Genomic DNA, 72,089 nt, shown 5'->3' with positions numbered 1-72,089 from the left:
GATATTGCTTCTATACTTACTGTAGTTTCATTAAATTAATAACTGAAATTAACAACAAATAACCCACACTGTCATACAGTAAATTACTGGCTACTAATTGCATTATAGTAAATTAGTAGAAATAGTAAATTACTGTTTCAATTGTGAAATATTACAACTACATCCTGTAAAATCCTGGACATAAAGCATCATCATATCAGTATCACAGTATCATTTTACATTATTTTTTGTGACATATTACAGCTACATCTGTATTCTGGCATTTTAAAATTAAATCTTGTAAAATCATGGAAATAATCACTGCATTTTTCTATCTGTATCACTTTATCATTTTACAGTTATTCATCATGTAACATCCTGCCTCCTGTAACATCCTGGAAATAATAATCAGTGCATGTTTTACATCAGCTGCATATAACACTGTTGAAGCCAAAAACTTTAGTGTTATTTGTAAAGTTTAATTTTTTTCCTATCGCATCCTTTCTTTATCTTCCACCCAGGGAGGGTCTCGATATTTGATCCCTGAGATATTTTATCAGTTCAGTTCAAAGGTGCTTTGTTGGTTTATCTCCTTTATGCAATCTCTAAATGTCAGCACCACGCAGTGTTGTATATGGGAAAATAGATGGGAAATGACAGAGACGGAATCTAAGAAATTTTTGACTCATATTGTAATGCATTATTTATCTTCCACATTCAGCACCACATGAATAGAACTCAGCGTGAGGCACCAGCAGTGATGGCCCACCATATTGTTTTCCTGCAACATGAAGATGAACAAAACAGCTTTCAAACAATGACCGGAGATTTGCTGTTTTTGCACTTTAAATTAATTATTTTTATTGTTCAAACATGTTTTATAGCAATTCAGCAGTGGTTTCATTGTGCTTTCATAGACAAAACACTGTTTCAAAGGCTTTAAAACCCTGACAAGACTCACACACACTTTTCACATACATAGAAATATTTGTATTATTTTCCACTTCCATAAAATAAAACTTCTTTGGCTGTCCACATAACAGTTTCCAGGGCCAACTGAAGTGCTGAGCAGTGGAGAGCTATAGATAAAACCCTGGCAATTCCTTATCACACAAACATGATCAATAATCCCAACAGAGAAACCTGACTCACGTTTTAATGTCAGTCACACACAGCACATGATCAATCTTATCAGGAAGTGGAGCTGCAAACATGCCGACTGTTGCTCTGGGAAACCGGGTCGATGGACGCAGCCGGTGTCACAGTTTAGAGCCTTTTTGACATTTCGATCTGAAATATTCCTGCTTGCTATTTTTTTCTTTCCTGACTTTTCACTAACCTCCATCCATCTATTTGATTTTGCATCATTCAGCCGATCAAAGAGTAATGTTTGTAAAAATTGCATTAAAATTCTGTCTGTGAGACTGTTGCTCCAGCTTCCCTCTATCTTTCCCTGTATCTGTCCCACTGGACACATTTCAATCATTTTAAAGGAATTCTTCATCACACAAATGTGAATTTGTTTATTACTCACCCCACGTTTACGGAGGACCACAAGTGCCATGGCAATTGCAATAAAGGACATGTTTGGGTGCTTTCTTCAAGCTTCGCTACAAAGCCAAAAGCACTAAATACAAATAGAAAACATATTGATTCAAACGGTTAAAATGCAGGAACATGAACAAAATATTTATTAACATTCTATAAGTTATTTGAATTATGTATATTATCTAGTTTTTATGATATGTAGTTTTGCACCACAAGTAACATAGCACAATGACATCATTGTGAATGTACAATATGATGTCAGGGACAACAGAAGCCTTTTTTTGAGCAAAAAAAAAAAATCTAGCTTTTCTGGATTTTATTGGATTAAAATTATGCAAACAACAAGCTCCCACTGCCACTACAGGGCAATTCTGGCATGATCTTGGCAAAAAGGTATCATGAAGGTAGGGCATGATGATGGGAAAGACAGAAGCCTCAATTTTTATAGGACCATGCGAACAACTCTTGTGGCTGTCCAACATGCTGCCACTTTGCAATTTATACGTCATATTGTGCTCTAGGTATCCTTCTGTGTCTGCTCTTTACATTCCGAGATGCCGCTATTGTGATGTTAGCACAAGCACATGGTGGGATGATGCTGCATGTGCTGATGTTTAGGCAACAGAAGCACACTGAAACCAACGCGGGGACATCAACAAGTGGACATGCAGGCACAAATGGTTAGGATTAAGGAAAGGAGGAACATGGGTGCACATTCAGATGAGAAGCAGCAGCATTTCAACCAATGGTAGTTGGTTTTATTCCTATCTTTTAGACGGAACCTCTGTGGTCACCATAGGTAACAACACATCCTCTACCTCTTGTATTGCCTGTGGTGTACCGCAAGGTTCTATTTTAGGTCCACTTTTATTTATATGCTCCCACTCGGTCATATCATTCAATGCCATAACCTTTCTTTCCATTGCTATGCTGATGGCACACAGATATACCTTCCACTGAGACCTGGTGACCAAAAAAGCTTAGCTTTTGTTTTTAACTGTCTCACAGACATTAAATGTTTGATGGCCAAAAGTTTTTTACAGCTGAATGAGTCAAAATCAAAAATTGACACACAACAACACATCACAAAAACCGTCCAGTCATGTTACATCCACATAAAATCCATATCTAAAATCAAATACATTCTGCAACCTGCTGACCTTAAAAAAGTCATTCATTCCCTGATCTTCTCCCGTCTAGATTACTACAACTTCCTTCTCTAAGGTATCACTCAAAAATCCCTCTCCTGCCTAAAACTGGTCCAGAACACAGCAGCTAGGCTTCTTACTGGTTTTAACAGACGCCATCACATCACTCATATCCTTGCTTCCCTCCACTGGCTCCCTGTCTGCTTTAGACTTGATTTTAAGATTTTACTGATTATTTTTAAAGCGCATCTGGGTCTTGCTCCAAAATACATTTCTCAAATGCTGACCCCATATGAGCCAAAGCGCAGCATTAGATCCTCAGGTGGGAAACTCCTGGTTGTTCCAAAGTCGAGGCTTAAATCAAAAGGAGACCGTGCCTTTGCCATTAGGGCCCCTCGGCTTTGGAACAATTTACCTGAGGAGAAGCAGAATCAGTGACATCTTTTAAATCACTTCCTAAAACTCACTTTTACAGACTTGCTTTTACGTGATCTTATAGCCATTTATTTATTAATTTTTAATAACTCTTAATCTGTTTATTCATTTTATTACTCATACTCTTTTTAGCCATTCTTCATATTTCTGATGTTCCTGTTCTTAATTTTTTTTTCCTCATTTGTTATTTTTTCTGTCTTTATCTACCTACCCCTCTGATGTGATGTCGTCCTCTTACACTACTACTTTTATTGTTTTCTACTGCTTATATTCTTTAATTTTCTTAAATAAATTAATTCATTTTTTTAACTGCTGTTTGAGATATGCCAGCCCAATCACTTTTATTCCTGTAAGTGCTGTACTATTGTTGACCTTTTGTATATACTTTTTGTTCTTGCCTCTTTGTTTGACTGTTTTAGCCCTTTCTCTGTTTGGCGTGTTTGTCCATGTTTATTTTATTGTTCCCTGAGTTGCTGCCTTTGCTTTGTTTGTCAAAGCACTTTGTAAACAATAGTTTTTATAGGTGCTAAATAAATAAATTTATTATTATAATTATTCTTATTATAATGCTGTCCTGCTGCATTTCATGCAAATGCAACAGGTTCCATCTGGCTGTGTTCTCAAGTGACACCAAGCGTCAGCAAATCAGGCGGATTCAGCAAGTGCCCTCCAGCTGTCAGGAAACGTATAATAATACCATGGCTGGTTACTGTCCAGGGGCATATTATGCGGTGGCTTTTGGTATCAGGATCTTGCGCCAAAAACACTTTCAAAGCGGCAGTATTTGATGACTTTGGAGTGAGAATGGGCTGGATATGCTCACAGTGACTCACATGCACTAACATGCAACACAGCTACATAATCAGACAGAGAACCTTGGAATATAACACCTAACACACACACACACACACACACACTCCACCATATCCTCACATAGCAAGAAATGGTTTGCTGCTATATTAATGTTTTGAATGTCACATACAGAATTTTAATTGCCAAGATAATCTGGTGGTCAGTCAGAATTCATAGAACCATAGTTACATACTAACTCTCATACTAAAGGCAAACTTTAACCTGATTTTTATTGTTTTAATGTTGGCACATGAAATATGTCAAATTCCTTATACTCCTTTATTGAAATATGTCTCTGCCTCTAACTTGCAGAGAGCTGCCAGATGACACAGTGTACCCAAAAACATTTCATATTCTGTTCTGAAAATCGATAACACAACCAGGGTGAGTTGTGATCTTTACACATTGGTATCACACAAATGGACAAAGAAGGTTTAAAAAGAAAATTGTGTGACTCAGGTTAAGCCTCTGTTCTATCATAGACACAGTTACTCATTGCTATCTCATTCTCTCATGGTTTCTCTGTTAACCAATCAAAAATCCTTTGCAGTCTTCATCACCTCAATCTCCTTTCCTATATCTTATCCCCAGCCGATTTGCATCGTATCACCTCTGGCCTCAGCACTTGCATCTGCATACCCATGGGTGTTTACTCTAACAGACCAATCATAGCATTCTCGCTCATAACTGAGCATCGGTCTCAAATGGAGACCACATCAGAATAAAGAATAAGCTTTAAATCCCGAAACCCCATCTCTGTTGATTTTAACCACTCATTACAGGTAATAAGTTCATACAGCAGCTCGTTCAAGACAAAAAGAATTTATTTCACCTGAGAACAACCCTGTCAGATCTCAGATCTGGGGGATAAGATTGTTCAGAGGTGTCAGTTCTGTCTTTATCAGTTAGAATGCTTAGATATTTATGTTAAAGGAGCTGACAGCATCTGTTTTTTTCTGAATGTGAAGCAGCTGTCATGTCACCTCGGTGCCGAGTCGTCAGCTTGACATCCGCGTCTTAATTATTTGAACTTCCCATCTCTCTTGTTTCCCATCTCTTTTTCTCCGCATCACCCACTTGTGTCTCTTCTAGCTTCACCTTGTCTATAGATCAACCTTGCCAGGGCCCTCAAGTCTCCAACACATATCACTTTTGACTGGTGAATCAATAACTGAATTACTTTTATGAAACCAAACCACTAGAAGTGATGAGGGCTCTGCGGTTGCCTCAAGCCAACCACTTAACATTTTTAATCTCGCAGGAGTTCAGTATGGATCAGCCAGTTGGGGAGAAGTGGAGGGAAATCAAACACCCGGATGTTTTTTAATTAGCGGCAGGAGCCAAACAAGCAATGTCAGCTGGGCCTCCTATCAACATTAGTCAGCAATAGTGAATGTGCAGGGAGGTTTGGGGGCACAATGTGAGATCGTACAGGTCACTTAAATAGACAAAAAGATACATTAGCATTTTAGGCATTTGGCCGATGCTGTTACTCACAGCAGTTTTCAGGGAGCTGATAGACAGACAGACACTTAGGATGAGTGGGCAGACACAGACAGCCCAGCTGACAGACGAGTGAGTAATTCAGACTGCATGTACAGGAATCTGACATCCCAGTAAAGTTTCCTTGATTGGCAGGCTGAGAGACATTTAGATTGAAACGGGGTTAAATTTAGTCAGAAAGCAAAATTGTTCAGGATCTACTGTAGGCATTATTTCAATGACTATATTCAAATGTGACCTATCACACTTAATAGTTATTGATATGCTTGTAAAACAATGGTTACATGTACAGTATGTGTACAGACATCCAGAAAAAAAAAAAGGCTTTTAAACTTCAGTCTACTGAATGTAGTTTGAATTGATTGACTGCCGACTGTGAATAACCATGTTCTCATCCTAACTCGTCTAATACTGCCACTTTGTCAGTGGACCTACTTGTCAAAATATAACACACCAGGTACCCTCATGTGTCAATTTTTTACATAAAAGGACAGTGTGTTAATATAGCCTGTCTCTCTAAAAAAATAATAATTAAAAAAAAAAGAACATGACACTTTTACTAGACCTAGCCACACTGGCACTAATTTTGTACTTGCTCCTATAGATTGTATCAACATGTTCTCTTCCAAAGTCATCATGTTACTGACTTCAGTAACATGTGATGACTCACGTGACTTCTGTGTCTACATAATATGCTCTAGGTATCCTTCTGAGTCTGCACTTTATGTTCCAGGATGCCGTTGCTCATCTCAACACAAGCACATGGTGGTACTAAACTGCATTTGGTTATGTTTAGGCAACAAAAGCACACTGAAACCAACGCCAGGATGTCAACAAACGTACATGCTGGCAAGGAATGTGGCACATGGTAGGTGTAGAAAAAACATCACGTTAAGACAGGAGCGAACATTGGACAACCGCATGACAGTCCACGTTTGTATGGTCCATCCACAGCCCCTCCCATGCTCATGCTTCTTATATTACATCATTACCAGCAGGTTCCCTCTGGCTGTGTTCTTAAACAATGCCGACTGTCCATGCATCCTTCTGCTGCGGAGGGTTCGGTCCAGCCATGTTCAACCTATGCCTTCCAGTGGTGGTAGTTAAAGACTCCGGAATGAGAATGGACTCAAACACAATACCCACATGACCATGTGACCAGTGAGATGCAGTGAGATGCAATGACGCCACGCCACTAATTACTGTCCTTTTCCATCTGAGCATTGCTAAAACATAGATCCACATTAGTCTGCACTGAGTTCAAAGAGAGACTGAAAAAGTAAGAGATATGTAAAGAGCAGTAAGAATCGTTAAGTTTTCACAAGCCTCGATGCTGCTCTCCACTGTTTATCTGTTAGCTGGCCTGACTGTAAAGTCATACCTGACACACCAAAACACAGCCATACACACACAGGTAGGCTGAATACACAGCTCTGCTCTACTGGTAATGGGAAAGCAGTCTGTAGCCTATTTTTGGCAGGTTTTGTGTTGATAAAACTTGTGCACGCACTAATTATGGTGAAAAAGCTGTACCAATAATTCCTCCTGTGGGTAAGAGGTATGGGCAAATGACCAACGTGGATGTATAGGTTGGAGGACTTGTTGATCTGGAGGTGAACTGGGATTTGATTTCTCTTCATCAGATCTCTATGTGACTGTCAAGGTGTTATTTCCAGTAAAATCTGTTTCACAGAACCAGTAATAAACTAGCTAGGAGAGGACAAGCTACAGAATGGAGTAAACACTGTGGAAGAATGTAACCTCTGTCTGAACCAAACCATCGCTCTCTTTACACCGCAGATGCTTATGAAAGAACAGCAGTCATTTTGTATGTGGCTGTATTTTGTAATGTAATGAAATAAATCTACAAAAGTTATTAACGAGGAGGGCTGGAGATTCCTCCCTTCCTTTTGTGTGATAGTGAAAATATTACAACACTATACTTTCAGGGGAGGTCTGGGAATAGTCATGTATATTAGCCAGTAATGCAGCGCATGCCCTCCAATGACAAAAGCTCATCTTATTGGAGTGTCGACACCAAGCACACACTTTTCCTCTACTACAGCTGTAAATTAACATAGCCTAATTAATTAACAACATGGCGCGATTAAAATTGTTTTGTGTCAAGTAACCTGAAAATTCAATTAAAAAAAGATAACACTGGCAACTGCTACAACCCCTGTCCCCCCACCCCCTGGTGAGCCAGCATGTATAACCCTAGTAATGTAATTACGACAAAACCAGTGTGATGAGTGCACTCATCAGGCCACTTTATTTACACGCACCTCCCTGGTGCCAGGTAGGAGCCCCATTGTCTGCAGAGCAGCCTGAGGTCTCTCAGTGTGGATGTTCTGGACGTGGTCAGAATGTAATCTGGAGGAGCTGAGTCCCCAGGTAAAGATGGAGCTTGCACTTGGACCCCTTTTTGTTTTTTGGCCACACAGTCCTGCTCTGAACCTCTCATGCTGTCACATCTCAAAGGTGCTTATTTAGGTAAAGATGTGAAGTGTGTGGAGGTGCAGGTGCTAATCTGGAACCCTGATGCTATTTATATAAATATAATTAAACTATATTCATGCAAACGTTTTTAACCAACACGTTCTCATCCCAAGTCGTCACATGTTGCCACTTTGTTAGTGAACTTCTGCATCTACATATTATGCTCTAGGTATCCTTTTGAGTCTACTGTTGACATTCTGGGATGCTGCTTCTGATGGGATGTCAACAAAAGCACATGCTCGTGGTGTCCAGGGTTTGTCAGATCTAACCAACGTCCCTACCGCCTTCCATACAGGGACCTTACTGCTCCTTATATTAAGTCATTACCAACAGTGTTTTAACCTGATGCCGCCTGTCCAAATATCATGCTGCCATGGCAGGTATCCTTGGGCCATCCAGCGTTATCATTAGGTGTGTATACAGCATGGATTCATCCGGCTGCATTCTCAAGTGACGCCACCCGTGTGGGTATCAGGCTGATGGGGTAGGTGCCGTCCGGCTGTCCGGCAGTATATGTTAACAACACAACTGGCTCTGTCTGGTAGTGTTTTCAACTGATGCCATCTAGGGGCATGGCATAGACACATGGAAGGTGCTCTGAAAGCACTGCTATAGCTGCGGTATTTGACAATTTCGGAATGAGAACAGACTGGTCATATAGCTGTGAAAGGTGGCTTTTGGCACTGGGATCTTGAGCCAAAATCACGGCGGTATTTTACGACTTTGAAATTAGAATGGGCTGGTTCAGCCATGTGAGAATGCGTGCACGTATGAAAATAAAATGCAAAAATGTATTTACTCCATGTAAAATTTGCAGTTCCAGTTGTATTATTAGTTTCAATGGGTAAGCAGGTTGTAAAGATGATAAGTCACTATAATTAGACATGTCTTGAACATATTGTGAGACTTGGCTCTTAGATGCCACAGGGAATTATTCTTTGGCGTCCTGATGTCCGCTCCACTGATCCAACTCTGCTTGTTACACACAGCCGCTCATTTATCAAACTCTGATGGAGAGATGAGGGGAATGAACCTCTCTGCATATTACTTGTGAAACTGTCACACAGCATCAAAGCAAGCAGTGATTGGGATCCAGATTGACAAATTTGATTCAGTTGAGTAAAATAAATGCATTACACCAGTCACTTATTTACATATAATTTACATATAATGCCTTTTTGGCTACTCTCGGCCTACTGAAAGGATGGCTCAGCACAGCGGAATTAGCATGAAATAGATGCAAACACAACAAAGCTCTTTACAAGGCTTCTGCATGGGCACTGGCCCACATGATAATGTATCATTAGTTGGCTTTACTTCAAACTTACATGATGGTTTTCTCTTTATTAATTGTTTTTATCATGTGAAATGCAAATATATCGTTCTTTGAAATATGCAAACACATTTTCTAATGGGCTATTTTATTCAATTGCCTTTATTTTTCCTGGATGGTTCACATAGTATCAAACTACTTTCCTCTGAGTCTTTAGTTCACAGATTATTAAGAGTCTACAACCATGCTAGCTGCTCTGTGGGGCTGCACCAAGAATCCAGTTCAACAGAGCCAGGCTCTCTTTGACTTAGCTGCTCGACAAACCCTGCAGCCTCGGTCAGAGATAACAGGTACCATGAAGGTGGTATCAGTTGTATGTTAACTCAGGCTTTCTGCTTCAGGCTCTGAGCGCGAACACATAAAATGGGTGAAATGACCCGTTCACTCCGTCATTTGACATGTACGGCGCATCATTTGACTCTTAAAAATGATAAATCGCTTGCTGCCTATTTCTGCCTTTAAAGAATATTAAAAAGTATTACCATAAAAAGCTACACTAATGCGACAGAGGAGCACTGGAAGAAAATGACTAATTGTTTGAATGCACAAGTTATGTAGCCAATTTATTTTATTCATCACTGTTATTTTGAACATGAAAGCTGCTCATTCTTCAGTTCTTAAACTTTGAACTTGATGCAGCTGATTTAAACATTATAATCAAGAACTGCATTTAGGTCTGACACTGTCCTGTCATGAGATATGTAATAATCACAGAGATGAACGGTGTGATGAACTCGGTGGTGAACACAGCCAAAAAACAGACAAAGGACAAGTGGTACATACACACAAAGAAGTAATCACAAGAACAAGACACAGCTGGAGAAGTTGGACATGAGCAAAAGGAGGGAAGCACAGGGATTGGCTGATAATAAGGGTGTGGTAGGAAGGTTGGAGCAAATGAGACTAATATAGAACAGGTGTCCAGGGAAGATTCTGGCAACAGGGAAACAATAGCGAGACTGATAAGGAGGCAGGTGTGACAGAAAACAGGAGGGAAACAGAGAAAGACAAGAAGTTGGCACAGGAGGAGATAACCTACAAAATAAAACAGGAAATTAAAAAATTAAAAACAACAAAACCAAGGATCACGACTCACTGTGCATTCCAATCATAGACTGTATATAATGGAGGACAATATGACAGCTCCCCCAAAGTGTTGCTTTTCAATTTCAATCAGCCCCTTAGGTCATAAAGCTGGCCCCTCCATGTTAGTGATTGGACACAGGCCAAACTAAAAACTCAAAGTACATCACAAATCAGTTTTTCCTAATGATAGTTTCTGTCACTGACAGTAGTTCTCATCACCCTGATGTTTGTTCAAGTGAACATTTTTATGATGGGTTTGGTTTTAATGAGTTATTCAATTCTATAAAAAGGGGATTTTCAGCCATGATTGACAGTTGTGTCAGCCAATCCATGCGCTTGCATTCAATGACGCTACTTGTGTTTGATCGGATGGGTGTTTTGGTGGAGACCCTCCCAGCACAGAGAACGCTACTACCCAGACTCTGGCTTCAAATTACATCACCAGTGCAAGATGGCAGTGGCTGTATCTGGGATATTTAAGCTTGACTAAGCAAAGTGTCATCCATGTTTATACACAGTCTATGGTTCCAATGCCCACACTACCATACTATATAGTATGGTATAAAAAAGATTATGTATATCCCAATATATAGTATGTTAAATGCAGTATACCAAAAACTACCAGAATGTTCTAATATATCAGGTCACAATTTGGAGTACACAAGCCAGCATGTTTTTCTGGCCATTCTTACCCCAAATCCTCTGCACAGCTGCAGATACATCACTTGACAGCTGACTGAAGCCACAATGATGGATGGCATTGAGTTCAAGTGAATATAAATCGTTTAAGTAAACAAACAAACAAAAAAAATCCCAGATTACCAAAAATGATTCTTGCAGTCTTTGGTGCAAGTGCCTTGGTCCTAACTGCATCACTGTCAAACTCAAATAACATTAAAGCTCAGCCTATCATTTAATATTGCTTAAACTGAAACTACTGTGTAAATGGGAGTGGCTGTACTATAGATTTTCTTAGAACCATTTTTTTTCAGGAACAACAAATTTGGTACTGAGCTATAACAAAGCTGAAATTGTTAAATATGGAGGGTGATGTGGTAGTGAAATGAACATATGGCCATTGTGAAGTCACCATTAAAAGTAAGATTTATGAATAATGGCCAGCATCTTAGTGCCGTTTCATGTGTGGAGGAAGAGAGAGGAAATCTTTGCGCTCCTCTGCTTGTCATCTTTACGCTGGGAGTTTCCTCATATGTGCAGTTGACTCTGCAGGGAGGAGGATAGGGTTTCTAGTGTAGGCGTGTGACAGTGGAGAGAACAGGCCCTAGGCCTTTCTGTTGGTTCCACTGTTTGAGCTTACCCTAGAGAGCAGGAGGGGGGAGCAGAAGGAGCCTCTGCTGTTCTGTAGAGCCAGCAGGCGCAAGAAGGGGAGAGAACAATCGGTTATACTCCAAGAGGTGCTTTCACATCTCAGGGTGAAATGACTGCCGGCCTATCAGGACTTGGTTTTGGAAGCTCAGACATAATATACAAGATTTGTCTGGTCCAGGGGTAAAATACTGCAGTCAGAGATGCTTTCGTAGAGTGTAAAACTGTTATCTTTTATGTTTCACTGCCTATGGTCTTAGAGTAGAAACAAATCTGATGTCTGATAATTATCAATCAGGCTTTTATTTCATTACATATTAGCTTTGAGGCTGTTAGAGAACTGAAAGCCAATAATTATGTTAACTGGTGGACCACTTTATTTTCCTTATGTATTATGTTATGTCCACAAGTGGTGTATCATCACCCTGAATTTTTTGTTGCAAGCCAGTTTTTTTTAACTGTGGTTAACATACCCTCCCATGAACAATGTAAACACAGCTGGGCCAACCCATGGCTAATTCATCAGCAGGCACATTAGCTATTTGAACAGCTGACTCAAAAAAAGAAACAAAAATACTAATGCATGACTGGATTATCTCTATAAAGTGAAGCCAATGTAGAAGTGCCTAAAACCTGCATTATTTCTAATGTACAGAAGGGGATGACTCCACTGGTTGCAAAAAGAAGTCAGATTGTATGCAAGCCTGCGAATATTACCCTGCTTCTCACTTGATCTATAACCTCAGTAAACTTTTTCCTAATGGGTTAATGGCCTCAATTGCTACTAGTTTCAAGTCTTGTTCAATACAGCATGAGGTTCATTTTGCTGCATAAAACCTATTGTGTCTGCATGATACGTTGCTGAACAATGTCAGGTTGAAACACTGCAGATAACAATATAATATAAGGACAATGAGGGTCCCCGTCGGGCGGGGGGTGGTGAATGGATCCAACAGACCCTGGACTTTAATGCACAGTTTATTTCCCATCCCAATGTGGTGTTTTTTTTCTACAGCTTACCATGTGTCCTTTAATTTGAGCCCTTGTTGCCTAATCCTAACCAAATGCTTCTGTTGATGTCCCTACGTTGGTGGCCATGTACTTTTGCTGCCTAAACATAACTCTGTGCTTTTGGAGCATTATCCCACCATCTGCATGCCAGCATCTGCAGAGGCATTTTGGTATAGCACCTAGAATGTAATATGCAGATATGGAAGTCCACTGACAAGGCGGCAATATGTAACGACTTGTTATGAGAACCTGTTGATTATTATATACAGTGTATGTTACAGAAGTAGCAATCAAGTCAAGGCATCACAAACAATGAGGATAAAATCTTAAATATCCCTTGAGTAGATATGGGGGAAGGCTTCCCAGTATGCACAGGGGCAACTGTATTTTGCATTTTGTTCTAAAACATTTTCATCATTTCCACACTTTAAATATAGCTATACAATTTGCTATTTCTAACAGATGAATTCTCTAGCACATTAACTACTAGTACTTAGGCCAAAGATCACCACAGAAATAAATCCAGCTCTACTAAACCAAACTTTTCCATTTGCCCCATCCATAAGGAGCTTGTTTAAAGATAAATAAAGATACAGTATGGTGGCAGTTGATTGACAGATGATTCCCTTTACATAAGAGTAGCCTACACATGGGGTGAGAGGCGGGGTGCAACCCTAGACAGGTTGACAGTCAATCTCAGGACTGACACATGGATACAGACAACCACTCACACTCATATTCACTCCTACAGATATTTTAGAGTCACCAATTAACCTAACTTGCATGTCTTTAGACTTTGGGAAGGAGCTGAAGAACCTGGAGAAAACCTATGCTGACACAGGGAGAAAATGCAGTCTCGACACAGAAGGGCCCAATATGTTTTTAGATCAATTACAATTAATGAAAGGGAAATGTAACAGCCAATTTTAAGTGTGGACTGAGAACAAGAGAATGTCACTAACACATTCTGTGAATATCTTGTATTAACTCACAGGTGCTCTGTGATGTAGGACTAGAGAAATTAGTTGAAATATAGGCATTAATGGCATCATTTACTGTGAAGGTTCTTGTTTTTTAAATGAAAACAGAATTCCACATCTATCCGTTATTGCTTTGTTGACAGTTTGTTTGTGTGTCTGTTATTTAGAAGTCACTTTGGTCTACCATCAGGAGTTTGGTGGTAAACCTGGACATAAGTGTCTCTAAATGTGCACACTTTCTCAAGCACAAGACGAAATGGATTAATCTGATTCAATGTGTTTATGCAGCTCGTTCTCATTCTGAAGTTGTCAAATTATGTCCCTTTTACAGTGCTTTTAGCATAAGATCCTGACGCCAAAGGTCACTTCTTGCATCCCATGATGCACTGGTGGACAGCGTCAGCTGAGAATGGACAGAGCTGTTCACTTTTTTTTGTATGCCATCATATGGCCAAGACTGTGCCTACTGCGGCAGCATCATACGCCAACTGTCAGCTTCAGTTGAAAATGCATCTGGATGGAACCTGTTGCGTGTTGCGCATGATATGCCACTGAGTGGTGTCAGGTTGAAACACTGTCCATAACAGCATAATGTAAGGAGTGCAAGGGCCCTTGTAGGAAGAGTGGGAGGAGTGGAGGATGGGTTGGATGGGATGGGTTTTTTTTCTGTGCCTCCTTCCTCTAATCCTAACTAATCACAGCATGTGCATTTGTTGACATGCAATGTTGGTTGCCTTGTGCTTTAGTTACCTTAACATAACCACATGCATCATTATCTCACCATGTGCATGTGTTGACATCATGGTAGCAGCATGCTGGAACAATGCAGAACAATACATAAAGTGTAATATGTAGAGGTGGAAGTCCACTGCAAAGCTGCAATATGTGACGACTTGGAATGAGAACGTCTTTTACCATGTGCCTCCTTTTCCTAATCCTAACTATGTGCATTCGTTGACGTCCAGCGTTGGTTCTCATGTGCTTTAGTTGACTAAACATAACTACATGTAGCGTGAAGTCCATTGCAAAGCTGCAACATTTGATGACTTGGGATGAGAACCAAGATGAAAGAGAGGCGTTAAAACTCATAATTTCTTGTGAAAAAACATGTTTTCTAAGTGAAACAGAATCATTGAGCAATCTTATTCTATGTGTATAAATGAGCCATGCATATATTAGGCACACAACTGAGCATACATGCAGTTGATAAATGAGGCCCCTGCTGTGGTGTCTTGCTGCTGTAGTTTATATTCTTCCATAAAGTTTTTGTTGAGCAAAGAATTTTTGAAACAGCTTCTTTACTGGCAGTTCCTTGCGCGTCCTTCCTCTTATCCTTAACAACTGTGGCCAGTCTCCTCTGACCTTTCCTGCTGAGAAAGTGTTTTAGCAACATAAACTGCTGCTAACTGTGTTTTTTTGTGTTTGTTTATCACATCATTCCCTGTAAAGTGTAGACACTCTAGCAAATGAAAATCCCAGGAGTTTCAGCCGTTTCATGACACTGAGGCCCTTGTGTCTGGCACCAGCAATCACAACACATTCAAAGTCACGTAGATGAGACATCTGGCTCATTTTGAGAAACAGTAGCTGAACCTCTTGACTGTGCCTGCATGATGGGAGTATTGAGCTACAGCCACATAATGTGATGTTTGGAGGAGCAGACTGTTTGCTTTAGCATGCAGGTGTTACTAATGAAGTGGCTACTGAGTGGATATTACACTGAGGAAAGATACAACAGCACACCCAAATGTAAGACTCAGACTATTTATCTTGGTTGTGTCTTGTCATCTAATAACACAACTTAAATAGGGTTTCTAAAAAAGACCCTGTTTTTCTCATCATTTTCTATCAGACCACTTTAATGCTATACATTATTAATTGGAATGGCAGCTTTTCAAAAACTAACACTAAAAATTTTATTTTGTATGTTCAAACAAGCTTCCATCAGAGCATCAAGAGGGAATTGTGCACCTTTACTGAAAATATAATTATTCAAAGTCCAGGTGGGTACTGGGTTTTGTTTGGTTGAATAACTTGTTACCACAATTAACTATGAAATCATCAATCCATGGGCCAGATGAAAATATTTAAAGAGGTTAGTTTGGTGGAAGGTGAAATTACAGCATATATGAGGAAAAAAGTAACGCCTGCACAGTTACTTAATGCCAAACAAGTTTATTCCAGACAAGGTTTCGATCCTGCTAATGTGCTATACAAATTAATAAATAAAGCTGCCTTGCTTAAATCTTCATTGTCAAAATACTTTAAAAAATTAAACCACACCTATATTTATAATATGGTGGCACGTGTGGTTAACCGTTTGAATCACTTGGGGAGTAAAATAATTGACAATCAGCAATTAAATAAATAGAAACATCAAAAATACATAGAAAAAAATACATAGGGAGAGAAAAACAATGATGTCTAGGCCATATTACAAAATATCAAACATGTTTTAACTGATAAAAACATTATATCAAAATTCTTTATATCAAAATTCATCTTAATATCAATATACTTACCAAAACCCATTATCAGTCTACATCACCTCTCTCACATCTCTGTGTTTCTAGCCACAAAGGGCCACCAAAAAAAAGAAACAGCTATTGCCATACATGATCATTTTTATGCATTGCCAAGTGATTATTGTAAATAAACCTAACCACAAGTTACCCTCAGTGCTGTTGAGACACGAAAAAAGTAAAGTTTCAACATATCAGCTAAATAATTGTGTACGCTACAAAAAATAACATATTTGTGGTTAACAGATACATACAATACCAACATTTATTAATAACATAATTATGTCTGTTTGTTTGAACCTTTACATGTTCACAATACAAGGTAAGCTTGTCACTACATGACACTATAATGGTGAAAAATTTAATTCAATAACAATTGGAAAAAAAACATAATTTAGTCTAGATTGTTACATTGTATTCAGTTGGTCAGTATCTCTTGGTCAAAAGTTGAAGTAGTTTGACACCTCATGCAGTTGATACCTTTTAAAATCCCCCCAAATATAAGCAAGCTTCCTTTCCAATTTTGTGCATGTTTTTGTCATTTTGCAATAGAATATCTCTGGATGTGTCCATTGCTTGAGTGATGGCTTAGGTACATTGTATTGTACTGTATAGTACGATTGTGACCCAATCAGGAAAAACCCTTTTTGACTTTTGGGTGATTTTTGGAATATCCATCAACTTGTCACACTGTATTGCACTGCCCATACAGAAAGGCATAAAACTAATAGCTCAACATCAAGAAAATTAATGAAATTTGGTCAGAGTTGTTGAGCATTATGAAAATTATAAAAGCATAAAGAGTGCAGCTTGTAAGTAGACTAGTCCAGCAGCGTCTGGGTGTAAACACTGTGGGGATAAATATTGTTTGGCTCTCGTATGGCTGTAAAACTGAAATGCTTGGCCCATATTTTATGACATGAGCACAAGCTATGTACTACATTAAGAAATTAATTCTCTGCAGAAAGAAATATACTGGCCCTCTAAAGTCTAGCGCAACTCATTTAGTTGTAGAAGATGAATTGCATCAGTTATGACAAAACATACAACCTACATATCATTTGTGCAGCGCCTGCAAATGTTGTATCACTCTTTATGGCTAATTCAGGCTGAGTAGAGTACACCAAATAAATCATGGTGAGTGATTCAATGAATTATTGAATTTAATTTCTTAAGGCTCATCTTGTGACACAGTGGTATTTAGCTTGTGTGTAAATTGTACGACTGTTGTCTCTGATGCTCTCCGCTGGCTTTTCTCGTCATAACCTTATTTCTGTCTCGCCTCTGTTGCTGCTTCCGTTGGCCTTGTTACTCGGCCATCTCACCTCACAACTTAATCATTATCATGTCTTCTATTTTTTTTGAACAACTCTTCATATCTGGTCCATGATTCACCTATATCACATACAAACACTAACTACCAGGAATATACGAAAGACTGGCTGCTTTTCAGTTTTTAATCATTAGACATGAAAACCAGTGAAATAAGTCTCGTGCATTTTTTCTCTGCCAGTTTGTCTCTCTCTCCATGCCAGTGCCAGTGCAGACGAAACACAATGGGAAAAATAGACAGACGCAACTAACAATTCTTTAGTAAAAAAACACGACAAAAATACTATCAAAAGTGTCCATAAAGGTTCAGTGGGGAGGATTTAGGTAGATATATTGGCTGAAATGGAATATGATGTCATAAGTATGTTGTAAATATGAATTGATGGGATTTTGGTTACCTTAACATGAGTTGTTTATGGAGATCGTTATATTGCACCAACACGTTCTTATCCCAAATTGTCACATACTGACCCTTTGTCAGTGGACTTCCGCTTTGATCTATTACACTCCAGGTGTCCCCCAGCATCTGCTGTTGCTTTTCCAGGATGCCACTAGTGACCCCAGGATGTCAACAAAAGCACATGGTTGTGTTTAGGAAACAAAAAAACACATGGCAATGGCTGCCGGGACATCACCAAAAGCACGTTTAAGCAACAAAGGCACAAATGGGCTGGTTAAGGCAAAAAGGGCACATGGTTGGGGGTAAAAAAGAAAAAAAAAAAGAAAAAAACACCACATTCAGAAAGGATCAAACACCAGACTCACATGAAAGTTCATGGTATGTTGCATCCAGCCATTATATTATGTCCTTATTGGCAGCGTTTCAACCTGACACTGTTAGGCAGGTGCAGTACGGCTGTCTAGTGCTGTATCATAACACCATGACCGGTTCTGTCAAGACATTTTCTCATACAAGCAGGAAAGGTGTGTTTTGCAAGCAGGATCTTATGCCAAAAATTAATGCAAAAAGAGTTACTATTTTGGCGTATTTCCACTACATGGTACCAGCTCTACTCTACTCGCCTTTTTTGGTTTTACATCAGGAAAAAGTACCTGGTACTTGGTACCACCATTTTTGGTACCTGCTCTCCTGGCCAAAGAAAGCTAACTGGGTACAATGAGATACTGAAAGGAGACTTGAAACACTGCAGATCACTAATTGGTCAGTCAGAATCGTCATGTAGTTGTTTCTTAAGTAGCAATGATGTGTGGAAGATGAAGAAACCTCCGCGGACACTGACTTGGTTGCATAATAATCAGTTTATTACAACAAAGTTCAGCATCCACCAGGCACCATGGTCTGCCTGGGAGAGGATTCAGGACCAATGCGAATCTCTCTATCTTACAGCTCATGCAAGTCTCTTATATAGGTACAGGCATCAATACATTTGTCAGTAAAGCAACTTCTCACCTGCTGTGATCAATCACAAGACCTCACAAATATCTCCTTATTTGGAAGGAGCCTCATTCCATGTTACTTTTAGCCTGGTGCCAGTATTCTGCACACTTGGCTTCCAGGCCTAAACATCCCTAGACCTCTGACCTCGAGGCCTCCTTGCCTAACCAAAATAGGAACCTAAAGAAACAGAGCATAATACACCACAGTCACTACCCTCGGACTACCCTGAACAGCGCAAACAGCAAGCTATTTTAGTGGCAGCAGTTTTGTATAATTTTTTTGCTTTCCCAAAATGGCAACCAGAAAGATCACACCATGGTCACTCAAGGAGCTGGAAACATTCCTCACCTTGCTGGCCGAGCGTATCCAGCAAGTGCGAGTCTGTGTGTATGCATAGTTCAAATTACGGGGGATCCCCTGAAAGCCTCTCTTGAGATGTTCAGGGGGATATCTAAAAAAATGTTCACTTTAGTGTTATAGATTATATATTTTCTGCACATTCCATTTATGAACATTTGTCTCCACTATTGAACTTCTGTGTCTACCCCTCCTGTGGCCATCTGTGCGTGAAGCGGTGCTGCACTCAACTTAGAACATTTATGTAGTCACCTGAACTCCTCATCACCTGACAGAAGGGGAAGAGAGAGAGAGGAAATGTTACTGGCGTTGTTGACTGCTTACAGTGGTTTTAGGAAAGTCTTAAGTAACCCTGTTATTGACTGCGCGCTGCCGCACACTTTATGAATGTGACATGTAGTGATGTGCAACAGGCTCACCCAAAAGCCACTCTGTAATTCGAACCCTGTGCATATGTGTGTGTCGTGTTGAAACATCACAGCAGTGTTGCATGGCGTGGCTATGATGACCAGCTACACTGAGGTGGTACTATCTTCTAATGGAAAATGGCCCCCAGAAAACCACTAGATACCAAAGGAGAGTAGAGTAGAGTAGGGTAGGGCCGTTACCATGTAGTGGAAAAGCACCATTTGACAACTTCAGAATGAGAGTAGGGCAATTTCACTGTCATGTTTCTACAGTAGACCAGAATTGACAAACTAAACATTGGCTCTAGATAGGGTCTTTTGTGCTTCGAGCCATCTTACATAGCGAGAAGCCCATCTGTGATGAGCAGCATCGGTAAACCATTGGTTTGGAATCTGAAAAAGTCTGTTCTTTTAACCTTATGCTCATTTCTCTGACTGCTGTCAAATGCAGTGAAAAGCACACTCAGTGGTGTGTTCATTTAATGGCATCCAGGCTAAAAATTACAGGAAGTGCAGAATAATTCAATGTAAATCAAGCAAAAATACTACTTTTGCATGAAACATTAGTAATAGCAGGAAGTAGCTGGGGCCAACTCTGTCTCCCATATATTACATTCATATGCATCCACCTATAGTGATTTATGTACATTGGCCATTGCAGAAAGTGAAAAAGAGGGTGTTTGTTTTCAGCACCATCAATCCAAGCTCACATCATGTCTCAACTTTAACCCATGATCACCATTCTTATATACAGGCTGGAAATAATACATTTTACAGATACATTAAATGGACAAAATTATGCGGACATCTGAAGTTTCCATCCATAAGTGATTATTGAATATTCATCGAGAACTTTTTTTCCCAGGTGTTGGACCTGAGTGTAGGGATTTGCCCCCATTCAGCCACATGAGCATTAGTAAAGTCCACTGATGCTGGGTGGTAAGGCCCCCAGTTGGTGTTCCAATTTGTCCCAAAGGTGGTGGATATGTTAAAGGGTTAGCAAGTGCTTCAATCAAATTGGGAAACACAGTTAAAACATTAAAAACACTATAAACTTAGCTATCAATGGGAACATTGCTGTGTTAAAACAGGCTTAAGTTGCTAGAAGCATAAGTGGATTCCAGATTGCTGAACAACCTGCACATGTCAGGTTAGAGTGGAGTGAAACTCAGACAGAGTCAGTCATGCCAGGAGATAATTCTTCCGTGTATGACTAATGAAGTCATTGTGCATATTGTAGCTATTCATATAAGCTATAGATTTAGGTTACTTTGTGCAGTGGTGCGTCAAGAATCATATAATTTCTCTTTATGATAATTAAGTACATGTCAGCAGCTGTAGGTAACAATGTGTGCCATTACAAAAAAACGTCTCAGCCTGATTCAAACTGCTGGCAAGGAAAGAAAATGTTGTTTTATATCAGTGACTACAATTGTTTTTTTTCTTTTTCTCTGATTTCTGGTAATAGCACATCATAACCTTGCAACCTGCCCTGCTGTAGGAGTGTGAGCTCTGCACCAGGGACAAAGTCTGGCTGCACACAAAATTAGGGGGCCAGCTGTTGGCATTGCACAATAAACGTTTCTCATTGGTTACTAACGCGTTTAATGGCAGCCGTTTTGGTCATGTTTTATGAGTTTGTTGGGACAGATAATGGCATGGTTACAGATGTTACTCGCTGCTGCTGTGTTAGCTTGTGCTAACTGACCGTCCCCCCTTTTAAAAGCATTGTTGACGTTTCGATTATCATTAGGGATGCACAACAATAATGGCACATCATAAATATCATCCAAAAAAGACTTTAAAATCTTACTTTGCAAAATAGATGAATATTGCATACTCTCAACAAGAAAACAGTATCTATCCATAACATATGTTAATTTGACTGCAGAGGACTTGATGGTCACTAACAATGAAACAAAAAAAGTATATATATCAATATTGATATCGGAGTCGGTTATCATCCAATTGAGGTGTTATATAAACGCATATTGTATATTGGTAAAAAATTCAATATTGTGCATCCCCAATTATTATTTTTTTTATTGTTGTTTGCAGAGTGTGCTGAGTTTGCATGTTCTCCTCGTTCTCCTCCTCTCCTCCTTCGGCTTCCTCCCACAGTCCAAAGACATGCAGGTGGACACACCCGATGCCATCAGGCCATCTGTCACCATATAATAACAATGCCTCCGATTCTGTCCGAGCAGGTTCTCATCTGACATAGTCCAGCTGCGTTCCAGTTGGACGTGGAAGGTGGCTTTTAGCATGACACTCGTATGATGAAAGCACTGATAGAGCGGGCATATTTGACAAGGGAGAACAGGCTGGAATATGTCACATTTAAGCACAAAATAAATATAAAAAAAGGTCTTAAAATGATACTTTACCTCTGCTGGGCCTTGAAATATGGTAATGCATGTGTTATATTGTGTTTTTTAAGTGATGCGTACAGAACTACAACTCCAATTTACAATCATTTAAATTAATGGTAGACTTCAGGCCTCCTGAATGGTCTGGTTTCTCTGGACAGTGCTCACTGTGACTGGTTACAGCCATGACTATGCAAACCTAAATCAAGAAGAACAGACCAAAAGTACACCTGATTAATTGGGTGGTTTGCCCATATATATTTTTGTATAGAAAATACATGCTGATTTTTCACATTAATACAACTCAAGCATTTTGCTATTGCAGAAAGATAGTCCCTAAATGCAAGTTAGGTCCTCCGAAGTCAGTCCATACAATATTTTTTTATAAATAGTGTATACTGAATTAGATTTTGTGAAAATGTGGTTTCAAATTGATGAAGAATAAGCATATATCAGTTTTTTTTTATCTTTTGTGGGACTGTCAGGCTGCCAGGGCTGGGACCTAATGGTAATTATGGTAATCGCTCTCTCTCACTATCACCTCCTCTCTTTGCAATGGTAACCAGTGGCTGAGCCTGGCACTCACTGAGCGAGCTGTGCTGAGAGCCCATTTGACTCTCAGAAAAGAAAGGGATTATGGCTCATAATTGACAGAGGGCAACAGGATTTGGTAGGATTTATTGCCATCTGAACACATCCTTGCTCTGATAGCCCTCACTGCCTGACCGGCTCTCCAGTCCACTGGCTGTCCAACAACATCATCTCCTCCAGAGTGCCGATTTATTGCAATCATGGCTCAGTGTTCGACAAAACGGCATTTATTCTTTACTGTCTTTGCGCATTGGACCCTCGAGTAAATGGAAGGATTCGGCGATTAAATACACAAGTGAGAATGATGTCTGTAATTATTCACAAGGAGGACAGATAGCAAGGCTCGGAGACATTGACTTGAGAGTTGTAGGTCAAACTGAAAACAGCAGGGCATTTTAAGAAGCTGCTGGGCTGAGCAAGTGGCTGTCTAAGTGCAGAAATTAGTGGCCTTTTGTGCCTGGCAATTACGCACTTCAGCATGCACACACAGAAGTTTCACCCTGCTTCATCACACAGACACACAAGGCGAACCCTGTGTGATCGCAGGTGCACAGCGAGTGGAGAGCCATGATGCGTTTGGGGGCACACGGCATCATCCAGCCACTCTGGGATCCTGAAGTGTCCGGGAGAACAATCCAGAGCCAGAAGGGGGGCCTGACAAGCCAGATTGACCTTGTCTGCGCTAACAGGTCGAGTAGAATAAATGGCAGAAAGGTGAACATCAGTCTTTAGGGCCATGACAGATTTAGTAGTGATGATTTCCAGCCCTCCTCCCAAGCCTACAGTGTGCAGCGAGGGGCCCGGCGTTCTGTGTTCTGAGGCCTACAATCTGTTAGATTCTCATCCAGCAGAGTCAGAGCTCTTGGCTTTGCTCGCACCTGCAGAATCGTACATCAGACGCAGCTCATTCATCTTCCGAAGAGAGGGACCCAGAGGGAATGAGGTGGACGGACAACAAGAACACTTTCAATGGGAGAAATGGACGAAAAGGGGAAAATGGAGGATGGGAGAGGTGGCAACACTCAGTCATAGATTATAAAAGTCAAAGTTTATTATAAAGAGCATTTAGAACAAATGTTACTTACTTACTTACTTACTTACATTTACTATTTTCTCATCATTCAACTTGACTTTTTTTTTCTTTTTCACATATAATGTCTTCAAGAGATACTTCAGGCGCTCCAGGTTTTTCCCCTTCAGCAGTAATTTGTACTTGCTGGGTTGACAATTGATCTGTCGATCCTTCAGAGCCGATCAGATCAGATCGATGGTTGAGAGGAGCAGCTGCTGTGTATGTATGCAAACTTTTTGACCCTGCAAAATCAACGCTTAAATTTAACTTTCTCTGCACCTGATGTTCTGCTGCTTCATCTGTGCCCAGAGTATGCTCTGCGCACTGTGAGTATATACATATATATGTATATATACTTCAACAGCACTCCAAATGAATGGTCCAGCTCCACAACTTTGAAATCTTGTTGTTGCAGCAGATATTTGAATCATTGTGGACCACCACTTATAAATTATTTGTGCTTACTCCACAGATGATCATGACGCTGAACAAGACAGGGAAAAGAGAGCGAAGCAGGAACAACAACCAATTCAAATTTAGGTGCATTAGCCTTCTGAATGTAAAACTGTGCGACTGTGAGGTGAATTAGAGATATGAACTGAGGAGGTAGAGGTTGTGTCCTTAAGGTCTTAAGCATATTTAGATGATCTTTATACCACAGGAACTGTTTTAGTATTAAAACTACGGCAAAAATAATTTCTGCTCCCACCTGGCGCTCGCATAAAAGGCCTCTCTGTGTCACAGTCCTGGGCTGAATTTCAGTCCCAGTTTGCCCCTGATTACATTTCAGTGTTGGGAGCAGCATAAAGCTGCGAATACTAAATGCAAAGCACTATCATTTGTTTTCATGAGGAGCAGGGAGCTTTTTTTCTTTTCTTTGTTTTTACTGAAATAGAAACACAATGCTAAAGCCAAAATCAAAATCAACTGTTCCAACTTGACATGAGCTGATGGCTGCACTGACAGACAGCCTTCACTTTAAAATGATTTTCTGCGAGTGAGACAGCTGGTGGGACACAACTTTTTCCTATATTTTTAGTCACATTTGTGATTGACTGTCTGCAGGTTTAAGGGGTGGATTGTGCTTCAGGAAGACACACAAACAGATACATTTGAGGATCTTCTTGGCAGATAGAGGTTCCAGATACGAAATGGAGGAAGATAATCCAACGCATTTTCATCTCAACTTGTCACATGGTTCCGCTCTGTCAGTGACCTTCCGCATCTGCTGATGATGTTTCAGGTATCCTTCTCCATCTGCTGTTTATGCTCTGGGATGCCGTTACCCTGATATCAGCAAATGCACATGATGTGATGATGCAGCACGGCCCTTATGTTGAGTGCATGGCCGTCATGAAGGTAAGGATTAGGCAAAAAAGTCACAGCACCTATGAGTGCATGGTCCTCATATTAAGTTATTACCGCAGCATTTTGCGACTGGTTCCGTCCAACCGTGTAATCAAGTGATGGCGCCCGTGTTCGTTGCATTTCGATACGCCAAGTGTTGTCTGGCCCAGGCTGGGGTATAATAACAATGCCACTGGTTCTGTCTGGCCGCATTCTCATCTCACGCCATCCAGACGCGTTCCAGCTGGACACAAAAGGTGGCTTTTGGTGTCAGCCTCAAACGCCGAAAGCACTGACAGAGCGGAGTTAAGAGTGAGAACAGGCTATATCTCAGGATTGAATTGTCGATTATTTTCATTACATTTCAACAGTAAGAAATTGCACACCATTCCTAAAAAATGAGAATTGTTATTCATGAGTAGATATATTGATCACAATTATAGTGTCTCTGTCCAGTAGTCCCTCCCATAGCTAGGCCAAACAAACATTATTTTCAAACTCTATCTTTCCATCTGAATGTATCTTTGACCTTTAAAAATATGTGTTTCAGTCATCCAGTGACTAAGTTTGTTTATAGATGTCCAGTTGTGATAGAGTGTTGACCAAACTAAAAAAGAAAAATAGCACCACATGGAGATGCTGTACTCCTAACTCTCAGACTGACAGAGTGGAGGCAGCCTTTTATCGCTCTCTGGAAACTCAGCCTTTAATAAACTCAGTAAATTTGCATTACAGAGACACAATTAAGCCCAGTGCAAGAGTGGATAGAGATGTATTATCCATCAGCCTGTGGGGGAGCCGGTTGTGGTAACGACATAAAAATATAACAGTAATTACAAATGGAGGCAACAGCACGGAAATGAATCAATCAAGCTGTCCTTGTTTTAAGATGTAGTGGCGTTTGCTGAGTGTCGGCTGTTAGGGGGAGCGGGTCTCTTTTAGGACTCATCCATCAGTTCAGACAGCACCAAACCTGTGCTGATGGCAAACAAAGCATCACAGAGTAACTGCGTATTAATCAGTCAATCAGTGAGTCAGTCAATCAATCAATTAATCAATCAATCAACCGATCAATTTTATTTGTCAGAGAAGCTCTGACAAATACAACAGTTCTGCACACAAAATGCACCTTATTATCTTATTATCCATTATCATGATTCTCTGCTTTGATTAAATTTTTTAACCACCATCAGTCCTAATCATAAACATCAAATGTTCAGCAGTCTTCAGAACTTTAACCCTTCAAATGCCTTTTTTTGGTCATGATGCCAATATGTTTTTAGACAAAGAAAACCCAATCAAAAAACACAAAAAGATCAATTATTTACAACATGCTACATGCAAAGGAGATTTATTTTATTTATTTATTTTTTTGTAACATCACAGCCTGGCATATGTCAATGCTTAGCAGCAACATTGATTGTGACCGTGCACCTAGTAGGAATAGCATGTATTTTCTTTATATACCAAGTATGGTTAATTTGATGTCATCAGGTGAAAAACAGTAAAAATGACAAATTCCAAGGCAAAAGCCCAGAATGACACCCAGAAGTAATACAATGCATGCTTTTATACTTTGATGGCTGTGGGATCAAAAATTGCCATATAAATTGGTTTCAATGGTGCATTGTTTGCACTTTCCAGTAGGAATGCAAGTTAAGTTTTTTTATTTATTCAGTTATTTTTAGTCGTAACAAGACTGAGGAAGCTCAGCATTTCTGTGTTTTTATCAATGAACCCTTTGGGCTAATTGGCTCGATTTTCTTTAAAACAAAACAAACAAACAAACAAACAAACAAAGAAGAAAATGAGCAACTGAAGAATTACTGACCTGTGAAAAAACATCAACAAAAATGGTAGGAAATTACCTGAAAAGGATACTTAAAAAATATTAAAAATTCACCCTTGCTTTTAAAATCACAATCATTTTCAAAATCTAAAATAAATAAATAAATCAAATCTTGCATTTTACAGGACATTTCTTGCCAAGTTGCTCACTGCCCCTTTCCCCATGTTTCTGAATTAAAAAAAAAAAAAATCAAACCAATTTTTTTCAGGTTTCACAGGATTAAAAACTAATGAAAGCCATTTGAATGAAGCTCAAAAAAAGTGATGAAGATTCACGTTTCAAAGGGTTTATTATGTGATAGTGATTTTGCGGTTTGTAATTTTTTTAGTCAATCTCAATAAAATAACATAACATATACATTGCTTTCTATCTGTTCAAGGGAGTAAAGTTTTTTGAAAAGGGCAAAACACAGAAACTTCAGGTCATATAGCTTACTAAACAAAATGTGAGAAAGAACAAAGGACTTTTATCTATAATGTTCACACTTGGGGGTCCTAAGCAGCTTACTTTACCCACGCCTCCGGCTGCCTTAAAAAATATTCTCTAATATTTTAGCAAAGTATTTAAAATGCTACACAGAACGGTCAGATCGCTATCACAAAATTGAATTTGGGAATGACTCTTTGAGATGGAATAAGTTTTGAAAGCAGTGAAAGTGCAGCCTGTACGGAGTGGGCATTTCCTTAGGCAGCAGAAAAACACCGGTGCTTTGAAACCACTCTTCTGTCTTTCTGTGTTTGCAGCTTGAAACACTTTTTTTTTTTTCTGCTGAGATTGTGCTTACCGCACCCGCTTTCTCATTTGCCTTTACAGTCTGCATTGACATATTTCTCACACTGTGCTCACTTTGCATTCTTTTTTTCCCCTCTATATGCCATGCCATTAAGCGTACATTACATAGCGCCGTAAAATGCTCCTGTGCTTTAATCTCGGAGAAAAAGAGATGGAATATAACAAGGCGTTTCATGAAGGTACTTACAGCGGCGATCTGTGACCGGCTGCACCTGATGGTGCCATTATTAAATTCTATTCACTTGTGTGGTGCGGCTTCATCAGCAGGCGTGGGCTGTGTGGGCAGAGGTCACGATGAATGTAAAGAAAAAAAGGAGAATGTATATGTTGTGCTAATGACTGCATATAAAACCATGCAACAAACAACCTGAAATATTAGCAACTGAATGTGTTGTCCTCGCTATCTCTTGGAGAGGCATCAGTATTTTTTGCAAATGCATTTGAACTGGTTCTCCAACACTTGTCTGACCCAATTTAAATGACGTGTGGAGAGGAGAGAGCAGGGGGGCATTTAAATGCAAGAGATGACAACATGTTCGCCCCCGCATGTATAGACTGTGTGGCTCCTCTCTCTCACTTTCACACCACGGCTCCCTCCCTCTCTTCCTACTCACACTCCTCTCTTCTTCACGCTCTCTTTTTTGTTCACTTTTCTTCCCCCTCTCTCTCTCTCGCTGCTCTGTCTTTTCCTCTGGTTGTTACATTAGCATAATGCAGCCTTTGCCTGCCAGTGAAGGGGAGCGTATCCGGCCCACACTTCCCTCAGTCGTGGCGTGCCAGCCGCGGCTGTATATACTGTTGAGGCGCGCAGAGACAGCAGCAACCCTCGCGCCTCACATATGGAACGGCGTTGACAGGATTATAATTAATGGAAAAAAACAGAGGACCCACAGTGAACTCGCAACAAGTTAACTTCTTAAAGCTGCATTTGGAAAAACAAATCCCACACAGTCCAGTGATGTTTAGTTAAAGTGCCCATAACACAAAGTGCCTCATTTGCATCAACTCCAGGAGTGTGTTAGCTAACATGTCATGATACCAAGACCCACTGCAAGGCAGAAAAAACACTGAGCGCTGACAGTCTGTCAGCTTGAAATGAGAGGAGTTTATCTCAGTCAGGTGCAGCTCTGAGATACTGAGCAGGGAGTTTTTAAACACTAAAAAAAGGAAAAAAAACTCATCAGATGAATGCATTTTTATTTTTATTTTTATTTCCACATAGACTTTTTAGATTAAAATAGCCAAATATAAATATATATTTGGCTATTTTAATCTAAAAAGTCTATGTGGAAATATAATTTTTTTTTTTTTTGCTGTGTGCAGTCAAACTTACCTTACATTGGCCTAATCTGATTATTAAGTAAAATGTAACTATGTTACATCAGAAAGAATGTGATTTCCTAAAAGTTCAACATATTTATAAACTGTAAAAAAAAAAAAAAAAAAAAAAAAAAAGAATCTTAAAGTTAAAATAAAATAGTTTCAAAGATATTGTAGATTTTTGCAGGCAGATGAGGTTGGAGGTAAAGTAATTGAAGTGAGGCTGATGCTGGGAAGCTGTGTGGCTTACAGCTCTGGTGTTTATAGGCTGAGGCTAAGCAATGTGTAGCTGCATTCTAAAAACAAATTGTTTCGTTAAACAAAAAATATTAACAGTTTGCATCAATCTTTTTGAGTTATGGCAGCTTAAAATGAAATCATATGGAACAAGGGCATTACATTGAGTTAGGGGAATCAGCCTCCCTTCTACGATCAAAGGCATTTTTCAAATTGGGCTTACTTGATTACTGATTGTAAAACACAGGTTCTTGAGTAAGAAAAAGTCATTTGTTTCACACTTGTTTGGCCAGCAGGTCACTCAAACAGTCTTTACTGTCTGAATTTGTTCAAACATTTTAAGTGAAGTGGAGAAAAGTAAAATTTGATTACCTTACTACAGCTTAAATTTTGTCTCAAGTTTAAACAATTAACTAAATTTGAGTTTAAATATCACACAATATTAAGCTGATGTACTCGTCAACATTATTATGTCAACAAAACTCATCAAAATTATGTTTACAACTTAACAGATTTATCTAGATCAATGAATTCTATATTTTATTTTATCCTGCAACCAATGCATTTAATTAGGCTGTGATGATAGGTCCCCTGAATGACTTTTTAGTGTCTGAGGCTCTGGAGCTCAGCTGAGAGAGGAACTGGAAATGGAGAAAACAGTAAATTGTCATGAACCAAAAACACTGGAGAATCACTCTAGAAGAATGTTCAATGAAAACAACACTGGAAATGAGCCAACAGTACAACAGTGAAGAGCAGGAACAATCTGGCAGCATGGAAGAGAGAGAAGAGAGCAGAGTTTTTAAGATGCAGCTGATGAGTGTGGAATGAGCAACAGGTGTGCATGCAGAGCTGCAGCAGGAAGCCACGCCCAGCCTCTGACAGACAAGAAACACAGAAAACACAGCGAAAAAATCCTGCAAAAATATATGAAAATTACACAAAATCCATACCATCACAGATAGAATGTGATTTCTAAAAAGTTTTTATCTTAAAAAAGTCAGTGCGTGGGATGCCCTAAATTTTTGAGTTGAGTGAATTTTCGAAGACAAAATGGGTTATTACAACTTGTCTTCTGGAATTCAGTCAATTTAAATTTTAAGGCGTCCTGGACACTAACTTGCATGAATTACACTGACCTGCAATTTTCATTAAACTTATTACATTATTACATTATTAAGCTATATTACATTGGTCTAACGCCTAAAAGATTAATATATTTATATTACATCTAAAATGCATTTTGTAATAATTTGACAATGGTAATAGCAATTTGATTTATTTTTCATCATATTAAAATATACCAAAATTGTAACTCAACCATACATTTAACCTTATAGTTGTTTGCATGCATACAGTAACAAGCCCTCACAAATAGCCACACCATAAAAAAAATATATATATATATATATATATATAGATATATATATCTATATATATATAGATATATATAATGAATGTAGATAAATCACATTTGCTGATAACAAAAGAAACATAATTGGAGCTACATGTGAAACTGAATAGAAACACATTACACTGGAACACTGATGATAACCAGGATTTTGGTGTCTGAGGTTAAATGTAATATGATGCTGCGTAAACTGCCTGCTGTGGCACAGTAATCAAGTGCTCGTTATTTGCAAGTAAATTGACTGATGATTCGCAGGTGTGTGTGAATGGACTGTAATCATGCTGTGGCAGCATCGTTTAGTGTAATTCTATTTATATATCATTCTTAATCATGATTTACTCTCATGTTCAAACTGTTTGTTAAAATGTTGTAAACATTAAAAAAGGAAATCCTCCTTTATGTGTGACAATATAACATATCCTATGCAGTGTACTGTGTGTCCAAAGACAGCTTCTTCTTTTTTTGGGGGGGGGGGGGGGGGGGTTAGAGATCAAAGAGAGATATTAATATCAAGATGCATCATTTTAAACATTTCCTTCAAATTCAGCCTGACATCTTTGGTATCTGTGGACACTTTAGCATCTTATTTATATTAAAATAAATATTTAAAATTTAAAATTCTCTTCTTTTAAATTTAGATAGCAGTAATAGGCCTGATCATCCCATTGCTGAGAAGGCCTGGCTGGACGTGTCGGTAGGGTGAGGGGGCTGTCATCATGGGGCAAGGCCAGCAACCTGCTACCGAGTGTCAGGAAAACCAAGCAGCTGGTCGTGGATCGATGGAACACATGTGGAGAGGGTAAATATTTTCAGGTAGGTGGAGTCAACATCACAGAGAATCTCAGACATTTCTCAGTGGGAGAAGCCCAGAAAGCTTAAGAGCTCAGTCTCAAAGACCTTTTGCTCTGCCGCTGTGGAAAGCTTCCTAACAGGAGGCATCTCCAACCTTAACAGGGGCACTGAGACGATGGTGTTTCATCTCATCTACACTCCACAGGTATCTGCAGGATTCATCAGGAGGTGCAGAATCAGAGCTACAAGATATGTTTTTTTTTGAGCGGTCCCCATCCCAGCAAATGCACTATTCCATATTATATAAAAAGTAGTTCCAACTAAGCTGTCTGATTGGTCAACAAGAAATTTAGAATGATTTCTAAAAAAAAAAAAATAAATAAAAATAAAAAAATTTTAAAAAATAAATAAAAATAAATTCAGTTCAGTTCAATTCAATTCAATTCAATTCAATTCAATTCAATAAATAATATAATGAAATGAAATAAATCAGAAACTTGTTGTGTTACGTGACAAGAAGCATTTCGGGGCAGAATCATAATGTAATAATAACATTGCAGAAAAAAAAATCCCCACAGCATTTGTGAATACAGTTCAAATTATGGAAAATAACAGCCAACTCACAGATTGTGTAAGCTATAAACTAACATAAAGATGACAAAAAATTAGCATAAATCACCATGTTCTCAACAGACACATTATAAACACTGACAAAACAGGAAATTTGCATTTTGGAACATAAAATTGCAAACTAAAACCTACTCAGTCCAGCACTAGGCATGATGGGAAATATAGGTTATTTGGGACTCCAGTGACAAAAGTTGTTTTTGAAAGGCTAAACGCTATCAAATATGGACTGAAGAACATTCCATTGGATAACATGTTGTGAATTTTTTAATTATTTTATCTGTCGTTTTTCATTAATTTTGACTTTTGGACATTACCTTGCTCTTGAGTAATTGGAAATGTTTGGTGTCCTCCATCAGCCGTGTCGTGACACGGAGCTAAAAATACAAATTGGGAATACAAGTATATGGGAATACAAGTTTGCAGATTTGGTATTTAAATCTGTATATGGAAAAATGTTTTTTTTCTTTTCTTTTTTTTAGCAGATAAAAATAAAAAATAAAAATTATTCATAACCAGACTGAGCAAGCTGAGCATTTTCATGTTTATATGTGGTACATTTATTTAGTTTGGGAAACCCACATGCTCTGTAGAAAGCATAAGCAGAAGTTGGCCGGTGGACTTAACAGGGACTAGAAAACATGTCTGCAGGTCTTTACTTATAATTCACATTTTAATTTTGAGAGCTAAGTGCCTCGAAACATGAATATATTTCCATTATACATTTTTATTTTGTTGGAAATAGTTGTAAAATACAATATTACACTCAAGGGTGTGCTTTAATGTCCTTTGAGCACTCTTGTGATGCCTGCAGTCCTCGGTGCAAGCGCTTCTGTATTTTTTTTGTATTTTATTTTTAAATACGATGAGATGATTGTCAGCTGTAACAAAGCAATGATGCACCTCTCAGTTTGTTCATGCTCATAATTTATTCAATGAAAACCAATACATGCACTGTCATTCATGCACACCAGCCCTTCATCTCTTTGTTTCGCATGCACACACACGCACACACACAAGCAAAAGCATAATGATCTTGTGCACAAAGTGGTTGGTCACAGATGCAGGGCTAACACGTTTAAAGAGGCAGAAGGGTTTCCTTGCGTCCGTAAGGGCTATTTAATCATTAGAGCTTATATTCCAAAGAGAAGGGCATTTTCTGCCTGGCTAAGGTGGAAATGGCCAGAGAATTAACATGTTTTAAAGTCCTGAGAGGAACCCTAGCCGTGAGGTCAGTGTGGCTAACAAGATTATCATGCTTGGCTTGAGTAGCAGCTGAGCAGTAATATTGTTGTGACATCCTGCATAAAAGATCTGACCACAATTTCACAGAAGTCAAGGTGACCGTGCCCACTAAGCTCCGACAGCACCTTTAAAAGAGCTCATGTTAATACACGAGTCTTCAGGAAAAGGCACTTTGAATAGAACAGTTGTGTTTCAACTCGTATGTGAAGAGTATCCTGACTTGAGAGCAAATCAGGTAAACTGGTTTGATATCTCTAAAAATCATGGGGAGACGACAACAAGCACATGGTCCAAAAATTAGCAAGAGACTAGTAAAAAAAAAAAAAAAAAAAATACAAGAAAATTACCTAGAAATAAGCAAAAATAAATAAAAATGTGAAAAGTAAAAAAAACAAATAAACAAGAAAATCACCTAAAAAGTGGCAGAAATAACAAAAAGTATTTATTTTAAATATTTATGATAATTTTATTCTGCAGCAGATAAGTGCTCTGTGAGCCAGACAATACAGGAGTCTAAATGAAATCAAAGGTCCTCCTTTTTGACAGTGACAAATCATGTCAAAGTGTAACGATTCTGACCAGTGTTGAGTCTTTCAGCTAAATCTTTGAGCTATTCAAAGTGACAACTGATGAGCCAATTAGCTTAATCCTGCAAACTGATGTTAGCATTGCAATTTTCCCTGGTGGATGTTTGGAAGCTTAAAGGCTACAATGCATCACATGACGTGTGTTTGTATATTAAAAAAACATGTGGATTGTGGCTCTTTTTGTTTGTTTTGCATGGTTTCTAAAAGAGTAGGCGTAGCTTCATACATTTTCTTAACTAATAAAGAAAATAACAATGAGTATGTTTTTGATTTGAAAAAATGTAAATGTGTTGAACTACTTTTGTCAGCCTCGTGTGATGGCAATGGTATTTTATAAAGCGCATTTCATTACATGTAAATAAAGGATGCACGATATCGAATTTTTCCAGCAGATACAATAAATTACTCCTCATATCTGATACCAGTGAGATAACTGATAATTTCACATTTTGGTATATAAAATGAATGTATAAACTGTAGTTAAGGCACACCTGAGGAAAAGAAAGACTGGATGTTGTGAGAAATATGAATGATTTCATAATCTATAGCCCTTAACTGACCAATTCTAACTGACATGGAAACACACCAAGCTGTGATGAATAAGTATTAATAACTTCTTTTAAACACTGTTTTGTCACTATCTGACCTGCCCCTCAGAACATCTGAAGAAATATATGAGATATGGCTTTCAAATCAAAATGACAAGCTCACTGGTCAATGATTGACAGCTTTTGGTGATGGTTAATGCCAAACTCTGAGTGCGGAAAAACTTTAGTTAGATACTCAACATATTCTCATTCCGAACTCGTCATGTAATGACATTTGGTCAGGGGACCTTCCATGTTAACCTATGACGTTTTAGGTATCCTTCCCCTTGTCAAGCTATGATGTGACGGGATGCTGCTACAAAGATACATGAGGTGGGATGACATCATGGTGGGATGACGCAGCCCGTTATCGTGATGTCAGCAAATTGTGGGATGAAGGTCAATATTCACACAACAGTGGACAAAAAGCGCACCTGGTAAAGTGTAGAAAACACACACACACACACACGCAGGCATTCACACGGATTCCAGACTCCTGCACAAAACTCTGTTGTTTGTGTGGCCCCGCCCTTAAAATTACATGGATACGCAACCAGTTGTCACTCCAACTCGGAACTTCAAAGCTTGATGTGGCAGGGATACCTAACACATTATAGGTTGACGTGGACGATCATTGCCTTACAGTCACCATGTGACGACTTTGGAGTGAGACTGGGTTAAGAAATTCAGAGTGTTGTGATATGCTGACTTATGTTACAAAGAATTTCTTATGGGAAACATATTAACACGCCTCGAGACCACAGAAAAAATTTTAAAAAGAAGTAATTATTCCGCACAATGCTGCTGCTTTGTATGACTTTTGGTGTAAAGCTGTGAGAGTTACCCTTAAGATTGAGCAGCCTGTTTGTAGCCTGTAAGGAAAAAACAAGGGAAAATAAATATATTTGACTGTAGTTGTAGCAGAATAACATAACATAACATAACCTAAATACAATTAAAAGTAATGTGATTGTACATGTATAGAATAATAGAATATCTGTCTAAGATAACATTTATTTGACCGGTGTATGCATATTATGGGGTCCATCATGAAACACACAAATAAAAAAATATAAATTTCTCCCTTTTGGGTCGTGTTTTTTTTCTCAGGACGTGATGTACAAAGCAGATGAGTGTGCAGAGAAAAGAAAAAAATACAATTTAATTTCAACTGGACATAATGAGTGTTCCCTTCTATTGCTTTTTTTTTACTCTGTGTCTGTGACTATAGACAATCACAATGTTATCACAGTATAATAAACACACCTGGGGTGTCTTGTCCTGATAATCCTGGTTGGGACCCAATTGCAAATGTAGTCTTTATAGGCGGAGAAAGTTTATTATCTCTTCAGAAGTTTATACTTGCAAACATCTGAGCCGTTTCTGACCTCCATAATTTTAATGATAGCCAGAGTTACTGCAGGCAAAAACATATTGCTTTTTTCTCTAATGTGAACTGTTCATCTCTTCCGTGCATTGTGCCCTTTATCATCAGATAAAAGCAAAAATCATTAGGTTGTGCAACATGTTCTGTGATCACAGGGGCTTGTAATGAATTCGGGAAAGGAAGAGGGACTCAAAAGCAATGTCAAGCTCTTGCCTTAAAGGCACACCAACTGGGAACCAGTGAGCTTGGCTAATTGAAGTTGGGCTTTGTTCTGCATGGTGCCCACTGAAAAACAAACTTCTCAAGTTGAAAATAGTTACTGAAGTTGACTGGGGGAAGGGAGCAGCAGAGAGTTTGGCCCAACTTGCTCCAGTCATGAGCTGTGTTGTCAGTGCTGTCCTGAGATGACCACGTCATTGCCAGCTTTTAGGGCGGATCGTTTAGGATTTGGGAAGAGAGACAGTCAGTGCATTTACATGCACAGTTAAGTGGAGCAACAGTTATAGCTTGATTTGTACACTTAATTGGACTCCTGCCCTTGTCCCAGTATACAAACACTAGGAGAGAATATATTTATTGATGGAATTATGTCTGACTCTGTCACAGAAGTTGGCGATATCCCCCCTTTCTGCTCATTGCTATTGGACCATCTTCCAGTTGACCTTATTATTATTTAACATACCAAACAAGTTAGCGAGCAGCAAACGGGTTACATGTCAATTGCATGGATAACTTTCAGTGCTGCTGTACATTTTGTAAGCACTCCATGCTTTATTGGTACCATCTTCTTGTTTTGTGCTGTCCGACTTTCAGGTAAAAGCCCTGTGCAGGGACTATGGTGCATGCAAAGGCCAGTTCAGATCCAGTTGACCTGGTGCAGGTATACACGAAAAAGTTAACTGTGTTATCTAGGTGTGTTAGTCCAACAAGTTCTCATCTGAACTTCTGCTTTTATATGTAATATTTAAGGTATCCTTGTGCATCTGCTATTTGTGTTGCGGGATGCCGCTACTATAATGTCAACAAATGCACATGGTTGGCTGATGCTACATGTGTTTATGTTTCAGCAACAAAAATACATGGCAACCAATGGTGGGGCATCAACAAAAGCACATGCTGGCACAGATGGTTAGATTTAAGGGGAAGAAGGCACATGGTAAGGTGTAGAAAGAAAACATCACATGAATGTTGGTTTTTTTTGTGGAAACCATCCACCATCCCTCCCACCTGCCTTATAGGGGCTCTCTGTATATTATGTTATTTCCGGCAGCGTTTCAACCTGATGCCTTCCTGCTGTGTTTCATGCGCAAGTGACTGAATCCATCCAACCACGTTCCCAATAGATGCCACCTGTGCCCATATATAAATTCAGAAAGTGCCATCCTGCCATCTGCCTGTATGTAATAACACCTGAACCAGTTTCTTTCAGCCATGTTCTCACCTTACGTTATCTGGTGGCCTTTCATGTGCATGCAAAAGGTGCCTTTTGGCATTGCAAACTTATGCCAAAAGCAGTATCAAGACATGCTATTTTAGGAGTTTGAAATGAGAATGGACTAGTTAGTCTATCTTTCCTAAAAGAATTTGACCTAGTATAATTTCAGCCTGACTAACATGTTTACATGTATTTTATTTTATATTTCCAGTTTTAGTCAGACTAACACGGTAGTTTGACTTTTTCTACTATCATGTAAACATACTGACTGAGCTGTACCTGTACATCAGAAACATTATGGCCACATCGACTATAAAGCTAAAAAAAATAAAATAAAAAATCATTCCTATTCTTGCAAAACCATTCCCAAAACTCTTGCAAAGCAACACTGCTAGATAATGGCTATGATGACTTAAAACACCATACTTGATTCATTGGAAAACATTCTTTGTTTACCATGTGTTGACTGATGAATTCTGCTTTCTCAATAATCCCTAGTCTAGAATCATCAATTAGCCAAGCTTAGGTTGGCAGTGCACTGTTCTTGTGTACAGAGTGTACAGTGCCAGAGAGGCGAAACTTTGACAAAAAAAAAGACAACATGTTATTTACTCTGTCGACAGACACAGAATTCTCACAGCACACAGAACAAACAGAGAGCAGGAGGCTTCGTCTGGCTGACAGCTGGGCTCCAAAAACCCCCGTTTCTCTTCCCCTTCCAAAACTTTCCAGGAGCGAGTGGATCTGCCATTTGGCATGACAGAACAAGGACAGGACATAGTGAAATTCAGCTGTGCGAGTTTGGGAAAATTACCTGCAGAGGTGAATTAGGGGCAAGCCCAAAGCAACTGCAATGTTCATCACATTGCACGATATGAAAGCTTTGAACAGGACGTGCTCACAAAGTAGTGGGGCTAAAATGTAAAGTTTGACCTCGGAATTGCAAAGCATAACATGGAACCATTTAATTCAAAAATGAGCAGAACTATGTTGAGAAAATGACACAGCAATTGCAAGTGGAAATCTGGAAATCATTGGAGCATAAATATCCACAGCTAATCTCATTACACTCAGATCCCTGGTCATACTGTGTACTCATTTGAACTGATAATGGTGTTAGAGAAAAGGACAAGGAGTGTCCCACTTGACAGAGTTCTGTCTCTCAGGACTGTCTATTGTTAATCTTTACATTACATTTAAACATTTAAAGATGTCTTGTGTTAGTGCCAAAAGAGAAAAAGGTTAGGGGTCACTTTTCTTTATTAAAATTAACTGACTTCACTGTAAGTATACATTAGTTTTTATTATCTAGATACCTCTGTTAATAAGTTTATCTGAATGTTAAGCTGAAAGAAACTTTGTAGAAGTTAAAGCTCAATACATTTGTTGTGATAATGTTGTGATCATATCAATTGGGACCGAGGGTAGTGACTGCAAGACCCATTTTCATGACTGACACATATTTATGTTTGATTATGAATGAACTCAGTGGCCCTTTTAACACATGGTATTAACATGTGTTTTTGGTTATCTGATCAAAAATGTCACTGATGGTTAGGTTTAGGCAAAAGAGGTGCATGGTAAAGTGTAGAACAAACACACACACACACACACACACACACACACACACACACATCCACATGGGAAGCAAACCCTGAACTCCTGCACAAAAGTCAATTGTTTACCCCCCCACCTACCCGCCTGTTGAGCCAGCTCAGGCAAAGATGCTCTGTTGAACTTGCTTCATGGCACAATCTTCAGATTGGTTTTCAGGAGTTTTTTTCAGTCTGTTCATAAATGCAGCATCATTGTCAGTAGCATTCCAAAAGCCCATCCTCAAGACAGCATACCCCATCCTGCTGCCAAAAATAAAATGTAGATAAATCCATCTCTGAAAATAGTTCCCAACAATTGCACAATTTCCTCCTGGTTGGGTAGCCTTTTTTAAAGACTACAGTGAGCAGCTGTCTGGAAGAAAGCCAAATTTTAAAATACAAAAGAAATTGAAAACTATATATAAACTATGTATTGTAATGTGTTTTCAAAAATTTACTATCTTCAGTAGCAGCCAATGAGCCTGGAGGCAATTGCTACAGACAGAGTAAGGAAGTCAACAAGTACTGAAAGATAAACAAATGCTGTTGTTGCTTTTTTCAGGGAAATTGTTGATGTCAAAATATGTAGAATGACATGAGTGCATGCATTATTCATCTAATGTTGAATGACGGTTATAGGATTTGGTGACAGGAGATGGTTGTGTGAGTTAAAAATTAATTGTGGACTTTGGCTGACATAAAACATGCACAAAAAGTCTTAACAAACTCATGTTCGGTTGCTGAGACATCAGGGCCGGAGGAGTGAGTTGTCTATTAATGGCAAGATTTGGAGTTCTATCCTCAGCTCCTACTTTTGACATGTTACACATCCTTGAAGAAGTGAACAAATCCAAGGATAAAAACGCTATATAAAAATACTGTTTATTTCTTCTAAATAGTGTTCACAAAAATGTTCGCCTTTTTCTACACAAACAGTAACATAGGTAATTCTTCAAATGCAAACAATAACAATGCTACATATATGTTCTTGACCTGCAACACCTTAACTTCATCCAAGGTGTATAACACTGAAGATGAATGCTTTTGAGTTCAGTTATTGCAATTTTCATTGTCGATGGAAACATAAAGATGTTGGAAGCACACAGTGCAACATTTTATTGTAAAACAATCAGGGGTGGGTATTGTTTAAATACTAAGATACAAATACCCTTAAGGTGATACTGATACCAATAGAGCAGTTCATTTGATACCCAGAAAGTAGAGTATGGAGTGTAGTCTCACTTTTGAACATTTGTGTGGCATCTTGGCCTGAAATGCCAACTCTGTCAACGCAGACTGTATGTGTTGTAGCTGCTGCTGCGGGACTGTGAGTTCCAGTCAGTTGTGAGACTCTGTTGCCGACTTCCGGCAGGGCATTGGAACCATAGATTGGAAAAATAATGCAAATAACCCATGTGGCGTCACACACTGATCTATGGATTCCCATTTCGGAGCCTTTACTTTGGCATTTTGGTCTTCACCATCGTGGCTTTTGGATGCCAAAAGTGGCCATATATGGACAAGATGATGGTGCTGTGGAAAAGCAATGGGTGAATATGACTCATAGACTATAGTGATGCTCACAGACAGCCTTTCACTGAAATCAGCCATGTCCATCCATCCATTCATCCATCCATCCATCCATCTATCCTCCTCTTATCAAGAGCCAGGTTGTAGGAGCAGCAGGCTGAGCTACAGAAGTACTACAGACATCCCTCTCCTCAGCAATGCTTTCCAGCTCCTCTAAGATAAGATAAACAATCCCTCCAGCTTGTTCTGGGTCTTCCCCGGGACCTCCTACCAGTTGGACGTGCCAGAATAATTAGGAGGTGCCCAGGAGGTGCCCATCCTGATCAATGCCGGAACCACCTCAACTGGTCCTTTTTGACATGAAAGAGCGGGGAGGGTGTGGTATAGAGGACAAAAAATGGTAGATTGCTCCCTCTAATTTGGAAATAGTTGCCTCCCCAAAGAAGGGAGCTCAAATTTCTCTGGGTCCTGCTCACAAGTGAGGATAAAATAGAGTTTGAGATGGATATTCGGTTTGGCATGGCATGAGCAGAGATGCAGGTGCTCTACTGGACTGAAGTAGTGAAGAGTGAGCTAACTTTATTGATCCATCTGTCTTAACCTTCAACCATGTACATGAGCCTTGGGACTAAAGCAATAAGATTTTGGATACATGCAGCTGAAATGAGCCATGCTCTTAAATATAAATAACTTTAAGCCTTGATAAAATGTAAATAGTTGAGGTTTCTAAAAATTAAGCCCTTCTACAGTTGTCATGAATGTTGAAATTAGCTATAGAGACCAAAACAGTTTATTGCACTAGGCTGGAAACATGTTTATTCCTTCTGTAAAATTGGGCATTTGAATATAGGGGTCTGTGGAAATTGACTCACTTGTGGAGCCAACCTTAAGTCTTAAGTGGCCATTCGATGAACTGCAGGTTTTGGCTCTTTGTCTTTGGCTTCACTTCCAGCCTGGGAGTTTGATGCTAGGTTGGGACAGTCCAGGATCAGACAAGGATTGAATTAAGGTAACGTTTTCATTTCAATTGATACCTTAAAATGTATTGAGTACCAATGCCCTAAAACTAATCATACTTTGTGGGTTGAGAACACAATATGGGAGACTTGAACCCAGCACCTTTTGGATTTATTTCTTTAACCTGTTGTATTTTTTTATTTATTATTTCTTTCTTTTCTATTTCTTCCTGCTCCCTCGCAGTGCCTTGGAGGAATGCAGTTAATTGGCTGTTACTTGCCTGTTACTTGCCTCTTTCCAAAGCTGCCCTATAAACATTCCTTTCTTTACATGCTCCATTACACCCCTCTTCAGTGCCATGAACAAAGAAGGATGACTCACAGCATTGCTACGGAATGGTGGAATGCCAGACGGGGCTTCAATAATACGTAACAAGCTCTAGTTTTTTTTCTTTCATTGAGCACAAGAAAAATAAAGTATGTATAATGTTTTGAGAGGTCAGAATCAGGACTTTTGCAAACTTCAAAGTCTTCAGCGAATAGATTGTACTGTCACATAAAGAAGAAACCTTCCTTGGAGAAGCGATCGTACCTTTGAACTCAATGCTTCATAAAAATGGTTCTCTGAAATAGTAAAAGACCTAGGTCAGACTTCTCATTGTCTCTGTTTGAAGCTTGGACTGAGACCTATCTCCTGCAAAGTATGACAAATTGCTTCTGCTTCGCCGAGATGAGCAAACAGAGCGCAGTGGCTCTGTGATTAAATATGGGTGTCTGTATCCTCCGTCTGAGCAAATATGGACATGTCCTTCATTAATATAAAAAAATATCACACCGCAGTCTGATCTGGAGAAGAATAAAATAAAAAATAAAGAAACCCAGCCGACTGTTCAGCGTTCACATCCAGTTATTTAGAAGTTAATTTATTGAAAGCTTTGCCTGTTCCTATAAAATGTCATCCTGTGCTGGCACAGACTGAGGGAAAAAGCGTAGTTAAAGGCAAATGAAGGCCAACTGAGTGCAGTGGGGCTCTCACATAAGTTTTACTGACCTTCATTATGTATATTTGATGGGCAGAATGCACATTCATCAATGTTCCTTTGCAGGGACTGAATAAACATCAATGGGAATGATTAATTTGTTCCCAGGAGAAGAATAAAAACTTGTTAGTAACAGCATGGTATTTTTAAAGCAGAATATTAAGATTAGCTAAAACAAAAAAAGGAATAATTGGGAAATAAACTGTAGTTGGGATGTTGTATTTACTGGTTTTAAACATAGTTCAATGTTTGTTCTAATAATTTTATGTATCATTGGCGTGGTCATGATGACAACATACGTCACTGTGGTCGTCAAGATGTACTAGATTGAGAGCTCCTTTTTGGCCCTACCACACACACTAAGGCTGGATCCCAAGTCCTTTAAATTGCATCTATGTTTCCCTCACTTGCATCTTTTCCTTGAGTCTAAGTCCCGCCCAACAGGGATGCAATGAGAGAAACAAGGAAACCCCGAGAAAATAGAGGAAAAGAGCAAGTATTCTATATGAGACATGAGACGTTGTTTCCCATTTTTGATGAAGGCAGCAACTGATCAGAGCCACTGCTGGTTGTTGTGTGCCCTAAGCATAGTGTAATGCTCACACAAAACAGTGATACACTTCACTTTAGTCTTTGATCTGTCTTCAATCATGAAAGACTCCCTCCTCGATCCCTAATCCTTGGTCAAGCACAAATAAGGGCTTTGGGACTACCTTCAAGATGATGCATCAAGACCTACTTCCAGTCCAAGTAAGGATCAAAGAAATGAAAAATAAGAGAAGTGTAATCCAGCCTAAGTCTGTCTTTGTATGTCTCTTGTTAATGTTCAACATGTAGCCTTGGTCTATTATCACATGCATAATCATCACTATCTGTGTGTGTGTGTTACCAAGCCAATGGTCCTAACTCTACAGAAATCTTACCTGACTGACATCTCACATTAGCAACATGGATATCAAGCGAATATGACCAAAGTTTCAGAGTCTATTTTTACCAATAGAAGTATAAAACAATGAAACCCAGCAATCCTCACCTCCTCTCTAGCACCATGGCATGCATCGTACATATTTGCTCTTTTGAGTACCAGATGGTTGGACTTGGACCAGGGCCAAGAGGTTTATTTGTCTAAACTGGAGGTACATGTAAGTTCTGCTGTTGGAGCATGTAAAGATAAACAAAACTACAGAGTAAGCATTGAGTTTATGAACTGTCTGACAATGTATGATGGATTTCAAGAACTCCAGCTGCTGATAGCTGATTAGATCTGACCTCACACATCATTTCTATGATTCTTGGATAAAAGTGTGTCTTTGAGAGGTCTGACGGAAACAGAGAGGCTCAATGCTGTAGAGGCTGATATATGTTATAAGCCCATGTATTGGTCATGTTAGAGGCCTTTACAAGACTACCTCGACCCAAGACCCGACCCCAGATCTATACAAGTTCAAGTCTTTGTTTTGTTATGGTCAATGTTAGTGGCATTCAGAATTTGTAATAAACTCCAGTGAGCGAGAAAAAAAATTGTACACAATGATAAACATTCTGTGAGTATCGAAATAAGCCTCCTTTTAAATTGTATACAAAGTTCTGGTTTTTCTTGTGATGAAATACAATGTATCTTGGACAAAAACAAGGCATGCCAATTTGGCTTCATTTGAGCTGGTGGCTATTGGAGACTTCATGTCTTGGGCATTGGATGGTCGCATTTAAACAATATTGAAATTTTATCTGTCCTATCTGTTAACATACTTGTTAGTAACTGTAATGTAATAACTGGGTTTACACAAATGTGATTTGATTACAGTTACCACCATCACTAAGTATAAACTAAACATAGAAAAATAGCATCCACGTGTAGATGTGTTCACCCATAGGTGCACACAGTTTTAGCAATGCTTCAGCTCGCAGTCTTTTTCCACTGGCTAGGAGGGCATCCGATAAGTAACATTAACACTTGTTTATTGCTGTATATTTAAAAATGAATGCATTTACTAACCATTTAAAAGTGCAGTTGAAAGGTGATGGAACCACTTAGCATTGTGAAAAAAAATCCAAAATGAGCAATCACTGAATCATTTAACGAAACCAATCCAGATTATTTATAGACTCCTGCATGAAAGTCAGGGATTTCTTGGATCAATCCACCACCCTGAACCACCCGCTCACCCTACAGGAACCTTTGTGCTCCTTATAATACGTCATTACATCGTTCAACCTGTCAAGAAGCGTATCATGTGGACGTGACAGGTTCCATCTGTCTGCATCTGAACTTATGCGGACCATCTGCATATCATTCTGCCACAGCTGGTGTCGTATAATAACATAGCCAATGGCACATTCTCAGTGAACGATGCCTAGTGGCATATCAGGTGGATGTGAAAGGTGACTTTTGGCATGGGGATCTTACGCCAAAATCAGAGGAAACCAGCGACATTTGATGACTTTGGAATGGGAACGGGCTGGGTTGTATGGTTATGATACAGACTGAATTGTGACACCAACTGATTTGTAAGTGTAAATGTTTATTATGCACTCAACACCTGTTACACAACTGAGTGCATAACACTGCTCACAGTGAAGAAGTTACACAAGAGCAGGAGATGAAAAGGAACTCTAAAGGGATCAAATTATCTTACAAGTCTGACAGCTGCTGTTCAACTCACTAATGGATGGGGAACATTCAATAAGAAATACTCAAATGTTGTGTAACATTTTATCATGCCATCATAATGTTATTTTATTTAGCAGACCAAATATCAGCAATAGATAATGTGCATTAATGGCTGTCTGCTGATGGCTGATTTCAAGTAAGCCATGCAGCAGAACTGTGAGCAAAATCAGGAAGATCCTCTTTGTACAAAGAGCAGTCGGACTTTATATATCTCAATTATCTGGCCTGCTTTAATGTACAGTATGTGTGTGCATGAGTGTGGCATTGACACAAATGATATTCGGCCGTGGCCTCCTAATGGACACCCTGCTTTGGATTCTGTGGATGACTCAAAGAACTCAACATTCAGATATCAGACAGTGTTTTTCTGAGAGTGGAAAGAGCTCTTGCACATTTCAAGCAGCATGCAATCTTCCTTCTGAGGAGTCCTATGGCAACACACTGCATCCTGCCAGCTCCAGACCCTGACCTGCGTGTGGAGGGGGGCCACACGAAATACCCTCTCCCCCAGCAATAGACACATAAGTAACAGTATCAGGGCTGAACTTAAACACTAAAGTTTCAATGTGAGACTTTTTTAAGGGTTATGCAGCGGATGGCTCAGTTAAACACTGCCAATTCAAAGTTTTGATACAATTATTCTTAATTTAGTCTCAGCATCAAAGTCCTCCATTATTCTCTACAACACTTCTCCTCTCTTCTAGCAAATCTTGTGATTCTTCTGCTTCTCTTAGCATAATGAGTTCAGGGGATTTGCATCAGAGTTAAGCCTGACTTTTCACCTCTGGACCAAAGTGAAAAATTATAGAGTGTGCTCTATGTGTGTGCGTGTGTGTTTGTGAGAGAGACAGCGAGAGAAAGAGAGAGAGAGTCAGAGCTTATGTGCCACTACTACAGTGTTTTGATGTCTGTTGATGCAGTTGCCTGTCAATATGCCAGCTACTATAATCCTTTAAAAAGATTAGGATTAATGGCCCTTGGGCCCCGCTGAACGCTCCACTTGGAAAGATGAATACTTATGAATGAATATACATTAAAATAATCAGTAAGCGTTTGTTTTCTCTCATGTTTGAGAGCAGGGGTCGCAATTAGGTTCGGCCACGGGCCAGTTTTTTTAAGCGCTGTTCTTTGGGGAGCCAGCAGGTGCAGTGGTGCATAGTTTTGATACTTTTGACTGAATGTTATCTTTTTTATCAATTTGGGAATAAATTGACTGATAAAAATGTTTGTCTGTTTTCTATATCGTATCATTGAGGACTCAATGAATGTCTGGTCTTGTAAAAAAGCTCAGACAATTATCATTAAATCATGGGGCATCTCATTTAGTTTGGCTACAGCTAAACCACAGCCTTCTGACGTGGACCTCGTCATGCTGTTCAGATATAAACCTACAGTCCACTGATTGTATTCATAGGGTTAAATTTAACTCTGCACTTTCAAACACACCTGAAAGTACCTAGACTGATGGCATTGTTGAGCAGTGTGTTAGTTTCTCTCATCTTATTGGTTACATCGTAGATTATTTTCACTACCATTGGATGGATTGTCATGAAATCTGCTACAATTCTTTTCTGTCTCCAAAATAAGTTCGTATCATGGTATACCAGAGTATTTAGAAATCCCTTCGATTAAATTATTTAAAAGAAGCAGGTGATTGTTGGAACAGTGGACTTATTAACTAAAATTAGAGCAAGAGTAACCAAGATAGTTTGGGTGAGTTTTGTTTTGTTTCTGTTGACTTTAAATGTGTTTTTTTTTTTTTTTGAGAAAGTTAAACTCAAAATATCTACAGTTGTATTTCTCTGTTTAATAAGGAAAACTGGTATGAGAATATTGCTTTTCCTAACATTTTGTAGATTTCTGTTGTGTATTTATTTCATGTAGATGTAGAGTTTGTCTTGTTGTGATCTTTGGATTGTCTTGTACTCAGCGCTGTGTTTGTATTTTTGTACCTAATATATTTTTTGTTGTGGGATATACCTCTCAAAGCCTTGGCTGCAGGAGGTTAATGGTTTTTTGTGTTTTGTTTGTTTGTTTGTTCCCTAATGGTTTTTACGCCTTTCGCTGTAGGATAATGATGGGTTAACATAGCTTCTGAAATATTTGGTTTGTTATTAATTAATGTGTCTGAATAATCTCAGAGATGGGTCATGCAGATGACCAGCCCAAGAAAACAAAATATGCATACATTTATTTTTAAATTAATCCTTAAATTCCAACCTTTTTTAGGGCTATTTAAAAGACCAGCCAGTCCATTTTACATTACATGTATTAATGTTACACATTAATAATATTGTAATTATCTGTTAATTAATGCATCTTAATGCTAACTTAGCTTAACGTTATATATATTGCATAAAAACAAACAAGACATTTTAGTCACATCAATTGGTAGTGCATTGCTGTTATCATTATTGCTGCTGCTGTATAGTATCTTGTTTATTTTACTAGATCTTTATTTCAATAACTTCTGACTAATAGAAGCTAGCTAATAGAAGAAAATGCAACAGTGTCAAATGTTTCTTGCACAATTTAAATGATTTGTAAAGTGTAGTAATCAGTCAGGAAATTGAGTCATACTTTAAAATTCATACGCCGATTGTGTGTATCATCATAGTGGGATTTCTATTTCATTCTTTTCCACAACTACTTTCACCTTTCAAGTCAAGTCAAGCCAGCTCTAAGCAGTTTGACTTTAGGCTTTTGTTACCTCCCCTGACTGCAATCAGCTACGAGAAACTCCATGAACCCCTCATCTACTTGTGAGGCACATCTCATCTCAAACAAGCCTTCTGTAAGGGTTTTTAACTAGCCTCAAAATCTTTGCACATAGAAACCAGGCAAATGCACTTACAAGCGCACAGAACAATATCTGCGAGCAGAAAAGCAGCCTCATTAGTAATCCTGACCCGACTAAAACCTATCACTGTAGAATCTGACAAGGTCATCTGACTTTAGTAAAGGAAAGTCAACAAACTTAATACTTATACTGATATTTACTTAGCCTACCTTTCTCAAGGTAGTCGTTTTCCCATATTTTATTTAGCAAGATCAACTCCCCAGATTTTAAATTGTACCCAGGTAGGTACTGGGTAGGGCGAAACCAAGAGCAAGCATCCAAAATCAAACAAACTGTGGTGCCAGCAGTGACTCACAGATCGTACAATATTGTTTGTTAATTATATCATCCATGGGCACCTATGAGCGCACCAATGTAAATAAAATTTAATTTCCTGCAGAACAATCTTACCTATATCTGAGCCACTAAGAGGACTAAGAGAGTCCCTTAAGTATGTTGCAATGTTGTGATTGCAGCAATTCATGCACATTGATCCAATCCTCATGAATTCTGTGCAACCTTGCCATTTTGTCCAGTCATCCCACCTTACATCAAATTAGACTTTTTAAAGTGGGTCAGATATCATATCATTATAGAGCTGCAGGCAATGTATTGATTTGGTTAGCCCCCCTCTCTCTCTATCGTGACACTACTGTTACAGGAGTGTAGCTCAGTACTTGCGACAGTCTAACACACACAGTGACAGGGCTAACTGTAGCTCCACTATCATCACATGGATAACGCTACCCAATAGTTATTGATGGGTTTAACGACAGAGTTGATGTGTTTCAGTTTTGATGTAAGAACATCACAATTCTTAATGCAATTTTCACTTGCCCAAACAATTTCATTGCAGAAAAAAAACACCTTTGTACAGATCATCATCCTATGACCCCATAAACAAACTAAATAAGTTTGTACGATAAATACAGCTAAACTGATATTAGGCTGACTTGACAAACCTATCTGAAATGCTGGACTGAAATTGAGCAGACAAATAAAAAAGAAACACTGCTAATGTGAAAGGCAAGAAGAAAACTGTCTCTACATTTTTCATCCATCCAACTTTTCTCCTGCGTGACTCCATGGGACAGGAAGCATGACCACTGACTTTCAATCTTGTTTCATTGTGCTTTGCTGCAATATTACTGCAAGATTCAGTCTCTGGTCTGAAGGAGAGTCCTGTGTAATTTCTTCTTACATCAAACATAATGCAAATACAATCCAAAGACCACCATGAGTGCTTGAATTAATGATTTCCCTTTCAACTTAATATTACACCAGCCTACTTCACACACTTGTTACAGCTGGTGACTGCAAATTGAGTCAGAAGTTCACAGCTTTTGGAATGTTTGAAATTCAATGCCCACTGTTCATGTTAGATACCATCAGAAGTTCAGTCACTTCTGTGTGTCAAAATGCTAGCTGTTCCTTTATCTTATGGAACATTTTGAGAAAACTGTGTTTTTCATATTTTTGTATTTAACACTTCTAAGTTGGACTTTGCAGCAGATGGTGCATTTGCCGCATTTAAAGGATAACTTTGGCATTTTTGTACCTGGAACCTACCTTTTCATGTTTGTGTGCCTGGGTGACTAATCAGTCACTATACAATATCAGTCACAATACATAACTAACTAAATTGATCAGTTGTTTAAGCTGTAAAAAAAAGAAAGTGACCTTCTGTTCTGACTTCCAGGCATAAAGACTTACCTAGGTGGCAGGGATAGATTTTTGCAGAACCTGAACAGTGAGCATGAAAAAATAAATATGTAAGCTAATTTGTGAAATATTTCAAAGTGTATGCATGTGTGAAGTAAAGATTCTGGGATGGCAAAGTTATAGATGTGGAAATGCAGAATGAAAGGGAAGATCATGACTTGTGACTTTGCATCGCTCCATGCAGAATAATTCAATCCAATGTCAGACCTGAGCCGAACAATACTGTATCTCCCTTCTATAAAACGACCAGTTTAACTCCTACACAGTTTTGTTCCCTGTGCAGAAATTGTGTTTGGAAAATTGAAACGCACCTTCTGTATGAAAAAACTGTGTACTTTCTTAAAGTGGGAGCAATTTATCAGCACGGTAATCTGTTTTGGGGTTGCATGTTCTGACAGTGTTTGTCAAGGCATTGCTCTGATTAAGATGTATCTGTTTTTCTTACAGGACTGTTGCATTAATTATTCCTGTTTCCAGACAACAGAGCAGACCTTACACAGCAGCAAGGACAAAGATGTTATGGAGAAAGGTGCGCCATCTGCTAAATGACCACTTAGTGCTGTTCAAACACAGGACGTTTGTAGCCTACAGAGTATACAAGGTAGAAGCCGCCCATCCTGGTGGGGGGGTGTCATCTAGCATCAGGATTGCCCTTCGTTTCCTCAAACAACACTTGAAACTAATCATCGGATGAATGAGTTTTACATAGCTTAAACGTCCTTAACTAATTTAGCTGTGCTCCATATAGCTTACAACTATTGGCTCCATGGCATTAACTCAGAGTGTGTGTTTACACGGACAGAAAATGTTTGATTGCATTCTGATTGCATTCTGATTGCAAAGGCATATTTTGTTGGTCAGTCCACCACATTACTCCAGAGTGAACTGTCTCCATAGATATGGAATGGATTGCCATTAATTTTAGTTCAGACTTTAATTGTTTTCAGAGGGTGAAGTCTGCTAAAATTAAAGGCCCAGACACACCAATATCAAACCAACATCGAAGAACTGGGGGTGACGAAGGCCGACTGTTGCAACACCTCATGTTGCCAGTGTCTCAGCATAAATGTTGCACTTGAACACACTGCAAAGACTACAATCAATGACCTACTATCACGTAAATTCTGTGCCTGTTGATAAAACTCTCCCCGTCTGTATTTAACATTCAAAAAAGGAAACCGGAAGACTGAAAGGACTTATTTGTATATGCTAGCAAGTTAGTTAGCACACTAACAACACTAACAGATGCTGAAAGATGTTTTGATCTCATTCCCTATTGACCTTAGTTGTTTGTTTTCATTTGATTCTGTTCTCATTAGGAACATGTAAAATAACACCACTTTGACAGTCCTTTTGGCATAAATTTGCAACGCCAAAAGACTCTTTTCGCATTCACATGAATGCTGCTGGGCTGTGTCAGATGAGAACGCGGTAAGACAGAATCAGTCAGGGTGTTATTATTATATGACACCAGATGGCTGGACGGCACCTGTGATGTTCACATGATATGTACACCGTTTGCATCAGTTCACAACGCAGCCAGAAAGAACCTATCACGTGCACATGAAATGCGGCAGGATCAGTGTCAGGTTAAAATGCTGCTGGTAATGATGTCAAATAAGGAGTGTAAGGGTGCCTGTCGGGCAGGTAGGAAGGAGGTGGTGAATAGGTCCCAGCAAAAAAAAAAGAGTCTGGTGTACTGTTTCTATACCTTACCATGTGCCTTCCTCCTCAATACTAACCGTCCGTGCCCTTGTCGCCTAATCCTAACCACCCCTGCCAGCATATGTTTCTGTTGACCTCACAGTGTTGGCTGTCAGCCCATTGTGTTCATTCATGACATCACAGTAGCGTCATCCTGGAACATAAAGAGTAGACAGAGGAATACCATGAACATAATATATAGACGCAGGATTCCACTGCAAAGCAGAAATATGCGACTAGTGGGAACATGTTGGTCTTTCTTATTTCTGTTTCTCCTCTTTGCAATGAGCTAAACTGCAGTTAGAGTGATTTCTCTCACGGGTGGGCTGTGCTGCCAATTCACCACAAGGTGAATCAGCTAAAAAGCAACTAGAGCCAATAGAGCCGGACACACCACAAAACTAGAGCAACACATTCTCAGCAACAGCTCGACATTGACCAACAGTCAGCTGTTGGCCTGATGTGCAAGTCCTGTAACTGAAATTTCTGATTTAGGTTATCTTAAAAAATGTTAGATGACAAACAGACAAGTTCTGTCTGATTATTTTGTCCAGATAAGGTATTTTCAGCACCCACAGTCTAAATATTATCAAACCATATCCCGTTGTGCAGCCGCCTGCTACCAACATGAAGCGCTGCCTCCTGGAATAACATGCCACTGTGGGCTGCAGGAACATGTTACTGGAGGCCACTGTGGATGTGTTAACAGATGCCCTCAAATTACCAGCCACGATCTCAGACTGAACTGTTCAGACTGGAATCAATTGTGGCAATGACTCAACCTCTTTACCTGCAGGACAGTCCTCTGTGGTAGAAAATAATCTAGCATTGTGTAACAGATCATCTCTCCATACAATGGGCTGCACCAAACAGCATTTATCATGTGTGACATAATCTTGTTCCAAACAAAGGCAAACTCACGGGGTAATAAGTGCGCCTGCTACTCACTTCTGTTAACTTTAAATTACAAAGACAATCAAATTCACGTGTAATGACACGGGCCATTTCAAACAAAAAGTTGCTCTTTTGCCTTGAGATTTACTGCAATCTTGGGCAACCTCATTTAGCATCTGATTGTCTATCTCCAAAGATGTTTGCATTTATACACATCTCTTTGAATTCTTGCCATAGCGCTGCTACTTGGAAATCTCTTTAGCCCTGTGTTGCCATGGCAATTCAGCTCCACTGAGCTGGTGAAGGGGTATACATGTGTGTGAGTGTGTGCAGTCGTGCCAAAGCAAAAGGGACAAAAGCATGATTAGTGAAATGACTGAGGAGATAATCTATAAAATGTTGACAGTTTTTTGCGTAAGTTCTTGGCACCCTGCTTTCTTCACTCTGTAGTCAGTTATTTGTGGGTATTTTTACAGGTGACTCATGATGTTGGATTAATGGAGACCTTGACACTTCTTACAGCCCTACAGCGGTGGGGAGGGCGCATTAATCTCTCAGCATTAAAGCCTCTCGAGCTGGTAAGTGTTGGTAAGATGCAGGTTGGGATTGATGTGAGGGAGAGTGGGAACTTTTGCTTGTGCACTGCCTCATGTGTGGATGGTGGACTGGAAACAAATTGCATGTTAACTGGTGAAAGTAAACTAGGCCTTTGTAGCTACTGGGCTGACTGTGTTCCTTGTCGGAGTGGGAAAAACATACATTTTCTTGATACTACAATTTAATTTTGAAGATGGATCCTAGAATCAATAGGATTGATAGCATGAGGGGATTTTTTTCTTAAAAACTGTATTGAGGTATTTTGGATCAAATTTGTTGTAGGTCCTTTAAAAACATACAAAAACAGCATCAATAAAAGAAAAAAATACTAATGTCCTCTACATCTAACATTTATACCTTAAAAATGGGCTGTTGTTTACATGGCCCTGTTTAGTTAGATCTATAATAAGAACGCCTATAGCTTTACAGTTATTTATAACATTTATTCTTTTGTAGAGGAATGGAAAGGCTTCTGTCTTACATTTCATCAAATTGTACACTCGCAATGACATCATTGCGCTATGTTGCCTGCACCTTTGCACCCTGCAAATGAAGTTAAGCATATCTCAAAAAATACATAATATGTATACAATTAATAACTTATAGAATGGTAGGAAATATTAAGTTTTATCTTTTGGATAAATATGCCTGTGTGTTTATTTCGTGAAATCTGATGAGAAAGTATTTTTTATGACATAATTTTAATACTTTCATCAGTTATTATGGTTTATTAACTTGCATAACCATTTAGCTTAGGTTGTACAAGGTTTAGGGGTATGAAGCATTTGAAGATACTGAAATGACATCACATTGAGTATAAATACCAATGTAGACACGCACCTTGGCGTGTGACAGCAATGCCAAACGCCTACGTTAATGTATTTGTGAGATGCAATGGGCTTTCAACTAAGTGCAATATAAACTTATTAGCAGCAATATTTGATGCTGAAAACAACTTAGATAAAATAAAAAAGGGCAAAATTCTGCCTATAGGGCAGGAGGCACAGGGAGGTGAAAAGGTCACACAAAATTGGACTGTCATCCAGGAGACTGGCAGTTTGTGTCCTGTGTGAAACCAAAAGTTTTGCAAAATGTTACATAGGTCATTCAGCCTGATATGAATTTACATCACGTTACCTTTCATAACAAACATACTTATGTTAAACCAAAGCATGATCTCCTTTCTGAACCTAACCAAGTAGTTTTCTTGTCTAAAATTAACCATGACCATTTCACAATAACCAACAATTTGTTTCAACTGTGCATCACATACATAACCTCAAGGGTGCTGTGTGCATCTCTATCAGATGCCAAGGGGCATGACCAAGATAACCTGATAACCTGGGAATGAGAACAGGCTGCTTCAAGGTAATAAAGAAAGAGAGTTAATTTCCAAGTGCACTATGCTATGGAAATTATACATGTCAGAAATTAAATTTTGACATTTTGAAATGTATGCAATAAAAAAGACCACATAGGAGGTTGTTACATCAGTTATTTCTATTGTTTACATACACTGTCTGGTGCCTGGTGTATGGAAAAACCTCAAGAAGCATATTAACATAAGCAAGAGGGATATCAACCACTAGTGGAGAGGCAGAAGGAGAGCCAACAAAGCTCACTGCCTTTCCTTGAGAAACCAGTGAGGCCCAGAGTTATTATTAGCTGACCATAATAAACTGACCATTAAGCCCTGTATAAAAGGCTATGGATCACATGTAATGAAAACATGATAAACACATTTAGACCTTTAGGCCAGACATGTATGATGAAAGCTAGTGCAATGAAGAATAGTATTAATATTCTTTACAATAACATTGTAATATCAAACCCATCTCCAACGTGTAGACTTGAGTGTGGATTAATTATAGTAAAAAACAATGATTTAAATTTTTAGAGGAACACAAGGAGCACAAACATTGATGTGAAAGTTATAGCCATGAAGAATCTTTAACAAATATTGTTTAGATTTGCTTTTTTTAAAAAAAAAAAAAATTTTATTTCTGGTGACTTTGAGAATTAAAACCTTCAAAACCTTGGCAAATTGAGTTGACTATGAAAATGATCATAGCTTTTAGGACATTTTTCTTAAATTCTAAATCTACCATTTTCTTGCAATTTTCAAAACATTTCTTGCACAAAAACTTGCACCCAACACTTTGATGTTTTGGGGGTTTATATACTACCGAAAGGTATTTGAAAGCAACACAAAGAGTGAGGATGATCAAGGCTTTAAAGGGTTAAGTAAACTGCCATTTCTTCACTTTCTTTTTATTATATAAATGAGACACAATATGTTACACAGTCAGTTTCAGCTACATATTGACCATACAGGAATGAAAGTGGTGGTAAAGACCTCCTAATTTAATAGCCAGCAAAAGATTTCAAGATTCAGATCAATCCTTTAGGACCAGACGAAAGCATCTTTAAAAAAGTATGTGTATTTTAATGCATCAACAGAAAGAGCACAACCATACAAACAGCAGCTGTATGTGACCCTAAAATGGATTGCGCATTGAAAATGATTCAGCCGGATCTCACATCTGCTTCACAACCTGTTGTTACACTGGAGAGGGTTATTATTATAGAGGAACTGTTATTACAGTCGAGATTGGATATCAGAAGACACTTTTACAGTGGTTTGATGTCAGGGCAAGACTCCTGCAATACTCTCTCCCTTTTCTAAAACATTTTCCCGAAACCTATTAAAAAGGGGAAAAAAGAAACATCAATCCATTATAATGTAATTGTAATGAACACATTAAATTTGCTATGAAATGAAAGATGACTTTTTCGCCTGGTTAGGTAATAAACAATAACAAAATGAGAATGCCATTTCCTGGCGACTTTAATAAAATGCCTTCATTTCACAAGTTGAGATGTTAAAAAAACAGTTTCAGACTCATTTCAGCTCAATTAAGTCTTCATCAGGATGTAGTGAAGACAGGAAACAAGCCACTTTAACTTCTACACTGTTGACACTTCAGTGATAAAGGCAGAAAATTAAAATGAGAAAAAAAGTACCTGAGGACGAAAGAACAGGTGAAATAATTTACAGTGAAGCAGTGAATAATGTGAAAGACAATTACTGCATGAAGTTTGTGTCCACTGAGACAAAACAAGGCTGTCATTGTGTCCTGTGTGAAACCCAAAGTAAGTGTCTCAACATTACTTTACATAATTCACACAGAGGATGTTGATGATGGCATTGCTTGATGTAACTGGAACAGCCTGTTCTAGTTCAAAAGTTATCAACTATACTGGCGCCAAAAGCCACTTGTCCTGGCAGTATGACATGCTGCAGGGCAGTGTCAGTTTGTAATATTACCAGGTGAAACCTTTAACAGTCATGTGATATGTTGCCAGATGGCATCTTGTGCGGCAATATTATTTGCGGATGGGCGGAATGGACGGGAGAGATGGTTGTTGAGTCAAACTAACCCCTGATTTTCAATTCTGGTAAGAACTTTTAATGGTGTTTTGATATATCCCTGGTTGGGCAAATGGCACCTGATGAAGCCATATGATATGCAGATGGGCGGCGTCAGTGGATAAAGCGGCCAGGCAGAACCTGTCGTGGCTGTGTGATATGCTGCTGGATGTGTCAGGTTGAAATGCTGCCTTTAACCATATAATATAACAAGCTGGAAGGCAGGCAGGCTGGGTTTTTGATGGGTCCAACAACCCCGGACTTTCACGACTAGGCGGAACCTTTCACGGTAATATGATATATCACAGGTCAGGCAGACAGCACCTGGTGCTGACGTATGTATGCAGATGGGTGGCGTCACATGTTAAAGCAGCCAGACAGGATCTGTCATGGCTTCATGATACACAGCAGAAAAGAAAAAAAAAATCAAAAAGCTGCTGGTAAAAATCTAATATAAGGAGCGTGAGGGTCCTCATAGGTTTGACTGGAGGGGCTGTTGTGGGTCAAACCTCGAACTTTCACCTGGGAGCCCAGCATTTGTTTTTTGCATGAATGTAGAGCCTAACCAAACCTAAACCTAACCACTCATGCCTTTGTAACCTCATTCCAAACCATGTGCTTTTGTTGATATCCAGGCATTGGTTGCAGCATCCTGGAATGTCAGCAGCAGACGCAGACAGATATAGAAAGCGTAGTATGTAGACACAGAAGTGTACCGAAAAAATGCAATATGTGACAACTTGGAAAAGAATGTGTTGGTTGGAATCACCACTACTATCAAGTATTTGCATTTCTTTGTGCAATTATCTTTCAAAATAGCAGATACATTCAGATAAGTTTGAGTTGAGAAAACTGAGTTTTACAGTAATTTACAATGATTTCTGTAACACTTTTAGAAATGTAAGATGGGTCTTTTTAGCAGCCTCATTGTCCTGCACTTAGACAACCTTTATTTTAAAATAATGCTGTTATATTGTAACCTGGTGTATCCCCCAGAAATGCAGTTAGCCAACATTCCAGAGGCTTACTGTCTGTGTGGCGAGTGCAAAGTTAGCTTAACTGAATGTATTTTGTTTTTGCTTCATGACAACTTATTGTAAGTACCTATACATCCACCTAAAGCTCCCGAAGACCAACTTTAGTAAATAAATCTTCTCAGATTTCAGCATATGTGAAAAGAACAAAATATATTAAACACTAAGTCAGAAATTGATATCTTACAGAGTACTGGAGGCAGATTTTGCCTCAATCTTCCAGCTTTATTCTGCCATGATACACAAAACAAACGAAGCCAGCAGATGGAATATACATTTTTATTTATTTCACAGTTACAGAGTATACAGTACCCTCAGGAGATTTCAAACAATCAGACCTAAAACCATTTAGACTGACTTTGTAACTTCACTTACATCGACTTTTCATACATTTCCAAAGAGAGGTATACAGCTTTAATTTAAAAAAAAAAAAGCAATAATGTGCAACATCATTTGGGACTCACAGCAATATATATTTCTTTCTCTGCTTTGAACTAAAAGAGATAGAGGTGAGCTACAAATCAGTGGACAGATTAATGGGTGAACTTCGTACACTGATTTGTCTGAATACTTGTTGACTTAGACACCCCTACACCTTTCATTAAAATGTGTTTCCTGTTCAGAGTGTATCTTGGTGTGATATGACCCGGTTGCATTTATTTGTCTCTGGTGTCAGCATTGATAAGCAAAAACAATCTAGCAGGGTGGAAGAGAAAGTGTGTTTTTTATGCTGTAGCTGATGAGTATAGAATGAGCAACAGGTGTGCATGCAGAGCTCCAGCAGCAGGAAAACATAGCATAAATCAAGTAAAAATATACGAGAAAATACACAAAAAATCCTTACCACAATAGAAATGTTCCCATCATCCACTCAATTCAAAATATTCACCCTATTTGAAGCAGCTGTACTATAAATGACAATATAGTATTGGCAAAGCTCTGTTTCTGATTCGATCTCAGGCATTTTATATAGCCACTTCCCAATGGGTGCACTTTATACATGACCTTGCATTAATACCATTTGGTCCATGCTTTACTAATAACAGACTTTGATAAAAAAGGGAAAATTGGTCATTTTTCCTCATGATAACTACATATTTCAGATATTTTGAAATATAATGAAAGCATGTCAGAGACAGTCATATCTACGAACTGGTGAAATTGGGAAAAATGGGTTTCCTTCTCTTCTGTTTCTTTAATCGTCTCTTGAGAATGACTTCTTTGAGTTTTTGTCAGTCGTAATAAATGAGTTAACCTTCCATTTCTGTCTCTTTTATGTCTTTTTGATGAAGGCAGTCAGATATCCCTTTGCTCTTTGCAATATCCATTAATTCACTGCTTGGGAAACAATCCGATGTGAGATTATTGCTTTGAATATTGCAACTCTTTGAGTCTATTGATTTGGTTTGAAATTATGTTTGCGTGTTAAGGTGGTGAGAAAACATTATCATTTATATTATAAAGCCTGCTCAGCTTGCATCAGCTCAGAGCGTGTTGACCTTTCCAGGCATTTGTGAGCTCCTGACAGTTATGGAAGTATCTCGATCAAGGTCTTGTAGTGTTTTAGTTGTTTAATAAACATTTACAGAGTTTGGCACTGTGACTGCAGATCTAAACACACACAGAGAATCCAATGATCCAGATCAAGATATAATGACATATTAGTATCGAGCCAGTAAACCAGCATGATTTGCATCCAGAAAACACTACATAAATGAACACTTGAGAGCATAAACACAAAGACAAAGACTTGTCCATTATGACACCTGAGGCTAGTGCTATTCCATACCCGGTTTTGGACTGCTTTGAATGGGGGGCAGTAGGAGATGTTGGTAATATGAGTTATCTTTAGGAATGTATGCCAAATAGCTTTATGTTTTTATACAGAGCTAAATGAGCATCTTTTTTTTAGGGTTTGAGGACATTTGGGGCTTGGACCTGACCTCAGTAGGTGGACTCTGAGGTCAGGTGAACCCTGACATGGTGCTGCATTTGGCTGAATTTTCAATGTCTTTGGTGTTGCACACTAAGTACATATACATGCAGAAAATATCACAGCCTTTGCCCTTATTCCAGCATTTTAGAATATTTAAAAGCACATTTGTCCATTCAACCAGAAATGTAGACTTTTTTTTTTTGGCTTTGCGTATAAACCACTACCTTGCAAATTGTTAGCAATTTGGTTTGTGTGCATAATTGCTTATGACAACAAGATAACAAGAGGGCGTGAACTGTGACGAAATCTCAGCTGAGATGCAAACCCCAATTTAGATCCATACAAAATTCCTGATATCGTCATATATGGAATAATAGTGGAATAATGATGTTCATGTAAACATACTTGGTACTTCATTTTGCATGTTTTTTAACTCTCAAAAGAGCCTAAAGTTGTTTTCATATGCACCATAGTGGAAACATTACTTAAACATGACAATATAGTGTTTGGTCTTTTTTATAAAAATATATAATATTGCCAGACTTATCCTTAATGGTAGAAAACTCTCATTCGCATCAGGCATATAGTGGGTTAATTAATGTTTATGCATAAATCGTGTCCAGGAAGTTTCTTAGATTCCTTTAAGTCTGAGTTTAATCAATTAAAATGATGGAAAACACAAAGAGACCTGGAGCAGCACCATAGACTTTAGGCCATTATTTTTAATTGCCATGCAGGAAAACACAAGAAACACATGCAAGAAACACAACATAGGTTTCTCCTTTTCAGTCCACTGTGGTTTCTTTTCCTCTGATTTCCATATGATACTTTAAATAATTACTATAAAACCCCAATATAGATTGCAATCAAGATCTGATTCACATTCAGGCACTGTGTTACAATGGCAATTTTACTATATTCCCCTATGGACTGTGTGAAATCTCAAAGTATTTTACCTCAACAAAAGAAGCAATCTCAGAGGTTTCCCGCTGATGTTCAAGATTTCAACATTTTTTTAAAATGAAAAATGTAGAATTTTGGGCCTTTTTTACCATTGAAAACAAGTGAGGAGCAACATTAGTGCTGCTGCATGGAGTTAGGACAGCGGAGCCTCGCCGTGAAGGCAGACAGAAGCGTTTAGATGGAGAGGATGAGAGAGTTTGAACTGATGTCGAACCATCACAGGCGAGAACGAGGCAGTGTTCTTCACAGAGACAGCCTAAAGGAAATGTATTCAGTTGGCTGTGAAAAGAAGTGTTGAAAGAAGAATTAGCGCTCTACTATCTGGCTGTATGTACAGATACGAGTGTTTTGTTTGGAAGCGGCCAGTGGGTTCAGAAATCCCTCCTGCTGAGGTTTAATAGGCACAACGTAGAGGAGACTGGCAGCATCCAGTGTACCCCAATCTGAGAAATCGCAGGCCCTTTCTTCTGTTGTGTGCAAATCTCATGTGAAATGGCTGGCAGCTATTCAGATGTCATTAAATGCCTGCGACTTGGCAGCCCATGATTCCATCACGCCGATCTGATGGAGAGACGCAGCTTGGAGACAAAGGCAGACAGATAAAAACCGAATCAGTGTTCTGTATATAGTTTGAGTTCACAGGAGTTCAGCCCTGCGGTCTTGACTGAAGCTTAATAAAGACATGTTTCAGTCTCGCTGTCACTTGGACTATTTCCAACCAGCAGCAGCACATGCAAAACTCCAACATGTCAACATATGCTGGATGTCTTAATCCGCCGTTCCGTTACCAAATGATGAAATATACATGTGCGCTTATTGGTTCAAGTGCCGCCTGATGACTTGAGTGTTGTCGCGTTAAGCGCCTGCAGTAGCACCGAGTTAATGTTAAATAGCTATGACTTGCATACTGAGAGGCAGCTCAAAGCATAAATAATCAAACAGTACTCTGCAACATGCTATAAAGTGTGTGTGTGTGTGTGTGTGTGTGTGTGTGTGTGTGTGTGTGTGTTGGTGCCCAACATGCCAAAGCACTGCTGCTTAATCAGTCATTCATGGAATAATTAGTTATGAAAGACAAGAAGGATTTATAAGCGATTATACAAATGTTTCCATAAACGTAATGGTCATGAACCCAGAGGTGGAGCCAGATGTTGCAAACATTCAGGGCATGGTTAGGACGATTTTTATTCCCATTTAAAGCAGCTATATGTATTATTTTTTCCAGCCATTTGATCTGATGTGAAGAAATGTTGGAAAAAACCATAACATTTGCCAAGGAGAAAAAATTGTTCTGTCAAGCCTACAATAATTTTTTTGTCTTATTATTCTCCAGTTGTCTTTATTGTTCTGAAAACAAAACCAAAAATAACTGTTGAGGATGACCAAATTTCTCTTCTGCCACCTAAAAAGGAGCAATAATTGTCTAATGTTACTATTTTTAAGTAACTCGACATGCGAGCAGCCTTACAAATCTTGAAATCTGTTTCTGTTAAACTACACTGGAGTAGAGTTCACAGAATGAACTTTAAACAGAAACTTTTAACTTAACTATATAAATATATATGATGCTTTCCCTGGGGGCCCAGGTGCTCCCTGTCAGCCCAGGTGACCCCGTAACCAATTACATGCACCTGCAAGAAAGAAGCGAACAAGGCACAAACTGTGCTTTTTACAACCAAAGTGTCTGTGAGTTCAAGAGGTCAGGAGACAAAAAATATATATAAAATTCAGCTGAATTTCTGGTCAAAAGTGGCAGCAAGATTGACCACAATTTATGGATGCCTCAGGTGGGACTTAGTCAAGAAAAAAAATCCACATGAAGGCACAAGAACTAACAAAAACAAAAATCAAGGTTAAAAACATGCAAATAACAACTCCATCCTATATGATCACATATGTTAATCATTCCTACCCTCTACAACCAACAGAGGTGTTTCATAAAATTACATTAACGGTTGCAGTTTTTTACATGTAGTTCTCAAACATTCACATATGTACAAAAACTAATTGGCTAAGTTTCTAAAATATTTTTTTTTTGCTGATATGACACACAAACAAGATGACACTTATGCAACTTTACTTGATTTAAATAGGTCAAATTTCCCTTTTTTTGTAGCTCAGTATTGTCTCAGGGAAAGCATCATCCAAGCCTATTAAAGCGGCATGAATTTTACAGTTTCTTTTCATTTTTTCAAATTTGTTACATACAAATTAATATGGCATGTTTTACATGTAACCTAAGCTTAAAGTAGCTTTCCTTGTTTTGCCCAACCAGTGTGTACATTTTAAAAAAACAATGTATTTTTTTCTGCATTTGCCACCAGTTAGCCATCCCAATAAGAGTAAAGCAGAATATGTTAATTCTACCACAGGAGAGACTTGATGTTCTCTGCAATTAGATGGAGAAAAATATGTTTATATATCAGTAACAGGTGAGCAAGAGGTCACCCCACCAACAGAAGATCATTTACTCAGTATTGGATTTTTTTTACAGAATAGCCTAGATTTGGGGCTTTTGTGGTAACATTCAGGGCAAGAGGGTCAGAGGCCACCTAACCCGCTGTGCCCCTGCATGACCTCAGAGGTCAACTGTGCATGTTCATCAAAATGAAAGAGCGGCAGCTTATTCACACCCTGCAACTTATTAAGTCATTGTATTCTGAATTCAGTCTTAAAAGCTTATTTTCTTGCACGAAAAGTCTGCCACCCCAGAAAAAATATGTAAACATTGATTTTCTCTTACTCTTTCAGGTCACAATGTTGTCATGTTGATTGTTTGACAAATTAATTCTATACTTTTTTAGTTATTGAAGGTAAAGCAGCTTTAACTGTCATATAATATGTACATTCAGATTTGTATGTCATCTCACTCTTGTTATTGTTATCAACTTTGATAATACACTACAGAGGGAGCTTTTTGTTATTACAAACTAGCCTATTGAAGAATATAAATTGCCATGATGACCCAGCTTTGACTGACCAGCTGCCTCACACACCTCTTACCAATCTAAGTTAGTAACACGTAGAATATGCAGGAACCAGTAAGCAAGCAAACATAGAGGTTGAAATTAATAGATTTTTGGCTAATTTTACCTAATTTAAAAATGACTACACTCATACTGTGCCTGCATCATCTGCTATATGGGATTTATCCACTCACATTGTCAAATTCTGTTGTATATTCTGTACTTGAACATGTTTAAGTATATTGTATTATTATTATAGTATAGCATTGTGTGTATATATAGCTATATCTATCTATCTATCTATCTATCTATCTATCTATCTATATCTATATCTATATATCTATCTATCTATCTATATATATATATATATATCTATATATATATATTTAAATATATATATATATATATATATATATATATATATATATATATATATATATATATTGATACCTTTTAACATCAGGCAAGGGACTCTTGTTGAAAACTAGCTCCTCAGCTCACTTGTTTGCATTACATTTGTTGAAATGTGAATTAATGTACACTGTCCCTTCTTAAATACATAAATTACAAGCTACAAATTACTGATGGCAATGGAAAGTAATTGCCAAAACAAACAAAAGTTGGAAATACTTGAAACAAGGAAGGTTAAATGTCATTTAAAAAAAAAATAATAAAAAAAATTACATCAAACCTGAGCATTTTTTTCATATAAAACAGGTTGAAAGTGAAAACAGTGAGCACATTAGAGTAAGGGATAAGAGTAAGGAAGCTTTCAGCATCCCGCCTTGTCTTTAACAAAATGCTGCTCATCAGTTCACATGAGGTGTTCAGTATTTGCATTTGTTTAACATAATGCTGAATTAACACCATTAAAAGTTGCTGTTAGTTCTAGGTATCTATTCAGGCATTCATGCATTACAAAAGACTCATTATAATAACACCTCATTGGTATAGCATTTTTTTTTAAAGAGCTAAGGTGACAAACAAACACGTGTTAAAAAAAAAAAAAGTTAAAAGTTAAAATGATCTGTTCAGGCATTCAGCTTAATATGCATCACTAAAGACTCATTTTAAAAGTTTAAAAATCTAATGTGTATAAACATTTTTAAAAAAACTAAAGGATCACCAGTAAAGTGAAATCCAACATTAAAACACTTAATCATCAATAAAGTGTAACCCTAATTTCAAAAAAGTTGGGAAGTTGTCTTAAATCTAAGTAAAACCTGTCTTTGGTTCCATTATAGGGGTCATGTTTGTCTGTCCTCTTTAGATTTGAGTGTAGATTCAGGAATGAATGCAACCCTTTCACCAGATAAAAACCCTTCACACCAAGGGATTTGGCAAAATCACAGTTTATGTTCAGTATGCTAATTTCATGATGTTCAAGGACGACAAAACGTCAACAAAAAGTATCTTTCTGCAATGTCTGCACATAGCAGTTATAGCATGGCAAAGGTCAGGAATCTAAAAAAAAGTTGCTAAATACAGGTGCATTACTTTCAGCATTGGCACTGAATATTGGCACTGAGTATTGGCACTGGGTGTAGCAGAATCATCCAATATGAGGATAATTTCCTATGGATACTACTTTAATTAGAAAGCACTGTTGTGATGATTGCAGACATCATGAAGGATACTATGGGCTTAAGAGCTCAGCAAGGTACTCCGGGACTTTGCTGGGTAATGCTCTGTAGGTGACTGAAATAATTTAAGAATAAATTCTTAAACAAATTGGATGGCAGTGTAATGAAGCTAAAATGATTAGTATTTTCTCACAAGTCAAACAGTGGACTCCATAATAAAGTGTCTGTGTCGGCTCCCATGGAAAGCCAGGGTAACACTTGGCTGAGTTTTGTTAGTGAGAGAAAATGCTGTGTGTGTGCTGGCCTGCAGAACGGTGCAGTCATTTGAGTTTAATGGTGCAAATGTGTGTGTAGCTCTCCAATTTCTCTGCTAAACTGAGTGAGGCATTGGCTTCTTTCCTGTGTGCACTTTTTGACAGACGTTGACAGGTCCCGTTGGGCTCTTTTACAGTGCTGACTGCTGACAGGAACATGGTGGAAACGAAACAAAAAGGTTCCCTGTGGCTCCCCATGTGATTTCTATTCTGCCTGTACCCACTCCTGGCCAGGGAGCGACGTGCACCCCTATCAAACAAGCTTCTCCTGATTGACTGATCTCAGCTGCCAGGGAGGGATTGAATGCTGCACCCCACTGTAAGCAGCTCTTACAAATTCAATGGAAATCTGCTCAAATAAGCCACATTTTGAGAATGTGAATCTGATTTGCACAGTGGCTATGACTTTGGTTGCTAGAAACATCATTTTTAAACTTTGATTATCTAGTTACCTCAGCATAAAAAAAAAAGTCTTATCGTGACGATAACAAAACTGAGAAAATAATATCACAGTTTCTCCAGACTACAAACTGTTTTTTAAGGTGCTACAGTTGTCAGCTCAAGACAACAAATCTTGACATATGTCAAGATGATGGATGATACTTTCAAGTTGTTACAAGAAAAAAAGTGTTTGTTATCTCTAGATAATATAAGAATGAAATCACCATAAGGCAAAGACTGTTCTAGATCTAAAGATAGCAAGATAGTGGGCCAGAACATTGTTTCCTACAGAATTAGAATCTAATTGGAATGTTGATGTTTTGATTCCCGGCTCCTCCAGTCAACATATTGAAGCGTCTTCTTTTAGCAAGATACTGAACCCTAAATTGCTACTGATGGCTGTTCCATCGATGTGTGAATGTGTATGAATAATTAAAAACTGAGAAGCAGGCAGCACCTTGTACGGTAGCCACAGCCACCTGTGTTTGAATGTATGCGTGAATAGGTGAATGTGACTGGTAGCGTGAAAGCACTTTGAGTGGTCAAAAACAGCCAGAAAAGCAATATACATGTGCACGTTGTTACGGCCGGCTCACACACCGCAACAAATAACAAGGATGCGCTCAGATGTAAAGCAAACAACCAATATTTATTAACATAAATGAGGCAAAAGGTAGTGGGATGTGGACATGAATATCTGGGGTGAAAGCAGGTGTATAGATGCAATGATCATGTTTGGTGCGTGTTGTAGAGTGCAAAAGGAACAAAACGTAAGCAACGTAGAGTGGTGTGGCTGGCTGACAGTGAAGCAGGAGCGACAATGGGACCAACAACAGCATGGCTTAAATATTCAGGAGTGCTGGACAGGTGGTCCTGATTAGGCAGTTGGCTCCACGTGGCCCAGGACCTGGAGATACAAATCACACACAGTATACATGCCCAGAGGACTAAACTCTTTATTACCCCAGGCCCCTACTCTGGGGTTGTCACAAAGTTTATTTACCATTTACCATTTGTGTGTGTGTGTGTGTTTGTGCGTGTCCCTTTTTTATCATTCTGTGCCCCCTCTCTAAATTAGGACATTTTTGTGGGTCCATAAATTCAGCACAGGCACAAGTTTTCCACAACATCAGTTTTAGGAGATTGAGGACTTTGAGTCTTTTATGGGTGGCAGACTTTTATCTACTGATCTGGTCAAAGCTGATCAGATCGATGGATGAGAGAGGAGAAGCTGCTGCAAAAGAGAGTGAAAGAAAACTTTTAGACCCAGCACAATGAATGGTAAAACATCACTTTCACTGTGCTTGATGACCTGCTGCTCCGTCTGTGCCCAGGGTAAGCTTTACATTTTGAGAGTGTGCTGCGATGCATAATTACATTATCCTAATGAATGATCCAGCTCCAAAAATACAAAATCAATATGTGGTGGTTGATGTTTTAATCGTGGAAGACTACCACAAATAAATTAGTGTGGGGGAAACCCTGTGAGAGAATGTATTTTCTAAGTCTTAAATTGGAAAATTTTGCAGATCCTTAGGTTTTGTTAAATTTAACACTTTGAACATTCATTGCCAGTGCTTTCTTTTAAAATATCTAAGTTGGCAACTAGAGTATGGCAAGGGTTGGAGAATAGTTGCGGTTGGTCAAGAATAGCGAAAGATGAAGCTTTTGGACACAAACTCTGGTTTACCTCATGAACACTTGATGTGTTACACGCCCACTCACCCCTTGATCCCTACACCTTTTACTTTCTGACTTTAATGCCAGACGTCTGACACTATGTGGTCGCCTGGCTGTCATAATAACTGTTTATTCAGATGCAAGGACAGAAGTCAAGTTCACCTGTGTTTAATGGGACTACTTTGTTAAGTGTTAGGGAACCTTTGGCATTATAATTACAGTAATAAACTATAAACAGAGAAAGTAGAAGAAGTATTTCACTATTGGAAAGACAGTCTTTTCACGAAACAGAGCTGTCTCAGAAGTCGAAAAACACCTTTGAAATTGGTGCTACATGACCTGAGAAAACAGAGAAAAAGGGTTGTGGGTTTTACTTTTGGCAGTTGTAGGTAGAAACTACCAGAACACAGTGCACCACACCAGACCAATAAACGCTCCCATGAGAGGGTGATGTAGTGTGTTTGTTGTCTGAAAACAAATTGCCAGTTGGTAGCAAACAATCGTGTATTGCAATTAAAATGTAAGCTTAAATATTGTTCTGAAAACATTAGGTAGTTTTACAGTTTGACTGGAGTTTGAGAGAGAGAGAGAAGCTTTTTTGTTCTTTGTGCCCATGGTGGCAGGTCAACAAAAATACAAGCCAGCAAGCATCAAACATGTTCTCATCCCAAGCTGTCACATACTGTAGCTTTGCAGTTGACTTCAGCATCTACATCTACCCCTCAAGGTATCCTTCTGGGTCTGCTCTTTATGTTTCAGGATGCTGCTACCGTGATGTCAACAAATGCACATGGTTGGATTACGCTACATGTGGTTATGTTTAGACCACAACAGAACATGGCAACTTACACTCGGACGTCATAAACACACATGCTGCCATGGATGGTTAGGATTAGGCAACAAGGACACAGGTGGTTGGGATTAAGGAAGGAGACTTATGGTAAACTGTAGAAAAAAAAAAACAGCAAACACCAGACTCCCATGAAAGTCAGGTTTGCTGGATCCATCCACTACCACTCCGACTGATCCCATAGGCACCCTCATACTCATACAAGTATTACATTGTCACTGGCAGTGTTTCATCCTGACGCTGTCTTGCCATGTTTTATGCGGACAGGAAAGGTCCTATCCAGTTTTCAAGTGATGCCCATATCATACAAAGATGCCAACTGGCCACCCTCTGGTGTATAATAACACTACAGCTGGTTCTGTTCAGCTGCTTTCTCACCGGACATCATACCGTGGCGTTACATGCAGATGCAAAATGTGGCTTTTGTGTGTCACAATCTTACACCAAAAACACTGTCAAAGCGGCGGTATTTTACGAAATCCAAATGAGAATATTCTGGAAAATCCAACGGATGATGTAAAATGCAATTCTGACTGGCAAATTAGCAAGAAGATCTGGCCACTGGTAAGATGGAGGGAAGTTTACCACAGTTCATGCAAAGCGTGTTTAAAATTGGCAAAATATCCCTTTAAGGTTATGGAACAATTGCCACTGTGCTTTTAAGTAAACATTGACTGTCTGTCAGGAACATGAAACAAACATTGGTCTGCTATGTTAAAGCATAATGTTTTCTTGACCTGTTCGCCCTGATCTCTTCCCTCTGAGGACTGTCACTGTATAATAATATCATCTTACTTCCTCCTATGCTCTTATCATGAGAACTAGAACTATTCCAGAGCTTTATCACTTAAACAGATGTCATTTTGGGGGAACTTCCTGAAATGATTGCTGCTGTCATTTGTTTTGAAAGGACACTTCTCACTATTACACTTCTATATGTGTATATTCGGATTTAAATGCTATCCAATTTAACACATACAGCTGAACATGGACTAGTTCTCCCAGCAGATTCCTCATTGCTGCTTACATTCACTTAGGACTCCCTCAGATAGCAGAGCCTTTTCTGCCAAATCTAACTGTTTCACCATTTGCTATAATGGTCAATTCCTTGACGTCAAGTGTCTCAGACTGAACTCAGATAATGTCCAAATTAAACGACAATCTCAGGCAAAGATTGTTATCTAGAGATAATGAGATAATTAAGTTGTGATCTCAAGATAACTGTTGACATCACAACGAGATCAATAGGTAGTGATCTCCATATAATGGGCCTAAAGAAATAATTGTAACTCTCAGCCTCTGTGTAGGTTTGCTAGAAAAGAACTGAGATAAAACAACACAACCACTCCGGCTGTGACTCTCAAGTGAGAGCTCTTACCATATTCCATATTTAGAGATTTGCTGTGCTTTCCAACCATCACTGTAATTTATTTGCACATGATGTACTGCTAGATGGCCCTGCGAGTCCTTGAAGCTAAAGAGGAGGACAATAAATAACATTATGTAAATGAACTTGCCCACTCTGCGTTTTAATTCAAAATAAATTTTAATTATTTTGGAACAAATAATACAAATATGGACAAGCTATGGCTGTGTGGAAGCTTTCTCTGGCCCATTTTATTGCGGGATATTGCTTGATAGCTCAAGCAGAGCTCAAATGGCTGTTTAACAGTCTGCCTTGAGGAGAAGGCAACATCACTCTGGGCTTTGATGGAGGAAGAAGATGGCCCATTTACTTGCTGTTTAATTTGGATTCACCAGTGGTGGAATAAGTGTTCAGATGCTCTGCTCAAGTAAAAGCAATGCCACATTATGAAAATACTCCACTACAAAAAATGTGTAATGTAAAAATATGAAAGTATTATCAGCAAAATGTACTTATAGTATCGAAAATAAAAGGAAGACTTCTTGTAAGTGTTTTACTATGAATTATTGTCTTTTTCTGTTCACAGTTGTCTGCACACTGTGTTGCTGGATGCTGAGCTTCTTTCCTGTATGCAGACCCATCATTGGTGAGGCCAACCACGATCATCTGAGAACACAGTAACAGTATTATAGCCATATACAGGTGTCCTTTAGGCTCAGTGCAGTGTATAATTTGGGTGCCAGCATGATGGAGGTGTTTTTAAAGCCAACCCAGTCCCACTTCAAACTGGTCAAATACTGACCCTTAGGCAGTGCCCCTTGGTGCCAATTTACCAAGTTAGATGTACAAAAACAATCCATTATTCCCAACAGTCTCTCTCTATCTCTGGCTGCCGGCTGTTTACAGTCCTGGGACTTCTTCCTCCACCACTAGATGTCGCTGTGTCTTTCAGCTCAGCTGCCTGTTCCACCAGTAGGGACCAAAGATGGAGCTCTGGTGGTGCATGCTGTGCACTACATACAATGAGTTTAATAGAAAGAGAAGCAACTGTACTTATGATAGTAATGAAAAGCATACCTTCAGGATTTCTAAATGCCCTGGTATACTATGATACCACCCAAGGCTAGGCAAAAACAACATACAAGTAAATGTTTCTTTCTCATTTTCCCCTCCTACGCACAGGCCTCCTTAAAATGGAGCTCCACTTTGAGGACTTTCACTTGCTCTTGAAAATATAAAGTTTACTTCAAATTCATTTTTGATCTAATATCCGGTGACGCTGTGTTTGGCAGGGGAGGTGGGGGCGAGAACATTTCAGAAATTTCCCCTTATACCTTTGGACGTCCAGGAAAACCAGTCGGCTTATAAGTGAAAGGTTTAATAGGACAGCATTTCGCTGATGGACGGGGTGGCTAAATGAAATCTCAGTCCCCTGAATAAGGGAAAAGATGGAGGGCTAAGCTAACTGACAGGCGGCTCAGGAGTGTCTGTAACCCAAAACACATTACAGAGCCATCAGACTGAGTGACACTTACCCCCCTCTCCCTTTACAGGAACCACAATGAATGGCAACCCCTTGTTCTCCCTCTCGAAATGACAACCGCAGAATATCAAACGCCAATTAAAGGGAAGACAGGCACGGCTGGAGGAGTGGCATCTAATTCTCATCAATGTGATAGGAAGAGAGGAAAAAAAATGCAGAGAGAAGGGTCACTTTGAGAGGGTGCTCTGGCCATTCTGCCATGTTGAGATATTAAACGGGAAAGGCAGTGCACAGGTGCTAATGGAACCCATATTAAAGCTGCTGGGACTAAATCAGAAGTGAAAAGTGTATCAAATCTGGTGACAGAAACAGGTGAACAGGAGTGTGTGTTTGGACGTGGCTGTGTGCTCTTGTTTAGCAGGCTAGCTGTGAAAGGAAGTTAGATTTTCAGTTTGACGATATTATGGCTGGGCCTCACTTCTTTAAGGGGAGGTTCAGGACTTAGTCAATTTGATTAACGCTATGGTGTGGTTAACATCAAAATGAATGACAGGCCATATAGGGAGGTAAGATGTCAGTTTAGATAAAACATTCAAATCCCAAGTTGTTCCATATCACTGCTTTGTCAGTGGACCGTTGTGTCTACATATTATGCTCTGGGTATGCTCCTGCATCTGCTGTTGATGTTCTGGAATGCCACAACCAGCGAGGATGTCTACAAACGCACATGGTTGGGATTAGACGACAAAAGATCGTGGTTAGGATTAGGCAACAAAGGTGCATGGTTAAGTTTAGGAAAACAAAAAACAAGAAAAAGAAACCCATCATGGTTTGGCTCTACATTCATTTAGGAAGCAAACACCAGGCTCCTGGGTGAAAATCTAGGGTTTGCTGGACCCTTGAGACATTTCAGCTCCTTTTATTAAGTTGTTAAAAGCAATTTTTCACCACTGTCCAGCAGCATATCATACAGCCATTCCGTCTGGCCATGCATCAACTGCGCTGTCAATCCACGTATGATACTGCCACAGCTGGTGCCGTCTGTGCAATGCGCTGAAACATCCCTTGCTGATCAAAATGCAGAGTGCTCATTTTAAACTAATGCACATATATTCTGAGTGAACTCGCTG

Source organism: Plectropomus leopardus, chromosome 21, assembly GCF_008729295.1.
Source record: "Plectropomus leopardus isolate mb chromosome 21, YSFRI_Pleo_2.0, whole genome shotgun sequence".
Lineage (NCBI taxonomy): Eukaryota > Metazoa > Chordata > Actinopteri > Perciformes > Serranidae > Plectropomus > Plectropomus leopardus.
Note: the sequence above shows the minus strand (reverse complement) of the source record.